The following is a 72,089-nucleotide window of genomic DNA, read 5'->3' as shown; positions in this document are numbered from 1 at the left end:
TAATAGGCCCATGTTTTTCCCATGAAGCCTAGGGTGTGGATTGGAGGGCTGGATGGCAGGGATAAATAAAACTGGACACCATGAGACTGATACTTGCTCTTGAAATTAAACTGTCCTTTCTTCCAGCTATGCTTGAGTCTGCTCGTGATTATATATTTTCCACTAATCACAGAAAACTCACTGCTTGTCCAACTTGCCAAAGTTGCAAATCAGATAACACCCAGTTCTGAGCACCATGAAGAGGCATTCAGTCAAGCGCCAGGAGCAACTTCTCAAACGGAAGGGTTGTAGGCAGGTAGAAGAGAGTGTGGCTTATAGCAAGCTCTTTGCATTTGCCTTGGGAGCCTCCTTATGGGAAATGCTGGGACCAAGATGAGGGTCCGTGGGCTCTTTTCCACGTAGTGGGCTCCTTTTTGCTGAGATGCACAAATGTACATAGGAGTCAGTGTAGCTCAGCCCTGAGTTTGATCCCTTCCCCCTGGCACTGGCCCATTTTGTGTAGAGAGGATGTGGCTGTGTGGATACCCTGCTGGCACAGAGGTACACAGATGTCTGGTTGGTGCTGGCAGACCCCAGGGTCAGGAAGAAGCCCTCCTTCTTCTCCCTGGAGACACTGTAGCCATCCGGGAAGTCTCCTTTCTGATGATCGTCAACCCCATATGAGTAATGGAGCAGCTGCAGGCCCAGACCTAGGTCTTGTCGGTACCAGTACATTCTGCTCTGGTCCATATCCTGTAAACATTCTATCTAGCTTTTCTCTCCCCTTCTTTTGGTGAGGTATCTTGGAGTCTGTGTTACATCTGCATCTACGAGGCCTGTGGAGGAAGATAAAAGAGGTGAGAGAGCAGGTTTCCAAGAAGCCCGATGAGGGGTCACCTTATATTCAGGGTCTAGAAGTAATAAGACAGGGGTTTGTCACCTAGTCCCCGGACTCACCCACTCCCAGGAAACAAAGGGCCACACCACAGAGGAGCCTGAGTCCCATGGCAGGTTGCAGACAGGAAAGGGTCTCCCAGACCTGGGCTGCAGGCTGATTGTCTGTGATGTCATTGTCCTTGCCCACACTCATGGTCCCTCAGCAACCCTCCAGATTCTAGAAAGCCACCCCCTTTCCTCATGGGAGTGTCAGTGTGTGTGTGTGTGTGTGTGTGTGTGTGTGTGTGTGTTTGTAGAAAGCAGGTAACACAGCAGGCCTGTGACAGCTCTCTCAAAAGGACCCTTGGCTTCTAATATACATAGATTACAAGTAGGTTCTGGCTTGCATCTGGGAACCTGGGTTTCTGTGGTGTTCCCACCGTTGAGTCACTGGTGAGTGTAGCTCCAGTGTCCGTGCGGCGGGCACAAGTACATGGTTTATGCTGAGCACCCACTGTGGTTCTTTGCGTCTGGAATTTGGAATGTGCCGGGCAGAGTGTGCCTGTGTGGTCAGCTACAGTAGTTTCTAGCACTACCGCAGTGGGTGACAGACATCAGAAATCTATTTCCTCACTGTTCTGGAGGCTAGAAGTCCAAGTTCAAAGGTCAGCAGGGTTGGGCTCTTACAAGGCTTCCACCTTGGGCTTGCAAAATGAATTACTGTACTTCCCCATGTATGAGATGCTCCCATCTATAAGAAGCACTTTAATATTTGGGCCCGACATTTGGAAAAAAATGTATTACATAAAGCTATTGAACTCAAGCTTTACTCATCATAAAATTTATGCAACTTTGTCATAACTCCCATCCATTAGCTTGTCCTCATCAGTGTCTGATGATGGATCACTGTCATGAAGGAGCTCTAAAACACGCGTGAAACAGCGGGAAATGTAAGTAAAAGAAATTTACAGCCCCTGTATAAGACACACCCAGTTTTTAGACACCAAATTTTTCAAAAAGGATGCATCTTATACATGGGGAAATAGTAGTAAACTAGAGGGCTCGAGGAATTGCCCATCAAGCAGCACAGAGAAGCCAAAAGAGGGACAATGAGAAGAAGAGTTAGAGTCTAGGTGACAGAGTGAGAGAAAGTCACACACAAGACCGAGCTGCACCTTGGGCCTTCTCTCCTGTAAAATGTGCACAGGTGTCATTACAAACTGAAGTTCCGGCCCTCTGGAGGATTACCTTTCATGACCTTCTGAAAACACACGGTAAAAAACTATAATGAGCATCCAGCAGACAGATTCCAGCCAATCTATCCAGCAAAGTGTATCTGATTGTTTTACTGAGCATTTCTGAACCCTCTCCTGAGAGAAATGCTAGCCTCAGGGTCCTGGTAACCACTCTCCCTGTCTGTGGATGGAGCCCTCCACCTAGTCCCACAGATTCTCCCTGCATGACAGGCTGCCTGTCCACACTCAGACCCGCCCACAAACACACCAGGCTCTGTCTCTGCCCCAAAGCTGTGGTTTCCCCTCGCCAGCCTGCCCCGCCCTGCAGGGTGTGAGGCTCCTCTGGATGGGGCTGGGGAGCAGGGAGCTGGGTTCTTGCTCAGATCTCTGAGCCTTGCCCAGCACTGTGTCTCCAGCACTGCAGAAGTACAGGCTGCTGTCTTCCGGACTCACACTGCTCACAGTCAGAGTGGAGAACGTTAGGTTCGGGCGGCTGATGGGAAACTTGTCCTTGGTAAATCCACTTTCGTAACTGGCATCAGAGCCCTGATTCGCAGTTGCCATCAGTGTCAGGCTCTGTCCCGGAGGCTGGCGGTACCAGAACATGTAGACAAGTTGGGTGTCAGCCAGACACTGGATCATCATGGAGGTCCCACGCTGACAGATGTTCCTGCTTGGCTTTTGAGAGAGGACAGCACCAAACACAGAGCCTGGGTGCAGGGAGGTAGAGAGACCGTGAAGGCTGACCAGCTTGTCTTGGGCAGGAAGGTCTTTTACTATTTGCTCCAATATCACCCTGATTCCCAGAGAACCCCGTGGCCCTGCCTTCGTTTTGTTCTGCCAATTGTTATTCTGTGCGATCCTGTGATCCAACATCTCGTCTCCCCTCCACCCCTCTGACTGGTGGCCTCAGACCCTCTGCTCCTCCACTGGGCATGAGCACTAACCCTGACTGCCCTGCCCCATAAGGCTCACACCTGGTCCCAGGAGGAGTAGCAGGAAAGTCAGCATCCCTGAGTGATTCCCACTCCTCTTCCCTGTGAAAAGGCACTCAGAAGTGAAAGTCAAGTTCATGTTTCCTCACGACTGTGTAGTTCCTTCCCTGCTGGTTCTCTGTATCCCTCCTGTAGGTAAGAAGTTGAGTTTCTGCAAACTTTGAGAAAAATGAGTCTGCCCCCTAGTGGAGCTGTGTGGCTCTTCACTCACTAAGTGGCCCAGCATGGAACTGCCACCCACCCACCACCACCTCCCCATCCATCATTATTGAGCCTACATGTGTGCTACCATTTGGGTACAAAGCAGGAGTGGGATGTAGCATTGACTTCAAATAACTAAGGTAAAACTTTCGAGTATAAGGGAACCTTATAACTCAGAATCTCACCTGTCTGTTGAGTCTCCATTGTCCCAAACTGTCCCCATGACTCCTCCCTCAATCTATGCTCCAGTAAACTGGTGTCTATTCCTGACTTCCTCCTTCCCAGTAAAATACTGGACATTTGCATAGAAGCTCAGCTCATTTTTGAGCGCTTACAGTGGTCTCTGCATGCGTTATTTAGTCTATCCATACAGTAGGCTACTTAGGCTACCATCATCCCATTTCACATTTGACAGAGGAGAGATAAGGATCTTAAATAACTACCCAAGTTCCCATAATCTAAGAGTAAGTGACAAAGGCAGGACTGAAATCCGTGTCTGTGCCCTGACCCAAATGTTCATATTGATACAATGAAAGACTATCTCGCTGTTGCCGTTGTCTGAACCGTAGTGGACCAGAATCTTGGGGGTGAGAGAATGACAGACTTTTTTTAAAAAACATTTTATTTACGGATTTTAGAGAGAGAGAGGACAGCAAAGAGACAGAGAAGGAAACATGGGTTTGTTTTTCCACTTATTTATGCATTCATTGATTGACTCCTGTATGTGTCCTAACAAGGGATCCAACCCACAACCATGGCTCATCAGATGATGCTCTAATCTACTGAGCAACCTGGTGGGGAAAGATTGATTTTTGAAAAATTTTTATTTATTGAATTTAGTGAGAGAGGAAGGGAGAGAGAGAGAGAGAGAGAGACAGGAACATTGATCTGTTCCCATGTGTGCCCTGACTGGGGATTCAACTGACAACCTCTGCGCTTCAGGATGATGCTCCAACCAACTGAGCTCTCCAGCCAGGGTGAAAGATTGATTTTTATTAAAGTTTTTCTGTTTTCAGGTTGAATGCACAGAATTCGAATTCCACTATCTTTCTTTTGAATCAGCACCTGGGCAATAAAATTTATCTAAAGAAGTTTAGCTGTTGAGTGCCCCCTGGTGAAACAACAAATAAGAAGAGACATGGAGGGAAGAGGCAAATGGTAGAAAGACGGAAAGGGACAAGAAAGGGAAGGAAAAACAGGTAAAATTTGGTAGAGCAGGCTTCCTTCTTATAAATATGTGAGAGGACTTTTCCTCCTCGCTGGGTAGAGTCTCATGAACTTAGGTTGGGGACAATACACAAGTCTGGGCGGGATGACTTTGGAATGTCCCCTAACTTGGAAACAATGGTGAGCGGGGAATGAAAACATCCTGTGTTCTCCTGGCCAGGACGTGGGTCTAGGGGCTCGGTCTCAGTGAGTGGGCACTGTTCTGCTAAGATGCACAAATGTGCCATAGGAGCCAGCGTAGCTCAGCCCTGAGTTCAGTCCCTTCCCCCTGGCACCGGCCCTTTTTGTGCAGAGAGGATGTGGCCGTGCGGCGCTATGTAGTCACTGCTGGCACAGAGGTAGACAGATGTCTGGTTGGTGCTGGCCGACCCCAGGGTCAGGGAGAAGCCCTCCCTCTTCTTCCTGGAGACACTGTACCCATCCGGGAAGTCTCCTTTCTCATGATCGTCAACCCCGTATGAGTAATGGAGCAGCTGCAGGTCCAGACCTGGGTCTTGTCGGTACCAGTACATTCTGCTCTGGTCCATATCCTGTAAACATTCTATCAAGACTTTCTCTCCCCTTCTTTTGATGAGATATCTTGGGGTCTGTGTTACATCTGCATCCACGAGGCCTGTGGAGGAGGATAAAGAAGATGAGAGAGCAGGTCCTCAAGAAGCCCGGTGAGGGGACAGCTTGTATCCAGGGTCTAGAAGTAATGAGACAGGGGTTTGCCACAAATTCCCTGGACTCACCCACTCCCAGGAAACAAAAGGTCACACCACAAAGGAACCTGAGTCCCATGGCAAGTTGGAGAGAAGAGAGTGTCTCCCAGACCCGGGCTGCAGACTGATTGTCTGTGATGTCATTGTCCCTGCCCTCACTCATGGTCCCTCACAACCCTCCAGGTGCCAGACAGAGATTTTAGAAGGGCGAGAGGGAAAGCCACCCCCTTTGTACATGGGAGTGTCAATGGGTATGTGTGTGAGTGTGTGTGTGTTTGTGGAAAGCAGTTAACACAGCACGCCTGCGACAGCTATCTCAGAACGACCCCAAACTTCTAATATACATAGATTACAAGGTAGGTTTTGGCTTGCATCCAGGAACCTGGATTTCTGTGCTGGTCCCACTGGTTTGTCACTGAAAGTGTAGCTCCCGTGTCTGTGCGGTGGGCACAAGCATGTGGTTTATGCCGAGCACCCACTGTGGTTCTTTGCGTCTGGGATTTTGGAATGTGCCAGGCAGAAGGTGCCTGTGTGGTCAGCTTTAGTAGTTTCTAGCGCTACCATAGTGGGTGACAGACATCAGAAATCTATTTCTTCACTGTTCTGGAGGCTAGAAGTCCAAGTTCAAGGTGTTGGCAGGGTTGGGCTCTTTGAAGGCTTCCGACTTGGACTTGCAGAATGAATTACTATATATCCCCGTGTAGAAGATGCTCCCATGTATAAGATACACATTAATTTGGGGGTCTGAAATTTGGAAAAAAAAAGACTTATTGCATAAAGTTATTGAACTATAGTGTTATTCATCATAAAATTGATACAACTCCTCATCATTGTGAAAACTCCCAACCATTAGTTTGTCCTCACCTGTGTCTGATGATGAATCACTGTCTTTAAAAACGAGTGCAAAAATGAGCACAAAAAAGCAAGAAATGCAAGTAAAAGAAATCTACAGCCACTGTATAAGACCCGCCAAGTTTTTATACCACAGGTTTTTAGAAAGGGTGCGCCTTATACATGGGGAAATACACTAGTAAACTGGAGGTCTCAAGATATTACCTATCATTGCAGCTCAGAGAAGCCAGCAGAGAGACAATGTGAATGAAGAGTTAGTCTAGGTGACAGAGTGAGGGAAAGTCACACACAGGACCGATCTGTACCTCAGGCCGTCTCTCCTGTAAAATGTGCACAGGTGCCATTATGGACTGAAGTTCCGGCCCTCTGGAGGATTACCTTTCATGTCCCACCAGAAACATGAAGGATTAAACTGAAATGAGCATTCCAGTACACAGATTCCAGCTAATCCATCTGGAAAACAGTATCTGATTGTTTTACTGAGCATTTCTGAACCCTCTCCTGGGAGAAATGTTATCTTCAGGCTCCTGGTAACCACTCTTCCTGTCTGTGGATGGAGCCCTCCACCTAGTCTCACAGATTCTCCCTGCATGCCAGGCTGCCCGTCCACACTCAGACCTACCCACAAACACACCAGGCTCTGTCTCTGCCCCAAAGCTGTGGTTTCCCCTCGCCAGCCCGCCCCGCCCTGCAGGGTGTGTGGTTCCTCTGGATGGGGCTGGGGAGCAGGGAGCTGGGTTCTTGCTCAGATCTCTGAGCCTTGCCCAGCACTGTGTCTCCAGTGCAGAAGTACAGGCTGCTGTCCCCAGTGCTCACACTGCTCACAGACAGAGTGGAGAACGTTAGGTTCGGGCGGCTGATGGGAAACTTGTCCTTGGTAAATCCACTTTCGTAAGTGGCTTCGGAACGCTGATTTGTGGTTGTCATCACTGTTGGGCTCTGTCTCAGAGGCTGGAGGTACAGGAACATGTAATTGAGTATCAGCCAGACTCTAGATTGTCACGTAGTCCTAAGACGACAGATGTCCCTGCTTCGCTTATGAGAGAAGACAGCACCGAACACAGAGCCTGGATACAGAGGGGTAGAGAGACCATGAGGGCTGACCAGCTGGTCGCCTGGCAAGAAGGTTTTTTTCTATTTGCACCAATATTACCTTGGCTCCTAAGAACCTCATGGTCTTGCCTTCATTTTCTTCTGCCAATTGTTATTCTGTCTAATCCTGTGATCCAACATCTCATTTCCCCGGCCCCCAACTGACCGGTGGCCTCAGACCCTCTGCTCCTCCACTGGGCATGAGCACTAACCCGGACTTCCCTGCCCCATAAGGCTCACACCTGGTCCCAGGAGGAGTAGCAGGAAAGTCAGCATCTCTGGGTGATTCCCCTTCCTCTTCCCTGTGAAAAGGCACTCAGAAGTCAGTCAAGTTCATGTTTCCTCACCACTGTGTAGTTCCTTCCCTGCCGGTTCTCTGTACCCCTCCTGGAGGTAGGAAGTTGAGTTTCTGCAAAATTTGGGGGAAATGAGTCTGCCCCCTAGTGGAGCTGTGTGGTTCTTCACTCACAAAATGTCCCAGCATGCAACTGTGACCCTCCCACCACCACTTCCCCATCCATCATTATTGAGGCCACATGTGTGTTATCATTTGGGTACAAAGCAGGAGTGGGATGTAGCATTGACCTCAAACAACTAAGGTAAAACTTTAGAGTATGAGGGAACCTTATAACTCAGAATCTCACCTGTCTGTTGAGTCTCCATTGTCCCAAACTGTCCCCATGACTCCTCCCTCAATCTATACTTCAGTAAACTGGTGTCTATTCCTGACTTCCTCCTTCCCAGTAAAACACGTTACATTTGCATCGAAGCTCAGTGCAATTTTGAGCACTTACTGTGGTCTCTGCATGCGTTATTTCAGTCCATACAGTAGGCTACTTAGGCTACTATCAACACATTTTACAGAGGAAGACATTTGACAGAGACATAAAAATCTTAAATATCTACCCAAGTTCCTATATTTGAAGAGTAAGTGACAGAGGCAACACTCAAATTCGTTTCTTTGTGACACCCTGAGCCAGGCGTTAACATCAGCACTATCAAAGAATGTCTCACTTTTGCAGTTGTCCGAACCGTAGTAGACTAGAATCTGTTGGGTGAATGAGAATGAGACTGATTTTTAAAATTTTTTATTTACTGATTTTAGAGAGAAAGAGAAATAGAGAAAGAAACATAGGTTTGTCATTCCACTTATTTATACATTCATTGGGTGACTCCTATATGTGCCCTAGCCAGGGATTGAACCTATAACCTTGGCACATCAGATGATGCTCCCTCCTACCTACTAAGCCACCCGTCCAGGGCAAGAAGCCTGTTCTATAAATTTTTACCAATATTCCCTCCCTTTTCTGTCTCTGTTCGTCCTTCTACCATTTTCCTCTAACAACCATGTCTCTGTTTTTATTCAATATTTCACCAAGGGGCACTCACACATCTAAACTCCTTTAGATAAATTTTATTGCCCATGGGCTGATTCAAAAGAACGATTCTGGACTTTGAATTCTGTTCATTCAACCTAAAAATGAAAAAACTCTGATAAAAAGAAGGCGTTTAGATTGTGTGAGTGCCCCCTGGTGAAATACCAGATAAGAACAGAGACACGGAGGCAAGAGGACAATGCTAGAAAGATGGTCAGGGACAGAAAAGGGAAGGAAAAGTCAGGATAAAAAATGATAGAACAGGCTTCCTTTTGTAAATGTCTGTGAGGAATTTCCTCGTGGCTGGGCAGAGTCTGATGAACTTAGGTTGGGGACAATATAAAAGTCTGGGTGGGCTGACTTTGGAATGTCCCCTAACTTGAAAACGATGGTGAGTGGGGAATGAAAACATCCAGTGTTCTTCAGGTCAGGATGTGGGTCTGGGGGCTCAGTTTCAGTTAGTGGGCACTGTTCTGCTAAGATGCACAAACGTGCCATAGGAGCCAGCGTAGCTCAGCCCTGAGTTCAGTCCCTTCCCCCGGCACAGGCCCTTTTTGTGCAGAGAGGATGTGGCCGTGCGGCACTGTGGATAAACTGCTGGCACAGAGGTACACAGATGTCTGGTTGGTGCTGGCAGACCCCAGGGTCAGAGAGAAGCCCTCCTTCTTCTTCCTGGAGACACTGTACCCATCCGGGAAGTCTCCTTTCTGATAATCTTTCACCCCATATGAGTAATGGAGCAGCTGCAGGCCCAGACCTGGGTCTTGTCGGTACCAGTACATTCCTTCGTGGTCCATATATTGAAAACATTCTATCAAGACTTTCTCTCCCCTCCTTTTGATGAGGTATCTTGGGGTCTGTGTTACCTCTGTGTATATGAGGCCTATGGAGGAGAATAAAGAAGGTGAGAGAGCAGGTCCCCAAGAAGCCCAGTGAGGGGACAGCTTGTATTCAGGGTCTAGAAGTAATAAGACAGAGGTTTGCCACCAAGTCCCTGGACTCACCCACTCCCAGGAAGCAAAAGGCCACACCACAGAGGAGCCTGAGTCCCATGGCAGGTTGCAGACAGGAGAGTGTCTCCCAGACCCGGGCTGCAGGCTGATGGTCTATGACGTCATTGTCCCTGCTCACACTCATGGTCCCTCAGCAATCCTCCAGGTGCCACAGGGTTCAGAGAGACAAGAGAGAAAGTCACCTCCTTTCCACATGAGTGTCAGTATCTGTGTGAGTGTGTGTGTGTGTGTGTGTAGAAAGCAGTGAAGACAACAGGCCTGTGACAGCTATCTCAGAAGAATCCTCGGCTTCTAACATACACAGATTACAAGTAGTCTCTGGCTTCCATCCGGGACCCAGGATTTCTGTGGTGCTCGCACCATTGAGTCACTGGTGAGTGTAGCTCTAGTGTCTGTGTGGCGGGCACAAGCATGTGGTGTATGCTGAGCACCCACTGTGGTTCCTTGCATCTGGGATGGTGAAATGTCCTGGGCAGAGGGTGCCTGTGAGGTCAGCTATAGTAGATTCTAGCGCTACCGCAGTGGGTGACAGACATCAGAAATCTATTTCCTTAGTGTTCTGGTGGCTAAAAGTCCAATTTTGAGGTATTGGCATTGTGGGATTCTCCTGAGGCCTCCCCCTGGGGTACAGGATGCATTAGTAAGTTGGAGAATGGGTCTCAAGGAATTACCCATCATGCAGCACAGAGAAGCCAGCAGAGGGACAGTGGAAATGAAGAGTTAGTCTAGGTGACAGAGTGAGAGAAAGTCACACACAGGACCGATCTGCACCTCAGGCCGTCTCTCCTTCTGTAAAATGTGCACAGGTGCCTTTACGGACTAAAGTTCCAGCCCTCTGGAGGATTACCTTTCATGACCTTCCAGAAACATGCGGTATTAAACTATAATGAGCATCCAGCAGACGGTGCAAATCTATCTGGAAAACTGTATCTGATTGTTTTACTGAGCATTTCTGAACACTCTCCAGGGAGAAATGCTCTCCTCAGGCTCCTGGTAACCACTCTTCCTGTCTGTGGATGGAGCCCTCCACCTAGTCCCACAGATTCTCCCTGCATGCCAGGCTGCCTGTCCACACTCAGACCCGCCCACACACACACGAGGCTCTGTCTCTGCCCCAAAGCTGTGGTTTCCCCCCTCCAGCCCGCCCCTCAGGGTTTGAGGCTCCTCTGGATGGGGCTGGGGAGGAGGGAGCTGGGTTCTTGCTCAGATCTCTGAGCCTTGCCCAGCACTGTGCCTCCAGCGCAGAAGTACAGGCTGCTGTCTTCCGGGCTCACACTGCTCACAGTCAGAGTGGAGAACGTTAGGTTCGGGCGGCTGATGGGAAACTTGTCCTTGGTAAATCCACTTTCATACGTGGCATCAGAGCCCTGATTCGCAGTTGCCATCAGTGTCAGGCTCTGTCCCGGAGGCTGGCGGTACCAGAACATGTAGACAAGTTGGGTGTCAGTCAGACACTGGATCATCACGGAGGTCCCATGTTGACAGATGTCCTGCTTGGCTTTTGAGAGAGGACAGCACCAAACACAAAACCTGGGTGCAGGGAGGGAGAAAGACCATGAGGGCTGACCAGCTGGTCTCGGGCAGGAAGGTCTTTTATTATTTGCTCCAATATCGCCTTGGCTCCCAGAGAACCCCATAGCCCTGCCTCCATTTTGTTCTGAGGACCTTTATTCTTTCCAATCCTGTGATCCAACAGCTCATCTCCCCGGCCCCCGGCTGACTGGTGGCCTCAGACCCTCCGCTCCTCCACTGGGCATGAGCACTAACCCTGACTGCCCTGCCCCATAAGGCTCACACCTGGTCCCAGGAGGATCAGCAGGAAAGTCAGCATCTCTGGGTGATTCCCACTCCTCTTCCCTGTGAAAAGGCACTCAGAAGTCAAAGTCAAGTTCATGTTTCCTCACCACTGTGTAGTTCTTTCTCTGCAGGTTTCTGTTCCCCTTCTGTAGGTAGGAAGTTGAGTTTTTGCAAAATTTTGGGGAAATGAGTCTGCCCCCTAGTGGAGCTGTGTGGCTCTTCAATCACAAGGTGCCTCAGCATACAACTGCCATCCACCCACCACCAGCAGCACCTCCTTCTTCCTCATTATTGAGGCTACATGTGTGCTACTATTTGGGTACAAAGCAAGAGTGGGATGTAGCATTGACCTCAAATAACTAAAGGTAAAACTTTAGAAAATGAGTGGACATCGTAACTCATAATCTCACCTGTCTGTTGAGTCTTCATTGTCCCAAACTGTCCCCATGACTCCTCCATCAATCTGTACTTCAGTAAACTGGTGTCTACTCCAGACTTCTTCCCTCCCACTAAAACATGTTACATTTGCATAGAAGCTTGGTTAATTTTTCAGTCCTCACTGTGGGCTCTGCATGTGTTATTTCAGTCTATCCATAAAGTAGGCTACTTAGACTACTATCATCCCATTTTACAGAGGAAGACATTTGACTGAGGAGACATAAAGAATTTAAATAACCACTGAAGTTCCCATAATCGAAATATTAGTCGCAGAGACAGGACTGAAATCCATGTTTGTGTGACACCCTGACCCAAGTGTTCGCATTAATACTATCAAAGACTGTCTCACTTTATAGTTGTCTGAACCATAGTAGAATAGGATCTTGTGGTTGAAAAAGAATGACAGACTAATTTAGAATTTTTTTATTTACTATTTTGAGAGATGATGGGAAAGAGACAGAGAAAGAAATATATGTTTGTTTTTCCACGTATTTCTACATTCACTGGGTGACTCCTGTATGTACCCTAACCAGGGATTGAACCTGCAACCTTGGCAGGTCGGATGACGCTCCAACCTACTGAGCAACCCATCCAGGGCAAGATGGATTTTTATCAGAGTTTTTCCATTTTTAATTTGAATGCACTGAATTCAAATTCCACAATCAATTTTAAATCAGAACATAGGCAATAAAGTTTAGGTAAAGAAGGAGTTTAGATGTGTAAGTGTCCCTTGGTGGAATACTATCTGATAAGAACAGAGACGTGAGGGTTAGATGCAAATAGTAGAAAGATCACCAAGGAAAAAAAGGGAAGAAAAAGTCAGTAAAAATTGGTAGACCAGCCCTCTTTCTTGTAAATATGTGTGAGGACTTTTACGGCAGGCTGGGTAAGGTGTCATGAATTTACATTGGGGACAATACACAAGACTGGGCTGACTGACTTTGGAATGACCCCTACCATAGAAACAATGGTGAGCAGGGAATGAAAACATCCTGTGCTCTCCTGGCCAGGATATGGGTCTGGGGGCTCGGTCTCAGTGAGTGGGCATGTTCTGCTAAGACACACAAACGTGCCATAGGAGCCAGTGAAGCTCAGCCCTGAGTTTGGTCCCTTCCCCCTGACACCTGCCCTTACTGTGCAGAGAGGATGTGGCCGTGCGGCGCTGTGTAGTCACTGCTGGCACAGAGGTACACAGATGTCTGGTTGGTGCTGGCAGTCCCCAGGGTCAGAGAGAAGCCCTCCTTCTTCTTCTAGAGACACTGTACCCATCCGGGAAGCCTCCTTTCTCATAATCGTCAACCCCGTATGAGTAATGGAGCAGCTGCAGGCCCAGACCTGGGTCTTGTTGGTACCAGAACATATATGCATGATTCAAATCCTGTAAACATTCTATCGAAACTTTCTCTCCCCTCCTTTTGATGAGGTATCTTGGGGTCTGTGTTACCTCTGTGTACACGAGGCCTGTGGAGGAAAATAAAGGAGTAGAGAGAGCAGGTCGCCAAGAAGCCCGTGTGGGGACAGCTTGTATCCAGGGTCTAGAAGTAAGAAGACAAGGGTTTGTGCCCAATTCCCTGAACTCACCTACTCGCAGGAAACAAAAGTCCCATGGCAGGTTAGAGACAGGAAAGTGTCTCCCAGACCTGGGCTGCAGGCTGATGTTCTGTGACGTCATTGTCCCTCCCCATACTCATGGGCCCTCAGCAACCTCCAGGTGCCAGACAGTTCAGAGGGGCGAGAGGTAAAGCCACCCCCTTTCCACATGGGGGAGTGCGTGTGTGTCAGTGTGTGTGTGTGTGTGTGTGTGTGTGTTAGTAAAAAGCAGTTAACACAGCAGGCCTGTGACAGCTCTCTCAGAAGAATCCTCGGCTTCTAATATACACAGATTAAAAATAGGCTCTGGCTTGCATCTGGGAACCTGGGTTTCTGTGGTGTTCCCACCGTTGAGTCACTGGTGAGTGTAGCTCCAGTGTCTGTGCGGTGGGCACAAGCACGTGGTTTATGCTTTGCACACACTGTGGTTCTTTGCATCTGGGATGGTGAACTGTCCTGGGCAGAGAGTGCCTGTGTGGTCAGCTATAGTAGTTTCTAGTGCTATCATAGTGGGTTACAGACATCAGAAATCTATTTCCTCACTGTATGGAGGCTAGAAGTCCAAGAACAAAGTGTTGGCAGGGTTGGGCTCCTCTGAGGCCTCCCTCCTGGGGTGCTGAGTGAATTAGTAAACTGGAGACTGGGTGTCAAGGAATTTCCCATCAAGCAGTTCAGAGAAGCCAGCAGAGGTGACAGAGTGAGAGAAAGTCACACACAGGACCGATCTGCACCTCAGACTGTCTCTCCAGTAAAATGTGGACAGGTGTCATTACAGACAGAAGTTCCAGCCCTCTGGAGGATTACCTTTCATGACCTTCCAGAAACATGTGGTATTAAACTATAATGAGCATTCCAGCAGACAGTGTAAATCTATCCCGAAAACTGTATCTGATTGTTTTACTGAGCATTTCTGAATACTCTCCAGGGAGAAATGCTATCCTCAGGCTCCTGGTAACCACTCTTCCTGTCTGTGGATGGAGCCCTCCACCTGGTCCCACAGATTCTCCCTGCGTGCCAGGCTGCCTGTTCACACTCAGACCCGCCCACACACACAGCAGGCCCTTTCTCTGCCTGAAAGCTGTGGTTTTCTTCCTTCAGCCTGCCTGGGGCATGGTGTAAGGCTCCTCTGGATGGGGCTGGGGAGGATGGAGCTGAGTTCTTGCTCAGATCTCTGAGCCTTGCCCAGCACTGGGTCTGTAGCTCAGAAGTACAGGCTGCTGTCTCCGGGGCTCACACTGCTTACAATCAGAGTGGAGAACATTAGATTCAGGCGGCAAATGGGAAACTTGTCCTTGGTAAATCCACTTTCGTAACTGGCATCAGAGCCCTGATTCACAGATAACATTAGTGTCAGGCTCTGTCCTGTAGGCTGGAGGTACCAGAACATGTAGGCAAGTTGGGTGTCAGTCAGACACTGGATCATCATGGAGGTCCCATGTTGACAGATGTCCCTCCTTGGCTTTTGAGAGAGGACAGCACTGAACACAGAACCTGGGTGCAGGGAGGTAGAGAGACCGTGAGGGCTGACCAGCTTGTCTTGGGCAGGAGGTCTTTTACTATTTGCTCCAATATCACCCTGATTCCCAAAGAACCCCGTGGTCCTGCCCCTATTTTGTTTTGTCAATTGTTGTTCTGTCCGATCATGTGATCCAACAGCTCATCTCCCCTTCACCCCTCTGACTGGTGGCCTCAGACCCTCCGCTCCTCCACTGGGCATGAACCCTGACTGCCCTGCCCCATGAAGCTCACACCTGGTCCCAGGAGAAGTAGCAGGAAAGTCAGCATCTCTGGGTGATTCCCACTCCTCTTCCCTGTGAAAAGGCACTCAGAAGTGAAAGTCAAGTTCATGTTTCCTCACCACTGTGTAGTTCCTTCCCTGCTGGTTCTCTGTATCTCTCCCACAGGTAGGAAGTTGAGGTTCTGTGAAATTTGAGGAAACCTCGTCTGCACCCTAGTGGAGCTGTGTGGCTCTTCACTCACTAAGTGTCCCAGCATGGAACTGCCACCCACCCACCAACCACCACCTCCTTATCCATCATTATTGAGCCTACATGTGTGCTACCATTTGGGTACAAAGCAAGAGTGGGAAGTAGCATTGACTTCAAATAACTAAGGTAAAACTTTTGAGTATGAGAGAAACTTATAACTTCGAATCTCACCTGTCTTTTGAGTCTTCATTGTCCCAAACTGTCCCCATGACTCCTCCCTCAATCAACACTCCAGTAAACTGGTGTCTATTCCTGACTTACTCCTTCCCAGTAAAACACTTTACTTTTGCATCGATGCTCAGCTAATTTGTGAGCACTGACTGTGTGAAAGGGCTTCTACTGATGCGTCTATCATTCCATTTTTACCGATGTGGACATTTGACAGAGGAAACTTACATATCTTATATAACTACCCAATTTTTCATAATCCAAGTTAAGTAACAGAGGCAAGACTGAAATCCATGTCTGGTTGACAGTCTGACCCAAGTGTATGCATTAATGCAATCAAAGACTGGGCCCTGACCGGTTGACTCAGTGGTAGAGCGTCGGCCTGGCGTGCGGAAGTCCTGGGTTCAATTCCCGGCCAGGGCACACAGGAGTAGCGCCCATCTGCTTCTCCACCCCTCCCCCTCTCCTTCCCCTCTGTCTCTCTCTTACCCTCCTGCCGCCAAGTCTCCATTGGAGCAAAGTTTGCCAGGGCGCTGGGGATGACTCCATGGCCTCTGCCTCAGGCGCTAGAGTGGCTCTGGTCGCAACAGAGCGATGCCTCAGATGGGCAGAGCATCGCCCCCTGGTGGGCATGCCTAGTGGATCCTGGTTGGGCGCATGTGGGAGTCTGTCTGACTGTCCCCTGTTTCCAGCTTCAGAAAAATACAAAAAATAAAATAAAATAAAAGACTGGCTTACTGTTGAAGTTCTTCAGATCATAGTAGATTAGAATCCTTGAGTGAAAGAGAATGACAGACTGATTTTAAATTTTTTATTTATTGATTTTTAGAGAGGGCGGAAGGAGAGAGAGCCAGAAAGATGCATGGATTTGTTAAGCACTGATTGGTTGATTCATATATGTGCCCTAACCAGAGATCGAACCTGCATCCTTGGTTCATTAGGTTGATGATCCAACCTAATGAATTACCCGGGCAGGGCAAGATTGATTTTATCAGAGATCTTCCATTTTTCAGTTGAATGACAGAATTCAAATTCCACCAGCTTTTTCTTGAATCAGTACATGGGCAAAAAATTTTATCAAAATTAGGAGTTTAGAAACTGTAAGTGCCCCTGGTTAAATATCAGATAAGAACAGAGACATGGACACAAGGGGCAAATGGTAGAAAGACAAACAGGACACGAAAGGGAAGGAAAAATCGGTAAAAATTGGTAGAAGAGGGCTTCCTTTGGTAAATATGTATGAGGACTTTTCCTCCCGGCTGGGGAGAGTTTCACGCATTTAGGTTGCGGACAATACATAACTCTGGGCGGGCTGACATTGGAATGGCCCTTAACGTGGAGATGATGCTGAGCGGGGAATGAAAACTCCTGTGCCCTCGGGCCAGGATGTGGGTCTGGGGGCTCGATTTCAGTTAGTGGGCACTGTTCTGCTAAGATGCACAAACGTGCCATAGGAGCCAGCGTAGCTCAGCCCTGAGTTCGGTCCCTTCCCCCTGGCACAGGCCCTTTTTGTGCAGAGAGGATGTGGCCGTGCGGCGCTGTGTAGTCGCTGCTGGCACAGAGGTACACAGATGTCTGGTTGGTGCTGGCAGACCCCAGGGTCAGGGAGAAGCCCTCCTTCTTCTTCCTGGAGACACTGTACCCATCCGGGAAGCCTCCTTTCTCATGATTGTTAACATCATTTGAGTAATGGAGCAGCTGCAGGCCCAGACCTGGGTCTTGTCGGTACCAGTACATTCTTTCGTGGTCCATATATTGAAAACATTCTATCGAGACTTTCTCTCCCCTCCTTTTGATGAGGTATCTTGGGGTCTGTGTTACCTCTGTGTACACGAGGCCTGTGGAGGAGAATAAAGGAGGTGACAGAGCAGGTCCCCAAGAAGCCCGGTGAGGGGACAGCTTGTATCCAGGGTTTAGAAGTAATAAGACAGGGGTTTGCCACCAAGTCCCTGGACTCACCCACTCCCAGGAAGCAAAAGGCCACACCACAGAGGAGACTGAGTCCCATGGCAGGTTGCAGACAGGAGAGTGTCTCCCAGACCCAGGCTGCAGGCTGATGTTCTGTGACGTCATTGTCCCTGCCCACACTCGTGGTCCCTCAGCAACCCTCCAGGTGCCACAGGGTTCAGAGAGACAAGAGGGAAAGTCACCTTCTTTCCACATGAGTGTCAGTATCTGTGTGAGTGTGTGAGTGTGTGTGTGTGTGTGAGTGTGTGTTTATAGAAAGCAGGTAAGACAGCAGGCCTGTGACAGCTCTCTCAGAAGAATCGTCGGCTTCTAACATACACAGATTACAAGTAGGCTCTGGCTTCCATCTGGGACCCAGGATTTCTGTCGTGCTCCCACCATTGAGTCACTGGTGAGTGTAGCTCCAGTGTCTGTGTGGCGGGCAAAAGCATGTGGTGTATGCTGAGCACCCACTGTGGTTCCTTGCATCTGGGATAGTGAAATGTCCTGGGCAGAGGGTGCCTGTGAGGTCTGCTATAGTATTTTCTAGCGCTACTGCAGTGGGTGACAGACATCAGAGCCTTGCCCAGCACTGTGTCTCCGGCGCTGCACAAGTACAGGCTGCTGTCGCCAGTGCTCACACTGCTCACAGTCAGAGTGGAGAACGTTAGGTTCGGGCAGCTGATGGGAAACTTGTTTCTAGTAAATCCAGTTTCATAAGTGACATCAGAGCTCTGATTTGCAGTTGCCATCGGTGTCAGGCTCTGTTCTGGAGGCTGCTGTTACCAGAACATGTAGGTTAGTTGGGTGTCAGTCAGACACTGGATCATCATGGAGGTCCCATGTTGACAGATGTCCCTGCTTGGCTTTTGAGAGAGGACAGCACTGAACACAGAATCTGGATGCAGGGAGGTAGAGAGACCATGAGGGCTGACCAGCTGGTCTCAGGCAGGAAGGACTTTTACTATTTGCTCCAATATCTCCTTGGCTCCAGAGAACCACGTGGTCCTGCCTCCATTTTGTTCTGGGGACCTTTATTCTCTCCAATCCTGTGATCCAACATCTCATTTCCCCAGCCCCCGGCTGACTGGTGGCCTCAGACCCTCTGCTCCTCCACTGGGCATGAGCACTAACCCTGACTGCCCTGTCCCATAAGGCTCACACCTGGTCCTAGGAGGATCAGCAGGAAAGTCAGCATCTCTGGGTGATTCCCACTCCTCTTCCCTGTGAAAAGGCACTCAGAAGTCAAAGTCAAGTTCATGTTTCCTCACCACCGTGTAGTTCCTTCCCTGATGGTTCTCTGTATCTCCCCTGTAGATAGAAAGTTGAGTTTCTGCAAAATTTGGGGGAAATGAGTCTGCCCCCTAGTGGAGCTGTGTGGCTCTTCACTCACAAAATGTCCCAACATGGAACTGCCACCCACCCACCACCACCTCCCCCTCCATCATTATTGAGGCCACATGTGTGCTACCATTTGGATACAAAGCAAGAGTGGGATGTAGCATTGACCTCAAATAACTAAAGGTAAAACTTTAGAAAATGAGTGGACATCGTAACTCATAATCTCACCTGTCTGTTGAGTCTTCATTGTCCCAAACTGTCCCCATGACTCCTCCCTCAATCTATACTTCAGTAAACTGGTGTCTATTCCAGACTTCTTCCCTCCCAGTAAAACACGTTACATTTGCATAGAAGCTTGGTTAATTTTTCAGTCCTCACTGTGGGCTCTGCATGTGTTATTTCAGTCTATCCATAAAGTAGGCTACTTAGACTACTATCATCCCATTTTACAGAGGAAGACATTTGACTGAGGAGACATAAAGATTTTAAATAACCACTGAAGTTCTCATAATCAAAATATTAGTCGCAGAGACAGGACTGAAATCCATGTTTGTGTGACACCCTGACCTAAGTGTTCGCATTATACTATCAAAGACTGTCTCACTTTGTAGTTGTCTGAACCATAGTAGAATAGGATCTTGTGGTTGAAAAAGAATGACAGACTAATTTAGAATTTTTTTATTTACTATTTTGAGAGAGAGATGATGGGAAAGAGACAGAGAAAGAAATATATGTTTGTTTTTCCACTTATTTCTACATTCACTGAATGACTCCTGTATGTGCCCTAACCAGGGATTGAACCTGCAACCTTGGCAGGTCGGATGATGCTCCAACATACTGAGCAACCCATCCAGGGCAAGATGGATTTTTATCAGAGTCTTTCCGCTTTTAGTTTGAATGCACTGAATTCAAATTCCACAATCAATGTTTTGAATCAGAACATAGGCCATAAAGTTTAGGTAAAGAAGGAGTTTAGATGTGTAAGTGTCCCTTGGTGGAATACTATCAGATAAGAACAGAGACGTGAGGGTTAGATGCAAATAGTAGAAAGATGACCAAGGAAAAAAGGGAAGGAAAAGTCAGTAAAAATTGGTAGACCAGCACTCTTTCTTGTAAATATGTGTGAGGACTTTTACTGCAGGCTGGGTAAGGTATCATGAATTTACATTGGGGACAATACACAAGACTGGGCGGACTGACTTTGGAATGACCCCTACCATAGAAACAATGGTGAGCAGGGAATGAAAATATCCTGTGCTCTCCTGGCCAGGATGTGGGTCTGGGGGCTCGGTCTCAGTGAGTGGACACTGTTTTGCTAAGAGGCACAAACGTGCCATAGGAGCCAGCGTAGCTCAGCCCTGAGTTCAGTCCCTTCCCCCTGGCACCTGCCCTTATTGTGCAGAGAAGATGTGGCCGTGAGGTGCTGTGAAGTCACTGCTGGCACAGAGGTACACAGATGTCTGGTTGGTGCTGGCAGACCCCAGGGTCAGGGAGAAGCCCTCCTTCTTCTTCCTGGAGACACTGTACCCATCCGGGAAGCCCCCTTTCTGATGATAGTCAACCCCGTATGAGTAATGGAGCAGCTGCAGGCCCAGACCTGGGTCTTGTCGGTACCAGAACATATATGCATGATTCAAATCCTGTAAACATTCTATCGAAACTTTCTCTCCCCTCCTTTTGATGAGGTGTCTCGGGGTCTGTGTTACCTCTGTGTACACGAGGCCTATGGAGGAGAATAAAGGAGTAGAGAGAGCAGGTCCCCAAGAAGCCCGTGTGGGGACAGCTTGTATCCAGGGTCTAGAAATAAGAAGACAAGGGTTTGTGCCCAATTCCCTGAACTCACCCACTCGCAGGAAACAAAAGGCCAAAGCAAAGTGGAGCCTAAGTCTCATGGCACGTTGGAGACAGGAAAGTGTCTCCCAGACCTGGGCTGCAGACTGATGTTCCGTGACATCATTGTCCCTCCCCACACTCATGGGCCCTCAGCAACCCTCCAGGTACCAGACAGTTCAGAGGGGCAAGAGGTTAAGCCACCCCCTTTCCACATGGGGGAGTGTGTGTGTGTCAGTGTGTGTGTGTGTGTGTGTGTGTGTGTGTGTGTGTGTTAGTAAAAAGCAGGTAACACAGCAGGCCTGTGACAGCTCTCTCAGAAGAATCCTCGGCTTCTAATATACATAGATTAAAAATAGGCTCTGGCTTGCATCTGGGAACCTGGGTTTCTGTGGTGTTCCCACCGTTGAGTCACTGGTGAGTGTAGCTCCAGTGTCTGTGCGGTGGGCACAAGCACGTGGTGTATGCTTTGCACGCACTGTGGTTCTTTGCATCTGGGATGGTGAACTGTCCTGGGCAGAGGGTGCCTGTGAGGTCAGCTATAGTAGTTTCTAGCACTACCACAGTGGGTGACAGACATCAGAAATCTGTTTCCTCACTGTTATGGAGGCTGGAAGTCCAAGAACAAAATGTTGGCAGGGTTGGGCTCCTCTGAGGCCTCCCTCCTGGGGTGCTGAGTGAATTAGTAAACTGGAGACTGGGTGTCAAGGAATTTCCCATCAAGCAGTTCAGAGAAGCCAGCAGAGGTGACAGAGTGAGAGAAAGTCACACACAGGACCGATCTGCACTTCAGGCTGTCTCGGCAGTAAAATGTGGACAGGTGCCATTATGGACAGCAGTTCTGGCCCTCTGGAGGATTACCTTTCATGACCTTCCAGAAATATGTGGTATTAAACTATAATGAGCATTCCAGCAGACAGTGCAAATCTATCCAGAAAACTGTATCTGATTGTTTTACTGAGCATTTCTGAACCCTCTCCTAGAAGAAATGCTCTCCTCAGGCTCCTGGTAACCACTCTTCCTGTCTGTGGCTGGAGCCCTCCACCTAGTCCCACAGATTCTCCCTGCGTGCCAGGCTGCCTGTCCACACTCAGACCCTCCCACAAACACACCAGGCTCTGTCTCTGACCCAAAGCTGTGGTTTCCCCCCTTCAGCCCGCCCCTCAGGGTGTAAAGCTCCTCTGGATGGGGCTGGGGAGGAGGGAGCTGGGTTCTTGCTCAGATCTCTGAGTCTTGCCTAGCACTGGGTCTGCAGCTCAGAAGTACAGGCTGCTGTCCCCAGTGTTCACACTGCTCACAGTCAGAGTGGAGAACATTAGGTTCCGGCGGCTGATGGGAAACTTGTCCTTGGAAAATCCACTTTCATACGTGGCATCGGAGCCCTGATTCGCAGATACCATCAGTGTCAGTCTCTGTCCCGTAGGCTGGAGATTTCAGAACATGTAGGCAAGTTGGGTGTTATTCAGACACTGGATCATCATGGAGGTCCCACGCTGACAGATGTTCCTGCTTGGCTTTTGAGAGAGGACAGCACTGAACACAGAACCTGGATGCAGGGAGGTAGAGAGACCATGGGGGCTGACCAGCTTGTCTTGGGCAGGAAGGTCTTTTACTATTTGCTTCAATATCACCCTGACTCCCAGAGAACCCTGTGGCCCTGCCTCCATTTTGTTCTGCCAATTGTTATTCTGTGCGATCCTGTGATCCAACATCTCGTCTCCCCTCCACCCCTCTCATTGGTGGCCTCAGACCCTCCGCTCCTCCACTGGGCATGAGCACTAGCCCTGACTGCCCTGCCCCATAAGGCTCACACCTGGTCCCAGGAGGAGTAGCAGGAAAGTCAGCATCTCTGGGTGATTCCCACTCCTCTTCCCTGTGAAAAGGCACTCAGAAGTCAGTCAAGTTCATGTTTCCTCACCACTGTGTAGTTCCTTCCCTGCTGGTTCTCTGTTCCCCTCCTGTAAGTAGGATGTTGAGTTTCTGTGAAATTTGAGGAAACCTCGTCTGCCCCCTAGTGGAGCTGTGTGGCTGTTCACTCACAAAGCGTCCCAGCATGCAACTGCCATCCACCCACCACCACCTCCCCCTCCATCATTATTGAGGCCACATGTGTGCTATCATTTGGGTACAAAGCAGGAGTGTGATGTAGCATTGACTTCAAATAACTAAGGTAAAATTTTGAGTATGAGGGAACCTTTTAACTCATAATCTCACCTGTCTGTTGAGTCTCCATTGTCCCAAACTGTCCCCATGACTCCTCCCTCAATCTATGCTCCAGTAAACTGGTGTCTATTCCTGACTTTCTTCTTCCCAGTAAAATACTTTACTTTTGCTTCAATGCTCAGCTAATTTGTGAGCACTTACTGTGGGCTTCTACTGATGCTTCTATCATTCCATTTTTACAGATGTGGACATTTGACAGAGGACACTTACATATCTTATATAACTACCCTATTTTTCATAATCCAGGAATAAGTAACAGAGGCAAGACTGAAGTCCATGTCTGCTTGACAGCCTGACCCAAGTGTACGCATTAATACTATCGAAGAGTGGCTTACTGTTCAAGTTCTCCAGATCATAGTAGACTAGAATCCTGTGGGTGAAAGAGAATGACAGACTGATTTTAAATTTTTTATTTATTGATTTTTAGAGAGGGCGGAAGGAGAAAGAGCCAGAAAGATGCATGGATTTGTTAAACACTGATTGGTTGATTCATGTATGTGCCCTAACCAGAGATCGAACCTGCATCCTTGGTTCATTAGGTTGATGATCCAACCTAATGAATTACCTGGGCAGGGCAAGATTGATTTTTATCAGAGATCTTCCATTTTTCAGTTGAATGACAGAATTCAAATTTCACCAGCTTTTTCTTGAATCAGTACATGGGCAAAAAAATTTATCAAAATTAGGAGCCCTGGCCGGTTGGCTCAGTGGTAGAGCGTCGGCCTGGCATGCAAGGGGTCCTGGGTTCAATTCCTGGCCAGGGCACACAGGAGAAGCGCCTATCTGCTTCTCCACCCCTCCCCCTCTCCTTCCTCTCTGTCTCTCTCTTCCCCTCCCGCAGCGAGGCTCCATTGGAGCAAAGATGGCCCGGGCACTGGAGATGGCTCCTTGGCCTCTGCCCCAGGCGCTAGAGTGGCTCTGGTCATGGCAGAGCGTCACCCCCTGGTGGGCGTGCCAGGTGGATCCTGGTTGGGCGCATGCGGGAGTCTGTCTGACTGTCTCTCCCTGCTTCCAGCTTCGGAAAAAAAAAAATAGGAGTTTAGATAGTGTGAGTGCCCCTGGTTAAATATCAGATAAGAACAGAGACATGGACACAAGGGGCAAATGGTAGAAAGACAAACAGGATATGAAAGGAAAGGAAAAATTGGTAAAAATTGGTAGAACAGCGTTTCCTTTTGTAAATATGTATGAGGACTTTCCCTCCTGGCTGGGTAGAGTTTCAAGCATTTAGGTTGCGGACAATACATAACTCTGGGCGGGCTGACATTGGAATGGCCCTTAACGTGGAGATGATGGTGAGCGGGGAATGAAAACTCCTGTGCCCTCGGGCCAGGATGTGGATCTGGGGGCTTGGTTTCAATTAGTGGGCACTGTTTTGCTAAGGTGCACAAACATGCCATAGGAGCCAGCACATAGATCAATCAGACCTGAGTTTGGTCCCTTCCCCCTGGCACAGGCCCTTTTTGTGCAGAGAGGATGTGGCCGTGCGGCGCTGTGTAGTCACTGCTGGCACAGAGGTACACAGATGTCTGGTTGGTGCTGGCAGACCCCAGGGTCAAGGAGAAGCCCTCCTTCTTCTTCTTGGAGACACTGTACCCATCCGGGAAATCTCCTTTCTGGTGATTGACAACCCCGTATGAGTAATGGAGCAGCTGCAGGCTGGGCCTTGGGCCTTGTCGGTATCAGTCCATTCTGCCCTGGTTTATATCCTGTAAACATTCTATCTAGCTTTTTTCTCCCCTTCTTTTGATGAGGTATCTTGGGGTCTGTGTTACATCTGCATCCACGAGGCCTGTGGAGGAGGATAAAAGAGGTGAGAGAGCAGGTCCTCAAGAAGCCCGGTAAGGGGTCAGCTTGTATCCAGGGTCTAGAAGTAATAAGACAGGGGTTTGTCACCTAGTCCCCGGACTCACCCACTCCCAGAAAGCAGAAAGCCACACCAGAGAGGTGCCTGGGTCCCATGGCAGGTTAGAGACAAGAAAGTGTCTTTCAGACCCGGGCTGCAGGCTGATGGTCTGTGATGTCATTGTCCCTGCCCACACTCATGGTCCCTGAGCAACCCTCCAGGTGCCAGTGGGTTCTGAGGGGCGAGAGGGAAAACCACATGGGAGTGTCAGTGTGTGTGTGTGTGTGTGTGTGTGTGTGAGTGTGTATGTGTGAGTGTGAGTTTATAGAAAGCAATTAAGACAGCAGGCCTGTGACAGTTATCTCAGAATGACCTCCTTGCAAGCAGGTTCTGACTTATATCTAGGAACTAGGATTTCTGTGGCATTCCTACTGTTTAGTCACTGATGAGTGTGGCTCTTATGTCCGTGTGATGGGAACAGGCATGTGGATTATGCTGAGCACCCACTGTGGTTCTTTGCATCTGGTATTTTGGAATGTGCTGGCCAGAGTGTGCCTGTGAGGTCAGCTATAGTAGTTTCTAGTGCTACCATAGTGGGTGACAGACATCAGAAATCTATTTCCTCACTGTTCTGGAGGCTAGAAGTCCAAGTTCATGGTGTTGGCAGTGTTGGATTCGTCTGAGGCCTCCCTTCTGTGTTGCTGAGTGAATTAGTAAACTGGAAAGTGGGTCTCAAGGAATTACCCATCATGCAGCACAGAGAAGCCAGCAGAGGGACAGTGGAAATGAAGAGTTAGTCTAGGTGACAGAGTGAGAGAAAGTCACACACAGGACCGATCTGCACCTCAGGCCGTCTCTCCTTCTGTAAAATGTGCACAGGTGCCATTACAGACAGAAGTTCTGGCCCTCTGGAGGATTACCTTTCATGATCTTCCAGAAACATGCGGTATTAAACTATAATGAGCATTCCAGCAGACAGTGCAAATCTATCTGGAAAACTGTATCTGATAGTTTTACTGAGCATTTCTGAACCCTCTCCTGGGAGAAATGCTAGCCTCAGGCTCCTGGTAACCACTCTTCCTGTCTGTGGATGGAGCCCTCCACCTGGTCCCACAGATTCTCCCTGCATGAAAGGCTGCCCGTCCACACTCAGACCCGCCACAAACACACCAGGCTCTGTCTCTGCCCCAAAGCTATGGTTTCCTCCCTCCAGCCTACCCAGCATGGTGTGAGGTTCCTCTGAATGGGGCTGGGGAGGAGGGAGCTGGGTTCTTGCTCAGATCTCTGAGCCTTGCCCAGCACTGTGTCTCCAGCACTGCAGAAGTACAGGCTGCTGTCTTCCGGGCTCACACTGCTCACAGTCAGAGTGGAGAACGTTAGGTTCTGGCGACTGATGGCAAACTTGTCCTTGGTAAATCCACTTTCATAACTGGCATCAGAGCCCTGATTCGCAGATACCATTAGTGTCAGGCTCTGTTCTGGAGGCTGGCGGTACCAGAGCATGAGGGCCAGTTGTGTATCAGCCAGACACTGGATCATCACGGAGATCCCACGTTGACAGATGTCCCTGCTTGGCTTTTGAAAGAGGACAGCACCGAATACAGAGCCTGGGTGCAGGGAAGTAGAGAGACCATGAGGGCTGACCAGCTGGTCTCCGCTTGTCTCCAGACAAGATGGCCTTTTACTATTTGCTTCAATATAACCTTGGCTCCCCAAAAATCCCATAACCCTGCCTCCATTTTGTTCCCTACCAACTATTATTTTGTCCGATCCTGTGATCCAACATCTCATCTCCCCGACCCCCGTCTGACCAGTGGCCTCGGACCCTCCGCTCCTCCATGGGCATGAGCACTAAGCCTGACTGCCCTGTCCCATAAGGCTCACACCTGGTCCCAGGAGGAGTAGCAGGAAGGTCAGCATCTCTGGGTGATTCCCATTTCTCTTCCCTGTGAAAAGGCACTCAGAAGCCAAAGTCAAGTTCATCTTTCCTCACCACTGTGTAGTTTTTTTTCCTTTCTGCTTTTCTGTTCTCCTTCTCTAGGTAGAAAGTTGAGTTTCTGCAAAATTTGGGAGAAATGAGTCTGCCCCCTAGTGAAGCTGTGTGGCACTTCCGTCAGAAAGCATCCCAGCATGGAACTGCCATCCACACACCACCACCTCCCCATCCATCATTATTGAGGCCACATGTGTGCTACCATTTGGGTACAAAGCAAGAGTGGGATGTAGCATTGACCTCAAATAACTAAGGTAAATCTTTAGAGTATGAGGGAAACTTATAACTCAGAATCTCACCTGTCTGTTGAATCCCCATTGTCCCAAACTGTCCCCATGACTCCTCCCTCAATCTATGCTCCAGTAAACTCTCCCCTACTCCTGACTTCCTCCTTCCCAGTAAAACACTGGACATTTACATAGAAGCTCAGCTCAATTTTCAGTGCTTACAGTGGTCTCTGCATGCGTTATTTCACTCTATCCATACAGTAGGCTACTTAGGCTACTATTAACCCATTTTTACAGAGGAAGACATTTGACAGTAGGGACATAAACATCTTAAATAACTACCCAAGTTTCCATACTTGAAGAGTAAGTGACAGAGACAACACTCAAATTTGTGTCTTCGTGACAACCTGACCCAAGTGTTCACATCAGTACTATCAAAGACTGTCTCTCTTTTGCAGTCAGAAGAACCTCAGTGGAGCCCTGGCCGGTTGGCTCAGTGGTAGAGCGTTGGCCTGGCATGCAGGAGTCCCAGGTTTGATTCCCGGCCAGGGCACACAGGAGAAGCGCCCATCTGCTTCTCCACCCCTCCCCCTCTCCTTCCTCTCTGTCTCTCTCTTCCCCTCCCACAGCCGAGGATACATTGGAGCAAAGTTGGCCCGGGCACTGAGGATGGCTCTGTGGCCTCTGCCTCAGGTGCTAGGATGGCTCTGTATGCAACAGAGTGATGCCCCAGAGGGGCAGAGCATCGCCCCCTGGTGGGCATGCCGGGTGAATCCTAGTTGGGCACATGCGGGACTCTGTCTGACTGCCTCCCCGTTTCCAGCTTCGGAAAAATGCAAAACAACAACAACAACAACAACAAAAACGCAGTGGACTAGAATCTGTTGAGTGAATGTGAATGACATTAAAATATTTTTTACTTACTTATTTTAGAAAGAATGTGAAAGAGACATAGAAAGAAACATAAGTTTGTTTTTCCACTTATTTATGCATTCATTGGGTGACTCCTGTATGTATCCTAACTAGGGATTGAACTTGCAACCTTGGCTCATTAGATGATGCTCCAACTTACTGAGCTACCCGTCCAGGGTAAGATTGATTTTTATCTGAGTTTTTCTGTTTTAGGTTGAGTGAACAGAATTCAAATTTTAGAATCCTTCTTTCTAATCAGGACATGGCAATTAAATTTATCTAAAGAAGGAGTTTAGAGCTGGACCAGGTGGTAGCACAGTGTAGAGCATCAGAATTGGACACAGAGGACCCAGTTTCGAGACCCTGAGGTTGACAGTTTGAGCGTGGGCTCATCGGGTTTGTGCACAGCTCCCCTGCTTGAGCCCAAGGTCACTGGCTTGAGCAAAGAGTCAGTCGGTCTGCTGTAGCCCCCCCCCCCATGTTCCCGGTCATAGCACATATTATAAAGTAATCAATGAACAACTATGGTGCCACATGAAGAATTGATGCTCTCATCTCTCTCCCTTCCTGTCTGTTCCTATCTGTCCATGTCTCTGTCTCTCTTTCTGTCTCTGTCACACTCACACAAACACACAATACAAAGAATGGATTAGATTGTGTGAGTTCCCCTTGGTGAAATATCAGATAAGAACAGAGACATGAAGGCAAGAGGCCAATGGCAGAAAGATGGTCAGGGTCAAGAAAGGGTAAAAAAATCCATAAATAAATGGTAGAAAAGGGCTTCTTTCTTATAAACATGTGTGAGGATTATTCCCCCTGCCTGGGTAGAGTCTCATGAACTTAGGTTGGGGACATACACAAGTCTGAGCGGGCTGACTTTGGAATGGCCTCTAACTTGGAAACGATGGTGAGTGCAGAATGAAAACATCCTGTGCTCTCCTGGCCAGGATGTGGATCCGTGGGCTCAGTGTCACTTAGCAGGCACTGTTTTCCTAAGATGCTGAAATGTGCCATTGGAACCAGCAAAGCTCGGCCCTGAGTTCGGTCCCTTCCCCCTGGCACCGGCCTTTTTTGTGCAGAGAGGATGTGGCCGTGTGGCGCTGTGTAGTCACTGCTGGCACAGAGGTACACAGATGTCTGGTTGGTGCTGGCAGACCCCAGGGTCAGGGAGAAGCCCTCCTTCTTCTTCCTGGAGACACTGTACCCATCCGGGAAGTTTCCTTTCTGATGATCGTCAACCCCATATGAGTAATGGAGCAGCTGCAGGCCCAGACCTGGGCCTTGTTTGTACCAGAACATTCTGTTCTGGTCCATATATTGTAAACATTCTATCGAGACTTTCTCTCCCCTTCTTTTGATGAGGTATCTTGGGGTCTGTGTTACATCTGCGTCCAGAGGCCTGTGGAGGAGGATAAATGAGGTGAGAGAGCAGGTCCTCAAGAAGCTCAGTGAGGGGACAGCTTGTATCCAGGATCTAGAAGTAATAAAACAGGGGTTTGTCACCAAGTTCCCAAACTCACTCACTCCCAGGAAGCAAAAGGCCACACCTGAGTCCCATGGCAGATTGGAAACAGGAAAGTGTCTCCCAGACCCGGCTACAGGCTGATGGTCTGTGACGTCATTGTCCCTGCCCACACTCATGGTCCTTCAGCAACCCTCCAGGTGCCAGAGAATTCAGAGGGGCGAGAGGAAAAGCCACCCCCTTTCCACATGGTGGTGTGTGTGTGTCAGTGTGTGTGTATGTAGAAGCAGGTAACATAGCAGGCCTGTGACAGCTCTCTCAGAAGGACGCTGAGCTTCTTTTTTTTTTTTTAATAAATAAATTTTTATTTTAATGGGGTGACATCAATAAATCAGGGTACATACATTCAAAGAAAACATTTCCAGGTTATCTTGTCATTTAGTTCTGTTGCATACCCATCACCCGGAGAGAGATCATCCTCCGCCACCCTCCATCCAGTTCTCTCTGTACCCCTCCTCCTCCCCCTCCCCCTCTCCCTCCTTCCCTCCCCCCACCCCCCATAGCCACCACACTCCTGTCCATGCTTCTTAGTCTCACTTTTATGTCCCACCAATGTATGGAATCCTGCAGTTCCTGTTTTTTTCTGATTCGCTTATTTCACCCTGCACAATGCTACCAAGACTCCATCATTCCACTATAAGTGATCCGATGTCACCATTTCTCCTAGCTGAATAATATACCATGGTGTATATGTGTCCCATCTTCTTCATCCAGTCCTCTATTTGTTTTACAGTGATTAAAAGCCTTTAAGCAAACTCTTGGCCAATATAGCAAGAATCCCTAAAAGAGTAGTGTCCTTAACATGTTCACCAAGTCCAGGTTGGCCCCATCACCATGCCAAATCCCTGAAAAATGCAACCCAACCACAGTTCAGTCTGTTAGGAGCTGTCACAGGGAGCAGGAGTCCAGGAAAGTTCCACACAGGAAAAGTCCGCATGGCACTGGAATTGTTGTCACCATTCTATACTTTGCAGCTCATGTCCAAGTCCCAATGACCGCTGCTTCTAGCTGGTAATGATTCAGGTAGACTGGAAAAAGCCATTTGCAGCATGCGTGGATATGGAGCTTCTGTTCTCCTCTGCCTGGAGAGTTGAGACCAGGTTGCTTTTCCCTGGAGCTCTGTGACTGTGGCCTGGTAAAGAGAACCTTGGGATACACTAAGCTGGGTGGCAAAGGTAAATTCATAATACAAGTTGGCAAAAGGAGGAAAGAGAGCTCTAAATTAGGAGTAGGTCCCAGCCTGAAATATGAGTGGGGCATTGAGGTAGGAGGGATAAAGGAAACACTATATATTAAGCAAAGCAGCAGAAAATAGGACTATCAACACCCACAACAGAGATCTTTGAGGGAAGAATAAAAAAACCTGACTATTCAGGCAAAACATAATTAAGTGGCCCTTGTGCGAATGAGATCAGTTTACCTGCTTCTTGGAAGAAATACCCTAGGCTCATCCACAGTGTCGTAGATGGGGCCGACGGCCCTGGGCACCTTCAGCCTTCAGTGGCAAACCCCAGCTTTCTGGGCAAGGTTAGGTCATAGGTGGCTGGAGCAGGGCTGGAAGAGACTGAACCCTCCCTTAGAGGAGCGAGGGGGAAGCCTACCTTCCAGTGTCCCTATTTCCTCACAGCAGAGGCGTGTAAGCCTGGCAGGCTTTAGCTCAATGACCTTCCTTTCCACTATTGAAGCAGGACCCAGATGGCATCCTATGAGACCCCTTTGGGGTGTTGGAGCCTTTAAGGGTGTATCCTAAAAGTTGGTAGTTCCCCTGATCTCTATTGGGCTTTTTCTGCCTCTAGGTATCTTAAAAGCCATTCTCAGAAGATCTCGCTAAGGGGTTTGAGGATCCCCATCTGCCTATATAAATCTTTTCCATATATCTGGAGCTATTTGGAAAAAAGACAGAAGAGTGTTATTAGGTAGATCTAATAAAGAAGGTAGTAGTTTGCAGGCGAAAAAGATTTGGTGTCTCCTGTTCATCAGCATTCAAAAGAAATGTAAATTTTTTTTTTTTTAAGTAAAAAGCATGATATGGTAGACCCGTCGGAGTCATTGGCCTGGTGTGCAGGATTCCCGGGTTCGATTCCCGGCCAGAGCACACAGGAGAAGCGCCCATCTACCTCTCCACTCCTCCCCCTCTCCTTCCTCTTCGTCTCTCTCCTCCCGCCCGCAGCCAAGGCTCCACTAGAGCAAATCCACCCTGGGCACTAAGGATGGCCCCATGGCCTCCGCCCCAGTTGCTAGAATGGCTCTGGTTGTAACAGAGCAACATCCCAGATGGGCAGAGCATTCCCCCCTGGTAGGCATGCCAGGTGGATCCCAGTCAGGCGCATGCAGGAGTCTGTCTGACTGCCTCCCCATCCCCATCCTCAGAAATATACAAAAAATAAATAAATAAAAGAAAAAATACTAAAAAAAAAAAAAAAGGGGGGGGGTGCATTCCCTTGTGCTAAAGCTCCAGGGAGCATGGAGTGAGCTTGAGTATGTCCTATGAAACATGGAGCTCTATGTTTACATATAAGTCTTTGAAGAAGGAGGAACTGCTGAAATAGTTTATCAGCATTTGTCCCTAAGACAGCAGTCTTTATAGTGGGAACACCATATGTAAATATTTGCTGTCTGTCTATAGATTAAGGGGGGAATATGGCAAATGCTGAAAAGCCATGATCTTTGTGCCCCTCCCCTCCCCCAACCCCCTCCCTCTCCTCCCCCCACCCTGTAACCCCAACACTGTTGTTCATGTCTCTGAGTCTCATCTTTATGTCCCACCTATGTATGGAAACATATAGTTCTTAGTTTTTTCTGATTTACTTCTTTCACTCAATATAATGTTATCAAGGCCCATCCATGTTGTTGTAAAAGATCCTATGTCATCATTTCTTATGGCTGAGTAGTATTCCATAGTATATATATACCAAAGCTTTTTAATCCACTCGTCCTCTGATGGACACTTGGGCTGTTTCCAAATCTTTGCTATTGTGAACAATGCTGCCATAAACATGGGGATGCATTTCTTCTTTTTAAACAGTGCTATGGTGTTCTTGGGGTATATTACTAACAGTGGTATAGCTGGGTCAAAAGGCAGTTCGATTTTAATTTCTTGAGGAATCTCCATACTGTTTTCCACAGTGGCTGCACCAGTCTGCATTCCCACCAGCAGTGCAGGAGGGTTCCCTTTTCTCCACATCCTCGCCAGCACTTATTCTGTGTTGTTTTATTGATGAGCGCCATTCTGACTGGTGTGAAGTGATATCTCATTGTGGTTTTAATTTGCATTTCTCTAATCATTAGTGATGTTGAACATTTTTTCATATGCCTATTGGCCATCTGTGTGTCCTCTTTGGAGAAGTGTCTATTCATTTCTTTTGCCCATTTTTGGATTGGATTGTTTGTCTTCCTGGTATTAAGTTTTACAAGTTCTTTATAAATTTTGGTTATTAACCCCTTATCAGACGCTATGTCAAATATATTCTCCCATTGTGTAGTTTGTCTTTTTATTCTGTTCTTATTGTCTTTAGCTGTGCAGAAGCTTTTTAGTTTGATATAGTCCCATTTGTTTATCCTGTCTTTTATTTCACTTGCTCGTGGAGACAAATCAGCAAATATATTGCTGCGAGAGATGTCAGAGAGCTTACTGCCTATGTTTTCTTCTAAGATGCTTATGGTTTCACAGCTTACATTCAAGTGTTTTATCCATTTTGAGTTTATTTTTGTGAGTGGTGTAAGTTGGTGGTCTAGTTTCATTTTTTTTGCAGGTAGCTGTCCAGTTTTCCCAACACCATTTGTTGAAGAGGCTGTGTTTACTCCATTGTATTGTCTTACCTCCTTTGTCAAATATCAGTTGTCCATAGAGCTGTGGGTTTATTTCTGAGTTCTCTGTTTTGTTCCATTGATCTATGTGCCTGTTCTTATGCCAGTACCATGCTGTTTTGAGTACAATGGCTTTATAATATAACTTGATATCTGGAAGTGTGGTACCTCCCGCTTTTTTCTTCCTTTTCAGGATTGCTGAGGCTATTCGTGCTCTTTTTTGGTTCCATATAAATTTTTGGAATATGTGTTCTATGTCTTTGAAGTAAGTCATTGGTATTTTCATTGGTATTGCATTGAATTTATAAATTGCTTTGGGTAATATAGACATTTTAATGATGTTTATTCTTCCTAACCAAGAGCACGGTATATGCCTCCACTTATTCGTATCTTCCCTGATTTCTTTTATCAATGTTTTATAATTTTCCGAGTACAAGTCTTTAATCTCCTTGGTTAGATTTATTCCTAGGTACTTTATTTTTTTGGCTACAATGGTAAAGGGGATTGATTCCCTGATTTCTCTTTCTGACAGTTCATTATTAGTGTATAAAAATGCCTCTGATTTCTGAGTATTGATTTTATATCCTGCCACCTTGCCAAATTCTTTTATCAGGTCTAGTAGATTTTTGACTGAGACTTTAGGGTTTTCTATATACAATATCATGTCGTCTGCAAATAATGATAGTTTTACTTCTTCTTTTCCAATTTGGATGCCTTTTATTTCTTTTTCTTGTCTGATTGCTATGGCGAGGACTTCCAGAACTATGTTGAATAAGAGTGGTGAAAGGGGGCACCCCTGCCTTGTTCCTGATCTTAAAGGGATTGCTTTTAATTTTTGCCCATTGAGTATGATGTTGGCTGTGGGTTTGTCATAGATGGCGTTTATCATGTTGAGGTATGTTCCCTGTATTCCCACTTTGCTGAGAGTTTTGATCATGAATGGGTGCTGGACTTTATCAAATGCTTTTTCTGCATCTATTGAAATTATCATGTGTTTTTTCTCCTTTCTTTTGTTTATATGATGAATCACATTGATTGATTTGCGAATATTGTACCAGCCTTGCCTCCCAAGAATAAATCCTACTTGATCATGGTGTATGATTTTTTCCATATGTTACTGGATCCGGTTTGCTAATATTTTATTGAGGATTTTTGCATCTAAGTTCATCAGGGGTATTGGCCTATAATTTTCTTTTTTTGTGTTGTCTTTGCCTGGTTTTGGAATCAGAATTATGCTCGCCTCATAAAAGGAGTTTGGAAGTCTTCTTTCCTCTTGAATTTTTTGAAATAGCTTGACAAGGATAGGAGTTAGTTCTTCTTTGAATATTTGGTAGAATTCACTTGTGAAGCCATCAGGCCCAGGACTTTTCTCTTTTGGGAATTTTTTGATAGCTGTTTCAATCTCATTTGTTGTAATTGGTCTGTTTAGGTTTTCTGATTCTTCCAGATTGATTTTTGGAAGATTATATGATTCAAGGAATTTGTCCATTTCATCTAGGTTGTCTAGTTTTTTGGCGTACAGTTCTTCATAGTATTTTCTTACAATATTTTGTATTTCTGTTGTGTCAGTTGTTATTTCTCCACTCTCGTTTCTAATTTTATTCATTTGAGTCCTCTCTCTTTTTTTCTTGGTGAGTCTTGTTAAAAGTTCATTGATCTTGTTTACCTTTTCAAAGAACCAGCTCCTGGTTTCATTGATCCTCTGTATTGTTTCTTTAGCCTCTATGTCATTTATTTCTGCTCTGATCTTTATTATTTCCTTCCTTCTACTAGCTCTGGGCTTTACTTGCTGTTCTTTTTCTAGTTCTTTTAGATGCAGGGTTAAGTTGTTTATTTGAGCTTTTTCTAGCTTCTTGAGGTATGCTTGTAATGCTATAAACTTCCCTCTCAGGACTGCTTTTGCTGTGTCCCATAAATTTTGAGTTGATGTATGCTCATTATCGTTTGTTTCTAGGAATTTTTAAATTTCTTCTTTGATCCCAATGTTAACCCATTCATTGTTTAATAACGTGCTATTTAGTTTCCAAGTGTTTGAATGTTTTTCAATTTTTCTATTGTGGTTGATTTCTAGTTTAATGCCATTGTGATCAGAGAAAGTGCTCGATATGATTTCAATCTTCTTAAATTTGTTGAGCCCGCTTTTGTGCCCTAACATGTGATCTATTCTAGAGAATGTACCATGAGCGCTTGAAAAGAATGTATATTCTGCTGTTTTAGGATGAAAGGTTCTGAAGATATCTATTAAATCGAGTTGATCTAATATGTCCTTTAAGTCTGCTGTTTCTTTGTTAATTTTCTTTCTTGAGGATCTATCTAATGATGTTAATGGGGTATTGAAATCTCCTACTATTATAGTATTGCTGTTGATCTCGCCCTTTAAGTCTATCAAAGTCTGCTTTATATATTTAGGTGCTCTTATATTAGGTGCGTAGATATTTATAATGGTTATATCTTCCTTTTGGATTGCTCCCTTTATCATTATGTAGTGACCTTCTTTATCTCTAACTATGGTCTTTGTTCTAAAGTCCATTTTGTCTGATATAAGTATTGCTACCCCAGCTTTTTTTTCATTTCCATTTGCGTGAAATATTTTTTTCCATCCTTTTATCTTCAGTCTGTGTGCATCTTTTGATTTAAGGTGTGTCTCTTGTAGACAGCATATGTATGGGTCCTATTTTCTTATCCACGCAGCTACCCTATGTCTCTTGATTGGATCATTTAATCCATTAACATTTAAGGTTATTACTGATATGTAATTGTTTATTGCCATTTTTTTTCTTTAAAACTGTTTTTCTCTTTTGCTATATTCTTTTTTTCCTTTGATCTGTTTACAACAGGTCCCTTAGCATTTCTTGCAGCCTTGGTTTGGTTGCAGTGAAATTCTTGAGTTTTTTTTTTGTCTTTAAAGCTTTATATTTCTCCTTCAATTTTAAATGATAGCCTTGCTGGATAAAGTAGTCTTGGTTGCAGGTTCTTGTTCTGCATTACTTTGAATATTTCTTGCCATTCCCTTCTGGCCTCAAGTGTTTCTGTTGAGAAGTCAGAAGTCATCCTTATGGGGGCTCCTTTGTAGGTGATAGTCTTTTTTTCTCTAGCAGCTTTTAATATTTTCTCTTTATCATTTAGCTTTGGTATTTTAATTATGATGTGTCTTGGTGTTGGTTTCTTTGGGTTTCTCCTTAATGGAGTTCTCTGTGCTTCCTGAACATGTGAAATGTTTTCCTGCCTTAATTGGGGTAAGTTTTCCGCTATAATATGTTTGAACAAAGTCTCTATCCCTTGTTCTTTCTCTTCTTCTTCAGGAACCCCTATGATGTGGATGTTATTTCTCTTCATGTTGTCACAGAGCTCTCTTAGAGTTTCCTCAGACTTTTTGAGACTCTTTTCTTTTTTCTGCTCTGCTTCTGTGCCTTTATTTATTGTGTCCTCTAACTCACTGATTCGATTCTCTGCTTCATCCATCCTGCTTTTAATTCCTTCCATTGTATTCTTTATTTCAGATATTGTATTTGTCATTTCTGTCTGATTCTTTTTTATTATATCAATGTCCTTTTTTATATTTGTTATCTCTTTATTTAGGTTTTCGTAATGGCCATCTATGGTGGTTCTAATATCTTTGAGCATCCTAACAATCGTTATTTTAAACTTTGCATCTGGTAATTTGGTTATATCTGATTCACTTAGGTCCTTTTCTGGGGATTTCTCTTGGTTTATTTGTGTTGTATTTCTCTGCCTCCACATTTTCTCTTCACGGGAGTGGCTGTGATCACATGCTCGGGTGCACAAGGGTTGGTGGCCTTGGCCTTTGCCCCGCCCCCATGTGTGACGTTATGCTCGGTCCTGAGGGCACTGGCGAGCACCTTTGCTCAGTTGCGGGTCTCCGCCTGTTTCCGAGCTTTCGCCCTGCCTTTGCAGGATGATCCCACTTAAGGAACAGCTGCTAGCCTTGGCTCTACCGCCAGGCAGGGCTACGTGCCCAAGCTCAGCTCCGTAGCGGAACTCCGCCTCTTCTGGTCTTTTGGCTCCACCCCCACAGGAGGAGCCGGCTACCAAGTCAGACCGCAAGCTTGGGTTGCACGGGCGGGGCAGGGATGTGCTCTTCTGCCCTTGCTCCGGGGCTGATTTCTACCCTTTCCGGGATTCCCGCCCTTCTCCTGGAGGCTGAATTACAGGCTGCCGGCAGCTGAGCTTGGCCGCTTTTGCAGGCCCCCTTCTCCCTAGCCGGGCAAGATTGAGCTCACACCTGAGCCCAGTGGTGGCCAGCCAGCTTCCACCCCTGCCAGCAGATCCGTGCTTTTGTCTCCTGCTGCCGCCCGCCCTCCTGCACGCCCTCAGCCGCGTGGGTGGGGGCGTTGCAGCTCGGACCCTAAGACTCACTACTGTAGACCCGAAAGCTCCCTCCTTCTATGCGACTCTGCTCTGAATGCCGCAGGGGAGCTTGTTTGGCTGTTCTCCTGCTTCCCTTTGCTGGTATTGCTGTTTCCGGGGGAAATATTCACTTCAGCTTTGGGGAGTGACTCGTCCCAGGGATTAGGGTGGCTATCTCCCAAAATGTTTCTCCCTATGCCTCCTAGATTGCACTCTCTTCCTGTTACTGTGGTTCTCTCCCCTCTCCCTCTGTTCCCAGGAGCCCCGGTGAGTGTTTGTGAGAGAGATGTTCTGCGCGGTCCCTTTAAGAAGGATCCTGGGTCTGAGAAATCAGACTCTCTCACAAACAGTATCCTGACTTGTTTCCAGCTAAATACTGTCCTTACGCTTCTTCTGGGCTCTGGGGCTGCAGGCTGGGGCTCAGGACCCTTTCCCCTCTGCTAAACTCACTTCCCGCCACGCGAGTCTCTCCCTGCTGCTGTTCACTCCGAGAAGCTGGGCAGCCCTCTCCGCGTTTCTGCGTTTCCACTTTTCCTACCAGTCTCTGTGTGGCTTCTTCAGCGTTTTTTCGTTAAAGAGTTCTTTTAGTTTAGTCCAAAGTTGGTTTTTCCAGCTGATAGTTCATAAAATTAGTTTGTAATCCACTTTGGTTCTGGGAGGTAGATGCTGGTACGTCCGCCTACTCCAGCGCCATCTTGTCTCTCCTGAGCTTCTAATATACATAGATTACAAGGTAGGCTCTGGCTTGCATCTGAAAACCTGGGTATCAGTGGTGTTCCCACCGTTGAGTCACTGAGGAGTGTAGCTCCAGTGTCCATGTGGCGGACAGAAGCACGTTGTTTATGCTGAGCACCCACTGTGGTTCTTTGCGCCTGGGAAGGTGAAATGTTTGGTCAGAGAGTGCCTGTGTGGTCAGCTATAGTACTTTCTAGCGCTAACACAGTGGGTGACAAACATCAGAATTCTATTTCCTCAGTGTTCTGGCGGCTAGCAGTCCAAGCTCAAGATGTCAGCAGGTTGGAATGTTCTGAGGCCTCCCTCCTGGGGTACAGAGCAAATCGGTAAACTGGAGACAGGTTCTCAAGGAATTACCGACCGTGCAGCTCAGAGAAACCAAAAGAGAGACAATGTGAATAAAGAGAGTCTAGGTGACAGAATGAGAGAAAGTCACACACAGGACCGATCTGCACCTCAGGCCGTCTCTCCTGTAAAATGTGCACAGGTGCCATCAGAGACAGAAGTTCTGGCCCTCAGGAGGGTTACTTTTCATGACCTTTGGGAAAGATGCAGTATTAAACTATAACCCTGGGGAACAAAATTTTTGTTGCATCCACAAAAACACTTGTTCTTACCTAATTCAAGTGTGTTGATCTCAAATCTGACATTAGTTTTTCTCTGTAAGCTACAGGTTTTTTTTCAATTAAAGATTTATATTTTCATCTTATTATAAAATTTTCAACATTTAGTTTAACATGATTAAGTAGAATGTCTTCTTGGGCATCATCGTTGTGAAAATATAATAATTTATATAATTCAGTAAATACATTAATACACTAAAAGATATGATTGCATCAGAATTTGTCTACAATTTCAAAATAGAACATATTAAAACACTTATTTTAATCAAAATCTGCACAAAACTTATTTAAATTCTATTCAGGCAAAAATTTGCATTTGTAGCTCTTGTGTTTGTGTACTTGTTGAGGACAGTCTTGTTTGATGCTCCAGCAGTAGTCTGCTCATCACTAACAGCTCCAAGATTTTTGGGAAACTTATCAAGGTGACTGTTCAGGAAGTGAATCTTAATGCTCATGTTACATTCAATGTCGCAGAAAGCCAACAGCATCCTTTGAACCAGAACTTTATAGTTTTCTGATTTTTTGTTGCCAAGGAAGTTCTTTGTAACTGCCACAAAAGACTGCCATGCTGCTTTCTCCTCCTTATTCCTCTTCTTGGCAAATTCTTCGTCATGTATGAGGGTTCGAATTTGAGGTCCATTGAATACACTTGCTTTTATCTTCTCAAAAGACAAGGCAGGAAAAGCAGAAATAATATGTTGAAAGCATTCACTTTCTCTGTTCAAAGCCTGAACAAACTGCTTCATTAAGCCAAGTTTGATGTGAAGTGGGGGGAAAATGATACTTAACTACAGGTTCACTCACAATACTTTGCATCCCTACTTCCAGAGCTTCACGTTTCGGACACTCCTTCTGTGTCCAGTGTTTCTCCTGAGCTCAGCTCTCCCACAAACACAGAAAGCAAGGATACTTCATGAAACCTCTCTGTTGTCCTAGCAGGAAATTTACCATTTTAAGATCCACACAAATGATCCAGTTATGCTCCTCATACTTCAGAAAGTCGAGGACAATTTTTATGTCATTATAATCTTCTTGCAGATAAGTTGAATAACCAATTGGAACTGCTGAAAATAGGCAATATATGCACGTGTCACAAATGATGAAATATTGCGCCTTTGACATTGAAGTGCGTAATAGCTACATATATAACAGGTGTCATGACTATTCTTACATTTATGCCTACTTGAAGAAGCCATGATTCAATCTTAAAACAAAATAAGGGGTGTTTTTTTATCAGATAATAATTTATTTACATTTAAATAGAACTATAATTATATAAAAGTGATGTTTGTAAAACATTAATTGTTTTGTGGTTATGTTCAATCCAAGAGTCACTGCCCTTTAACTCCAATTTAAAAACCAATGCATATTATTAACTGTGACAAAAAGAAATTAAAATTGCATAAAATCTAGAGCATGCACCAAGAAATGGATTTCAGATTTGGAATCAGCGATGCAGAAATATATAGAAACCATTCTAAAACCTCATGCAACAGAAAATGAAAAAAATTGTTCCCCAGTGTAATGAGCATTCCAGCATACAGTGCAAATCTATCTGGAAAACTGTATCTGATTGTTTTACTGAGCATTTCTGAACACTCTCCTGAGAGAAATGCTAGAGCCTCAGGCTCCTGGTAATCACTCTCCCTATCTGTGGATGGAGCCCTCCACCTAGTCCCACAGATTCTCCCTGCATGCCAGGCTGCCCGTCCACACTCAGACTCGCCCACACACACAGCAGGCTCTGTCTCTGCCCCAAAGCTGTGGTTTCCCCCCTCCAGCCTGCCCTGCCCTGCAGGGTGTGAGGCTCCTCTGGATGGGGCTGGGGAGGAGGGAGCTGGGTTCTTGCTCAGATCTCTGAGCCTTGCCCAGCACTGTGCCTCCAGCGCAGAAGTACAGACTGCTGTCTCCGGGGCTCACGCTGCTCACAGTCAGAGTGGAGAATGTTAGGTTCGGGCGGCTGATGGGAAACTTGTCCTTGGTAAATCCACTTTCGTAACTGGCATCAGAGTCCTGATTCGCAGTTGCCATCAGTGTCAGGCTCTGTTCTGGAGGCTGGCGGTACCAGAGCATGAGGGCGAATTGAGTATCACCCAGACACTGGATCATCACAGAGGTCCCATGTTGACAGATGTCCCTGCTTGGCTTTTGAGAGAGGACAGCACCAAACACAGAACCTGGGTGCAGGGAGGTAGAGAGATCATGAAGGTTGACCAGCTTGTCTCCAAGTAGGATGGCCTTTTACTATTTGCTCCAATATAACCTTGGCTCCCAGAAAACCCCATTGCCCTGCCTCGATTTTGTTCTCTACCGACTTATGTTGTCCGATCCTGTGATCCAATATCTCATCTCCCTGGCTCCCATCTGACCGGTGGCCTCAGACCCTCTGCTCCTCCACTGGGCATGAGCACTAACTCTGACTGCCCTGCCCCATAAGGCTCACACCTGGTCCCAGGAGGAGTAGCAGGAAAGTCGGCATCTCTAGGTGATTCCCACTCCTCTTCGCTGTGAAAAGGCACTCAGAAGTCAAAGTCAAGTTCATGTTTCCTCACCACTGTGTAGTTCCTTCCCTGATGGTTCTCTGTACCCCTCCTGGAGGTAGGAAGTTGAGTTTCTGCAAAATTTCGGGGAAATGAGTCTGCCCCCTAGTGGAGCTGTGTGGCTCTTCACTCACAAAATGTCCCAGCATGCAACTGCCACCCACCCACCACCACCTCCCCCTCCATCATTATTGAGGCCACATGTGTGCTACCATTTGGGTACAAAGCAGGAGTGGGATGTAGCATTGACCTCAAGTAACTAAGGTAAAACTTTCGAGTATGAGGGGATCTTATAACTGAGAATCTCACCCATCTGTTGAGTCTTCATTGTCCCAAACTGTCCCCATGACTCCTCCTTCAACCAACACTCCAGTAAAATGGTGTCTCTTCCTGACTTCTTCTTTCCCAGTAAGTCTCTTGACTTGCATAAAAGTTCAGTTGATTTTTGAGCACTTACTCTGTGTTTTGCATGCATTATTTCAGTCTAGCCATACAGTAGAATACCAAGCCTGCTATCATTTCATTTTTACAGGTGTGAGTGGACATTTGTCAGAGGGGACATAGCAATCTTAAATCATGACCCAAGTTCCCATAATCCAAGAGTATGTGAGAGGCAGGACTGAAATTCGTGTGTGTGTCACCCTGACCCAGGTGTTAACATTTGTGCTATCAAGACTGTCTCACTTTTGCAGTTGTATGAACCATAGCAGGTGGAATCTGGTGGGTGAATGACAGTGACAAACTGATTTTCAAAAGTTTTTATTTACTGATTTTAGAGAGAGAGGATGGGAAAGAGACAGAGAAAGAATATAGGTTTGTTGTTCCACTTACTTATGCATTTATTGGTTGACCTGTATGTGCCCTAACCTTGAATCGAACTTACAACTTTCATGCATCATGGTGATGCTCCAGCCAGCTGAGCCACCGGCTGGGGCAGTGGTCAGCAAACTCATTAGTCAACAGAGCCAAATATCCACAGTACAACGATTGACATTGCTATTAAGTGCCAAATTTTTAAAACTTAAACTATAATATATAGGTAGGTACATTCCTTATCGAGGTAGCGCCTGCACATGGTATTTTGTGGAAGAGCCACACTCAAGGGGCCAAAGAGCCGCATGTGGGTCGCAAGTCGCAGTTTGCCAACCAGGGGGGTAGGGCAATGTGGATTTTTATCAGAGTTTTTCAGAGTTTAGGTTGAATGCACAGAATTTAAATTCCACAATCTTTCTTTGGAATCAGCACATGGGCAATAAAATTTATCTAAAGAAGGGGTTTAGAGTCTGACCAGGTGGTGACACAGTAGATAGAGCGTCAGACTGGGATGCGGAGGACCCAGGTTCGAGACCCCAAGGTTGCCGGCTTGAACACGAGCTCATCTGGTTTAAGCACAGTTCACCAGCTTGAGGCCAAGGTCTCTGGCCTGAGCAAGGCGAAGCCAGTCTTCTGGCGAAGACCCGGTCTGCTCTAGGCCCGCGGTCAAGGCACATATGAGAAAGCAATCAATGAAAAACTAAGGTGTCACAATGAAAAACTAATGATTGATGCTTCTCATCTCTCTCCGTTCCTGTCTGTCTGTCCCTGTCTCTGTCTCTCTCTCTGTCACACACACACAGAAAACACACACACACACACACACACACACACACACACACACGAAGGAGTTTAGATTGTGTGAATGTGTGAATGCCCCCTGGTGAAATATCAGATAAGAACAGAGACATGAAGGCAAGAGGCCAGTGCTAGAAAAACGGTCAGGGACAAGAAAGGGAAGGAGAAATTGGTAAAAAAAAATATGATAGCACAGGGCCTCCTTCTTGTAAATACATGTGAGGATTTTTATTCCTGGCTGGGTAGAGCCTCATGAACTTAGGTTGGAGACAATACACAAGTCTGGGCAGTCTGACTTTGGAATGGCCTTTAACTTGGAAATGATGGTGAGCAGGGAATGAAAACATCCTGTGCTCTCCTGGTCAGGATGTGGGTCTGGGGGCTCAGTCTCAGTGAGTGGGCACCTTTTTGCTAAGATGCACAAACGTGCCATAGGAGCCAGCATAGCTCAGCCCTGAGTTCAGTCCCTTCCCCCTGGCACAGGCCCTTTTTGTGCAGAGAGGATGTGGCCGTGCGGCACTGTGGATAAACTGCTGGCACAGAGGTACACAGATGTCTGGTTGGTGCTGGCAGACCCCAGGGTCAGGGAGAAGCCCTCCTTCTTCTTCCTGGAGACACTGTACCCATCCGGGAAGTCTCCTTTCTGATAATCTTTCACCCCATATGAGTAATGGAGCAGCTGCAGGCCCAGACCTGGGTCTTGTCGGTACCAGAACATATTATCATGATTCATATTCTGTAAACATTCTATCAAAACTTTCTCTCCCCTCCTTTTGATGAGGTATCTTTGGGTCTGTGTTACATCTGCGTCCACAAGGCCTGTGGAGGAGAATAAAGGAGGTGAGAGAGCAGGTCCCCAAGAAGCCCGTGAGGGGACAGCTTGTATTCAGGGTCTAAAAGTAATAAGACAGGGGTTTGCTACCAAGTCCCCGGACTCACCCACTCCTAGGAAACAAAAGGCCACACCACAGAGGAGCCTGAGTCCCATGGCAGCTGGAGACAGGAAGTCTCTCCTAGTCCTGGGCTGCAGGCTGATGTTCTGTGACGTCATTGTCCCTCCCCACACTCATGGGCCCTCAGCAACTCTCCAGGTGCCAGACATTTTAGAGGGGCTAGAAGGAAAGCCACCTCCTTTCCACATGGGAGTGTCAGTGTGTATGTCAGTGTGTGTGTGCTTGTAGAAAGCAGGGAACACAGCAGGCCTATGACAGCTCTCTAGTTCTCTCAGAAGGACCCTTGGCTTCTAATAAGCATAGATTACAAGTAGGTTCTGACTTGCATCTGGGAACCTGGGATTCTGTGGTGTTCCCACCGTTGAGTCACTGATGAGTGTAGCTCCAGTGTCTGTGCGGCGGGCACAAGTACATGGTTTATGCTGAGCACCCACTGTGGTTCTTTGCTTCTGGAATTTTGGAATGTGCTGGGCAGAGTGTGCCTGTGTGGTCAGCTACAGTAGTTTCTAGCACTACCACAGTGGGTGACAGACATCAGAACTCTATTTCCTCAGTGTTATGGAGGCTGGAAGTCCACGTTCAAGGTGTCGGCATGGTTGTACTATTCTGAGGATTCCCTCCTTTTCTTGTAGACGGCCATCTTCTCCCCTTGTCTTCACGTTCCCTTTCTTCTCCCTGTGTCTATGTGCTAATTTCCTTTTATAGGGACACCATTCTTACTGGGGAAGGGCCTACCCTAAAAACCTCTTTAGCATGAATTACTTCTTTAAAGACCTGATATCCAAATATGGTTGCATTATGAGGTTCTCGGGGTTAGAGCTCCAGCATATAAATTTCAAGGGGACACGATTCAGGCCATTACACCAGGCGTTGTGACTATCTGGGTGCTGAGTGGGCTTCTCTGAGCAGAAACGTCGCACACAGGTGACTGTATTTTCTTTGCTGGGGTGAACAGCTCACCCTCTCGGGAGGGAGGGAGCGCAAGACGTCTCATGTGGAATCCTCCGCGGTCTGCCGCTGCTTCCCCTTAGGATCCGGAGGTCTGGAGGCTGAGAATGAGGTTGCCAGGTGTAGGTGGCGGAGTAAACGACCTGTGCACTCGGGTGGGGTCCTGGTAGCCAGGTGGCGGTCACCGCTGAAACGCAGTTACAAAATAACTCCAAATAAGGTGTTGGGCGTTGAGAAGTGAAATCTAGGGGGAAGGCCTGGATTTAGAAAGGCAGTTTGTATGGAAATAAAGCAGGACTGGGCAGTTGGCTGCTGTTGCCATGAGGGTAGTGGGGACGGGGGAACGGGACGGGTTGGACAGCCCCTGGGGCCCTGGAGACAGCCCCTGAGGCCCACCATGTGTCTGAGGTCGAGAGAGGCTCCCTCGGGCAGGTGGGGCCAGGGAAGCTGCATTGGCAGCAGGTGAATTCTGGGGAAGGGTCTGAATGGGGGAGCCCCACTGAAGCAGCAGAAGGGAAGGAAGGGAAAGAGGACCTTGACAGCGCATTCAGGGGGCTGCCGTTCCCGGGTCCGGGGACAGACTTCTGCTGTCGCCAGTGCTCTGAGATGAAGAAGGTTCCTCTGGGCACAGTAGTCTCTCCCCCCAGTAGGGGTAGGACCCACCTCTCCTTTTGTGACAACCCTTTCTGTGAAAAGAGGAAGCGGCTTTGCAGTGTGGTGGGTTAACTGCTGTCAGAAATCTCTAGGTGTCTGCAGCTTAGGGGAAAGTCTCAGAATTACTTGAAAAGACGCCATATCTCCCAGAGACCACCCATCTATTGGTTCCCCTGGCACCGACGGACTAATCGATTAATTGTAGCCTTATATTCCTGGCTCTTGTCTGAATCAGCACTTAGAGGTCATGGTACATATGTTGGTCATCGCACAGAAACCCCTTCCCTTCTGACCCTGAGACCTAATTAACTGGGATTTTCCTGACATTAGCATCCACAAACATGGTGGATGAAAAGAGTGGTATCTGAAGAGAGAGCTTAGTTAGGTGTGACGACAATGTATAATATAACCACCCAAGAAAGGCTGCAATTCCAAGTTCAAGGACATCCTACCTGTTTCTATGAACCATTGATTTTAAAGGAGACACAGGGCTGTGGATCAGAGAGAAGCCACAATGCTCACAGCAGATGAGTTCATGGTGGGGTGTCTGTTTACTCTGGCGTCAGTGAAATAAGACCTGGGTGCCTGTGAGCCATCCTGTGACCACACCCCCTTTGTCTTCAATTCTTTCTCCAGATACAGGGCACCATTCCGTCCACCCTCTCCGCTCTGCAATATCCTGCGCTCTCTTTTTACCTTTCTTCTTTCAGTCCAAACACTGAGATGCTGTATTCTCTTAACTTAGCCCAGGTCTAGAATATGTTTTCTGTTTCATACTTTTATTTTTGTATTCTTAGGCATTCTTTTACTCCTTGCTACATTTCTCCAACTAAGAATGTATTCCATATCTATTTTTTATGTCCAAGGAAGTTGTAGGCAATCCCAAATGCAGGAGCAGGGAGAAAAATTGGCTTCTCCTATTAAAAGGGGAGGAACGTGGATTCCTGGGTGGCCAGGCAAAAATAGAACATTTCATATATTATATATTTGTGTGTGTGTCCATGTGTGTCCATGTAATTGTGTGTCACTCTAGTTGCTTGTCTTTTTCTCTCTTTTTCATTTTTGCATGCAATTTGATCATGTTTACTTTAAAAAAATTTTTTTATTGTGACGAAATACACATAATCAAAACTCAGTTATATCAAGAACCAATATTAAGAAGTCGTGTTGAATTGGGCTCCCTACTTGTCCTCCAAAACTCCTTGGTTACTGACATGGAAAACTGGTGGATTACATTGGTTTTCATCAAGACTGGTAAAGGGATTAAGTTTGTAGAATAGGACAATGAGTTGAGTTTGAAGTATCAATGGAGATAGTAAGTGATATTATCATTCAGGAAGTTGAATAAAATGCACTGGTGCTCAGATTAGATATCTGACTAGAATATGCAGTTTGAAGGTTATTAAGATATTGATTTTTGTTAAGGGGATAAACTTGGATAATATTCTTCAGGGAAAGTACATAAAGCTAATAAGAAAAGGAAAAAGGGCCCTGGCCGGTTGGCTCAGTGGTAGAGCGTTGGCCTGGCGTGCAGGAGTCCCGGGTTCGATTCCCGGCCAGGGCACACAGGAGAAGCGCCCATCTGCTTCTCCACCCCTCCCCCTCTCCTTCCTCTCTGTCTCTCTCTTCCCCTCCCTCAGCTAAGGCTCCATTGGAGCAAAGTTGGCCCGGGCGCTGAGGATGGCTCTGTGGCCTCTGCCTCAGGCGCTAGAATGACTCTGATCGCAACAGAGCAATGCCCTGATGGGCAGAGCATCGCCCCCTGGTGGGCATGCTGGGTGGATCCCGGTCGGGCACATGTGGGAGTCTGTTGGACTGCCTCCCCATTTCTGGCTTTGGAAAAATCCAAAAAAAGAAAAAAAAGAAAAGGAAAAAGGATGGAATATCAAAGGAAGCCATTTTTAAGGGAAGAATATAGAAAGAGGAGTCGACCAAAAACATTGACAGTCAGTGAATCAAAAAGTAATATTAAAACCAATGGTGAAAAGTGTTCCCAACCCGAACATTGACTAAATCCTGTAGATATTTATTTCGTTAGCATGTGTGAGATTGATTGAGGTGTAAGTTAGACCTTGGAAGTAGATTCCATGAAAAAATCTGAGACTGGTCACTCTAAGAAACAGTTTAGGACCAGAACTCTCCTGGTCCTAAGAAACAAGGAGCTAAAAAGCAGAGTAAGGGGTGTCTAAGGCAGTCCGTGTTGAGGATAAGGCTCTCCCATCGCTAGGCCCTAATATAAGGCTATCCCATCCCTGTGAAATTCTGTGTAAATATGAAGGAGTTTGTCTACATCGTCACTGTCCCACAGGCTCCCAGAGGAGAGTGGTCACTTACGATGACTTCTAGGATTTGATAAGTCATTGACGGACTCATTTCACAGGGAACAGCCATCTAGGAATAGGGTCTAGAATGTGTGATGAAACTTCATTGCATGATTGGCTTGGAATGGAATGTTCAGTTTGGGCAACAATAAAGGTCAGTGAGGAGGAAGGATGGCAGGGTGTGTGAACTTCCTTTTCTAGGGAGGGAACTCCTTACCCTGGTTCTAACACAATAGCTTGTTCTGCCCGAACTTTGTTTGACAAGCTCATTGGTACAGCAAATGAGAGCAGGTCTGCATTGCCCAGAGGCTCTGCAGCTGGGGAGTCGGGGGGGGGGGGTTCTGTGGGCACAGATGGCAGGGGAAGCTTTTCCTCGCGATTGGGGTGGGGTCTCCCGAGGGAGGAGCCCATCGCTCTTGCGGCTGCCCTTTCTGTGTGGAGAGCAGCTGGCCCTGCCCTGCTGTGGGCAGACTGCTGGCACAGAGGTACACAGAGGTCTGGTGGGTGCTGGCAAACTCGACGGTCAGTGGGAAATTATTCTTCTCTGTTCGGGACACTGTATACCCATCAGAGACATCTCCCTTTTCAACAAAACCAACATTAATTGAATAATAGATCAACTTTAGACCCAACCCTGGGTCTTGTCGATACCAGAACATAACATCATGGTTCATATTCTGAGAACAAGTCATTGTCAACTCCTTTCTGGTTTCTGTGACGAGGTGTCTCGGGTTCTTGGGTCACTCCGGCTTCCATGGGGCCTGTGAGGGAAGAGGACAGAGCTAGAGACAGCCAAGGAGGCTGCCTGGCAGTGCTGCCTCTAGGAAGGGGCTCCAGCTAGGACCTGCAAGCTATGGCCAAGGGTTACCCATGTGTTCTGAGACTCACCTGCTTCCAGGGGACAAAGCACCACACATCCCAGTAGTGGAGGGCCCATGGCCGCATCACACAAGTGTCTTCCAGCTCTGGGGGCTCTAGTGGTTTCTATACTGTCTCCATCTGGCCCTCATTTTCAAGAGAGAAGCCACTCCCCTTTTCTCAGAGGGCTGACATTTAACACAGACAGCCCACACTGGTCAACACAGGCTGACAAACCTCATGGTGGCTGTCCTTGCTCTGCTTTGAGGCTGCTTGCTTCTAAACCACTTGACAAGGTCTTCTTATCCATATACCCTTGTCAAACTTGGCCAATACTTCTGTATTTTGTAACTTTATAAAATTGGTGTAACCCATTTGAGTAGTACTCAGAAATGTGAAAATGTGAGACTTCTGCCATCATCAGGTCTGTGGACATCCTCATTTCTACTCCGGAGAAAAGAAATTCTAAGTATATTCCTGTCTTTGCCACTTCACGGGTACATATTTTTTAGCTACTCCCTATTAAAAGAGTCTCATGCGCAAAAACAGTCAAGTCCATGCCATGGATGATCTTATGTGTCTGTGTCCAGTTCAGACTCCCCGATGTGGGGCTCTCCTTCCACCAGCAGGTTGAACTTGGGCATGGGTACTAGCTTTCCTCAAGAGTTTGGGGGACTCTACTCCCCCAATACGAGGCAGGCTCCAAAGTCCCTAACAAAGGGACTGGGAAGAAGAGAGAATCTTCAGATGGCCAGGGACTCTGGAATGTCTCCCTCCACCCTTTGCACTTGAATACATTTTCTTCTGTCCTGTCCACCTCCATCCATCGTTCCCTGACCTTCCATACGTCTCCACTGCCCGCTCCCAACCTCCTCCTCTGAGGCGGGACCCCTTAGTCAACCTGCTAGGTCTCTCATCCACCCTTCCTGGGCCCAGTATCTTGACAGTAAGACATAGTGACACCTCCTGTTACCCAGGTGAGGAGCCATTCCTTTAAAATCCCTGTGGAAGAATGCAAGTTTTATCCCTTTAAATATATAAAAATATTTCTTTTCTGTGGATGATCCTGAGCCTAGATACAGACCGTGGAATTTTCACGATACGTCAAATCCTATTTTGCTAACACTTGGGCCCTTTGGGGTCTGAGGAAACATTATGCCCTATAAATTTTTCTATACTGTATGATTAACTCCTGAAAGACCTCATGAGAGGTATTTGTATACTGGGTTTTCTTTCAGTTGATGACACAGTGTTCATTCTTATGAACATGGTCTTCTTCCCCTGTTGTCTGAAATGTAATGTTTCTATTAAAGGCTATCTTAGCGCCCTCTAGTGGAACAGTACTAGAGTAGGCAGGATACGGGCCCCTCCACGGTATTGGAAAGCCTAATCCAGTGGTCCCCAACCTTTTCTGGGCCACGGACCGGTCTAATGTCAGAAAATATTTTCACGGACCTGCCTTTAGGTGGGACGGATAAATGTATCATGTGACCAAGACAAGCGTCAAGAGTGAGTCTTAGACGGATGTAACAGAGGGAATCTGGTCATTTTTTAAAAATAAAACATCGTTCAGACTTAAATATCTATATAAATAAAACGGAAATAATGTAAGTTATTTATTCTTTCTCTGCAGACTGGTACCAAATGGCCCATGGACCGGTACCGGTCTGCGGCCCTAGGGTTGGGGACCACTGGCCTAATCCCCACAATGGTGAATGTTTAAATTGCAAAAGGGAACTCGGGTTGTGGATGCAGTTGAGGTTGTTAATCAGCTGACCAGAAGCAGGGTACCAGTATCCTGGATGGTCCAAGTGGGCCCAATCTCATCACATGGGTCTTTAAAGTGGCGAACCCTGCCGAGCTGTGTTTAGAAGGCTTTGTGAGCATGGAAGAAGGGCCAGAGAGATGGAACATCGCTTATGAGGGCTGGGTCACTGTGCTGCTTGCATGTGCCATTTCTGTGCGGAGAATGTGGCTGCATGGACCCACGGTTGGTGCAGCGGGACTCAGCTCTCCGGAGTCCCGACTGTCTCAGCCTTTGCTCTCCATGATGTGGCAGGTGGAATTCTGAGAACGGCCCGGTGGGCCTTGCCAGTGTATAACCCCCACCTTTTTTGAGCGTAGGTGCAATTTAGGAATATGGTGAGATATCTATCACCCCTGGGATTACGTTACCTTTTTTGGCAAAAGGGAAGAGACCCAGGTAGGTCTGTTCTAATCCCACGAGCCCTTTAAGAGCACAGTCTCTCCAGCCGGTCACAGAAGAGGAGGTCAGAGAGCTTTCTGCAGCAGAAGAAGAATGTAATGAGCGTTTCTGGCTTTGAAGGTGAAGGGGGCCCGGAAAGAGACTGCAAGGAACTCAGGGAGGCTGGTTGGGGACAGCCACCAAAGAAACAGGGTCTAAGTCTTCCCATCACAAGGAACTGGGTTCTGCCAACAATAGGAATGAGGCAGGGGGGCTGGGCTTCAGCAGAGAATGTAGCCCCTGACACCTTGAGTTTAGCCTAACGAGACGCCGAGCAGAGAACCCAGCCCCACCATCCCGGACTTCTGACGTGCAAGACTGTGAGATCACAGATTGGTGTTTTGTTTTTTTTTTTGTTTTTTTTAAAAAATATATTAACCTTCTTATTTTTTTTTATTTTTTTTTAATTTTTTTATTTATTCATTTTAGAGAGGAGAGGGAGAGACAGAGAGGGAGAGAGAGAGGAGAGACAAAGAGAGAGAAGGGGGAGGAGCTGGAAGCATCAACTCCCATATGTGCCTTGACCAGGCAAGCCCAGGGTTTTGAACCAGCGACCTCAGCATTTCCAGGTCGATGCTTTATCCACTGCACCACCACAGGTCAGGCCTTGCTGTTGTTTTAATCCCACTCTGGGTAAGCCTGAGCCCACGTGCTGTCTGCAAACTTTCCCCTCCCCCCTGACCTCTGACCTCTGCCCTCTGCATCCTCTTTGGTTCATGCTCAGCCCTCCCCATCTGAGGAAGTCTCACGACAATACCTATTTTCCTGTATAATATGACCAGTCATCGAGAGACTCCATTGCAAAATTCCTGGAGTTATTTATTTATTTATTTTTTATTTTGTTGTATTTTTCTGAAGCTGGAAACGGGGAGAGACAGTCAGACTCCCGCATGCACCCAACCGGGATCCATCCGGCACGCCCACCAGGGACGACGCTCTGCCCACCAGGGGGCGATGCTCTGCCCCTCCGGGGCATCGCTCTACCGTGACTAGAGCCACTCTAGTGCCTGGGGCAGAGGCCAAGGAGCTACCCAGCGCCCGGGCCATCTTTGCTCCAATGGAGCCTTGGCTGCGAGAGGGGAAGAGAGAGACAGAGAGGAAGGAGGGGGTGGGGGTGGAGAAGCAAATGGGCGCTTCTCCTATGTGCCCTGGCTGGGAATCGAACCCGGGTCCCCCGCACGCCAGGCCAATGCTCTACCGCTGAGCCAACCGGCCAGGGCAAAATCCCTGGAGTTATTTTTGAAAGTAGGGACTTTTTTTTTTTCTTTACTCGATCAAAATGCAATTTCATCAAAATTTTCCCACATCTGTAACTGAAAATTGAAGTGTGCCTTAGAAAATATAAACACTGGGTAAACGCCCTGTCACCTCGTGAAACATCAACCATCAAAAGACTGATTACAAGAGAAAGATGTCTGAGATGGGCCAAGAATGGGGGAAGAGAAGTGAGGGGTATTAAGGTCAAGGCAGGGCAGCTTGAGCATAGTCTTGTGCAGAATCTCTGCCTGATTGAGGTCAGGAATCTTGAGGACAGAGTCCCCTCACCCCTTGGTTCGCCTGTTTTGTGCAGAGAGGATGTGGCCGTGCAGCACTGTGGATACACTGCTGGCACAGAGGTACACAGATGTCTGGGTGGTGCTGGCAGACTCCAGCGTCAGGGGAAAATCACTTAGTTTATTTCGGGACACACGGTAGCCCTCTGGGACATCTCCTTTTTCAGTGGCGTTGGCACCAGTGGAGTAGTAGATCAGTCGTAGTCCAGATCCCAGGTCTTGGCGGTACCAGTACATTGCAAAATGATTCAAGTTCTGTGAACACTGCAGCGTTAATTCCTTTCCCGTCCCCAAGACCCTGTGTCTTGGGAACTGTGTGACCACAGTGTCCTGAAGGCCTGTGGGAGAATAAAAGGATGATCAAATAAAGACAGAGCCCGGGGAGGGGACATAGATGCCACAGCCCTTGAAGAGAGGTTTTGTTGTAAGAGCCGAGAGGGCAGTGACAGGGTCCCTCACCTGCGCCCAGGACGCACCTACTCTGAAGAGACAAATGACAACACAGCACAGGAGCCTGCTTCTCATGGCAGCGTCGGACATGGACACCAAACACTGTTGTCTGGGACAGTGATGAATTTATTTTCTGACACCAGCACCTGTCACCTGCTTCCTGGACAGAGGGCGACCACGCCCTCTTCCCTAGCTACTTCAGAAGAGAACAGAAAGCCTGTCAGCCCTGGGGGAGCCTGGGGCCCATGGAGAGAAGGGAGAAGGACCGGGTCTCCCTCCAGCTCTTTTTGTGTGTGTGTGTGACAGAGACAGAGAGAGAGAGACAGACAGACAGGAAGGGAGAGAGATGAAAAGCATCAATTCTTTGTTGTGGCACCTTATTTGTTCATTGATTGATTTGTCATATGCTCCTTGACCAGGGGGCTACAGCAGACCGAGTGACCCCTTGCTCAAGCCAGCGACCTTGGGCTCAAGCTGGTGAGCTACACTCAAACCAGATAAGCCTGCGCTCAAGCCGGTGACCTTGGGGCTTTGAACCTGGGTCCTCCAGGCCCCAGTCTGATGCTCTATCCACTGCGCCACTACCTGGTCAGGCTCCCTCCAGCTCTTGCCTGCCTGCAACGTCACTGTCTCTGCCCTTTGCCCTTCATCCCATTCCTGCCTACGTGGAGTTTTCCCTTCCCTTCCCTTCCCTTCCCTTCCCTTCCCTTCCCTTCCCTTCCCTTCCCTTCCCTTCCCTTCCCTTCCCTTAGCAGAGCGCTGGCCAGCTTCTGGCTTCCATGGACCATTCCAATTGGGAGAAACCGCTGTTCTGTTGGGTCGATGCATGCTATTCCTTTGTTCTTTATGACCTGCATGACATTACCCAACAAGCGCCATTGCCACTAGGGTAGTAGTTAAGAGAGAGACTGCCTGCATGGAAACACTGGTCCTGTCACTTACTGTTGTCTGAGGCAAGTAAGTGAACTGTTTTGTGGCTCCATTTTACGAGCTGTAATTTGTGTGAATAAAAGGATGGACCATATAGTGTCGCTGTGAGGGTTAAGTCAGTGCAGATATTCACTGGCTGGAATCACCATACATAGTAATCACACATTGAGGTTGAGCTTTCAAATTGGTAAACTAGTCATACTGCTGCTGGTATCACCGCTACTAATATCTTTTATTATCAAGACTAATTTTTGTGCCGGGGATAATGCTAGGCAATCTGCATACATTTTCTTTACTAAATAAAACCTCCGGGAGCCAGATATTACTGAGTTCATTTTATAAGTTAGGAAGTTATCTTTAGAGAGGTTAAGGAGCTTGGCAATACTAGGACGTGACCAGATAAGTCTAATTCATGTTCTCTCGAATATTAAAATAATAATACCACGGTGAGGAGATTGAGCCAAACAAAGGCTCTGACTGGCTGGGCTCTCTGGAAGCCTCAAGACAGAGGTTTCAGCTGTGAGCCCGGCACTAGCCTCTTCTCGGGAGACTTAGGGCCCCCTGGATGACACCTGCACTTCTGTCCATTGCCTATTTGAGGTCACAGGTGCAAATGGAGACCAACATCTATCTCTAGGATTCGGCACATTCACGTGAGAAGAAGCATCGGTGTGTGGAATAGCTTCCCAGTGGTCAGGGAAGTCTCCAGAAATCCAAGGAGCTGTTGGAGGGTTTTCTTTGCAACCACAGTTTCTGGCTCAGGTAGATTTAGTTAAAATTCCATTGATTAGGAAGTGGAGTACTGAAAGCAATTAGTTTTGGTCCTTCTCTTATTCCAAATGGTGGGAAGAGGGATGGGGCTTGGGACTTGGAGACGCTGAGTGTGAATGACGTATCTAGTTGTACGTGAGGAAGGAACTGTTGACCAGGCAGAGACAGCCTGTGACCAGGTAGAGACAGCCTGTGACCAGGTAGGGATAGCCTATGGAGAAAGTCAAAGGAACCTTTCCTGCTTCCCAGCTACCAAAGGCTCTCTTGCAGGGAGTCATAAGGCATCTGTCCAATCATATCACACTTACCTTGAAGGACACAGTTGGGCATGCCTCAGCTGGACATTGCACGGGAGAAGTCAGCCCCGACTGAGGGCTCAGCATGCCCCAGCTTAGGATGGACTGACCGGGGTTAGTTTCCCACTCCGATTGTGGCTCAGACCGCGCTGGCCCCTCAGGGCTGAGGAGTCTGGGAAGATTCACAGTGGCTTTGGTGATTTAGGTTTATGAAGGTGGAACGGCCTCACCTTTGTGACTCCCCTTTTAGTTCAGGTGGCAGGTGCCCTTGCAGTGGTGTGTATGACTTTGGGCTCAGAGTTATGGCGATTTCCATGAAGGTCTGGTCGACACCAGTGTGAGAGGGAAATGGTCCTTTCTAATTCTGGAGGTGGGGAATCAGAGGGCAGCTGTCCTTTCTCCGTGCTATTCACATTATAGGAATCATGGACCAACTGTAGCTCCCTTCCCGGGTCCTGACCTTACCAGCACATTTTGTCATGGCCCATGTTTGAGAACATTCCAGGGTGATCATCTCTGCTGTCTCTGTAATTCTACATCTTGGGGTCTGGGGACATCAACATCCATGAGGGCTGAAGGAAGGAGACAGAAATTGTCAAGACGTCTGGGATGGCCTCGATGCTGGGTCCAGATGCTGACCCTGAGCAGGGGACAGCTCCTTTCTGGTTTTACAGGAATCTGCATCTTCACTTACCTTTATTCAGAAGGTAAAGGGCCATGAAGCAGAGGAACCTGGCACCACGGGCACAGTTAGGGTGAGAAGGGCGTCTCCCAGCTCTGGAGAGGTCACTGTGTGACGACACAGCCCCTGAGACTTGTCTGGGCCGCGCTGCCATCCTGGTGGCCCCATGCGGTCATGTCCATCCCTTCACTCATCAAAGGACTAAGATTTCTGTTCCAGTCTCACATCCAAAGTGGGTGAGAGACTTGGCTTAGTTATCTTGACTCAATTCTCCGCTCTCTTTACAACACATTAAATCGCTGCCGTTTTCTGAGCTGTGAAGGTGAGGCCCACAGAGCTTTGGGAGGCTGTCACGGGAGGATCTGACCTAATTAGGAAGGCTGGGAAGGGAAGGAACGTCTGAGGGGCGTGCTGAAGGATGAACTAGAAAGAACTCTGCAGAGCTGAGCGAGAACATTCAAAGGACCAGCCCAGAGAACAGAGCGACCCGATCAGACAGGGCCCAGGAGAGCAGGTTCCGAGGGTCCAACGAGGCAACCCATTTTAGACAACACATGTGAAGGGTTTGAAGCAGGGACTGACATTCACTGCATTCTCAGAAAATGTACCGTGACGATCCTGTGGCAATTACACAGCTTTCCCGGTCTTAATTCTCACCGATGTGGCATTCAGATTCTACCGACTTCCTCAATTTAGGTTCCATTAATCCGTCTTTTAACTGCACCGTCAACCACGCCGGAACGGAACACTCAAGTCGGCAGCCCTTTCCGACAGGTGCTCAGTTGGCTTGTATCAGCGAAATGTTTTGGGGCGGTGCGGCGGTAACTGGGACCCATCGCAAGTACCATCTTCTCTCCTCTCTGTTCCTCACTTTATCTCAGCGGAAAGTCTTGGGCTTTGATTCTGAGTCTCAAAGATCAATCCCAGGAGTCCCGTTCCCTCCATTTATTTAAACACAGATTCAGAGACACAGAGACCAGACTGATGGTGGCCAGAGGGGGCAGGGGGCTGGATGAAGATGGTGAGGGGACTGAGAAGCACAGATCAGTAGGTCAGTAGTTACACAATAGTCACAGGGATGTCAAGTACAGCCCAGGGAAAACAGCCAGTAATATCGTCATAACTATGTGAGGGGCCAGGTGGGCACTGGGAATGTCAGGGGAACACTTTATAAAGTATTTGATTTTCTAACCATTATGCTGTAAAAACCTGCAATTAATACAAAATAATATTGAATGTACTCTGTAATTGTAAAAAGAAGAAAAAGAAGAAGAAGGAGGAGGAGGAGGAGAAGGAGGAGGAGGAGGAAGAGAAGGAGGAGAGACAAAGAGGGTCACTTAGCACGAGAGCAGGTTCAGTCTAGCGTGTGGTTTCAGAGTCACCCCATGGCTGAGCATAAGCCCCAGGTGTCCGTGAGCTCACACTGAGGCTCGCACAGCATTGAACTAGTCAGAGCTCTCAGGACCCCCCACTCCACAGCCAGGAGCCTCTGTGCCTTCTGAGCAGATAACTCTCCCCATGTGCCCGCCTTTCTGTGTAGAGAGCAGGTGGCCGAGGAACACTGTGTAAGTAACTGCTGGCGCAGAAGTAAACAGCTGTCTGGTTCAGGCTGGGGGTGTTTAGAGAGAGGGGGAATTTGTCTTTCTCCTTTCGAGAGACACTGTACCCATCGGAGACCTCTCCCTTGCTAATGTCTTTCACATCGATGGAATAGTAGATCAGCCGTAGCCCCAGCCCTGGGTCTTGTCGATACCAGTACATGGAGTTATGACCCTTATTCTGAGAACATGTCAGGACAACGCTGTTCCCTGTCTTTGTGATCTTATTCCCTGGGTTCTGGAAGACACCAGTATCCATGGACCCTGTGAGGAAACAAAACAGAAACTGGAGGCAGAGCCCGGGAAGGGTCTTCTTGCTGCAGTCTCAAGAGAGAAGCATCAGCCAGGAACTGGGGAACCTAAGGCAGGATTTCCCGTCTGTTTCCCAAACTCACCTGTTCCCAGGAGACACAAGGCTGCCCAGCTGAGGAGGATGGAGCGCATGGCAGGGAGAGGCAGGAAGGAGGCGTTTCCAGCTCTGAATGGTGGGGGAAATGGGCATGGAAATAGGAAATGGTGAGGATTCAGTCAGTGATTGACATTGTCCCTCCCAACTTTCTAAGCCTCAGAGGAAGATGCAGCCACACCCCCTGCCTCAAGATCTAAACTTGTTTTTTCCTTTATTGCTCCGGTAGGAGGTGCTCAGGTGTACTTATCATCTGTCTTGTTGGGGGAGGCTGAAATCCTTACTCCCTTCCTGGTTCTCCTCTGCCACCTGTTAGCAAGCAGGCTCTCTCCTTCCCAGGGCTCACTTGTTCAGCTGTTCACGGAAGCACCATTCTTCTAGTTGAAAAGGCTCTCAAAAAAAATTCATTCTTTTCAAACAAGGGGAATCCAGTCTCTTTGTAGGGTTGTGACACTAACATTTCTATCCTTTCTGCATTTATTCATTTTCCCCCTAACTCAGACCTAGGTAACCTATACAAGTTGAATATGTTCACCATAAAGCTTGAAAGGTTTTTCTTTTTCTTTTTTCAAAGAAGATCAGCACTACTAACTTTGTTCCAAATTGCCACTGTTCTCCTAATGGCCACTGCTTTCTTGGTCAACATTTCCTGTGTGAAGATCATTTCTGAAGATATTGGCTCATTTCATGAAATTCTTCACTTGATGTGGGTATTTCTAAGAAATACTTAATACCTTCAGTCATATTTTGAGATAATTGAAAATAGTTGAATGAAGAGGTAATTTTAGCAGCCCTGGCCGGTTGGCTCAGCAGTAGAGTGTCGGCCTGGTGTGTGGATGTCCTGGATTCGATTCCCAGCCAGGGCACACAGGAGAAGCGCCCATCTGCTTCTCCACCCTCCCCCTCTCCTTCCTCTCTGTCTCTCTCTTCCCCTCCCACAGCCTAGGCTCCATTGGAGCAAAATTGGCCCGGGTACTGAGGATGCCTCCATGGCCTCCACCTCAAGTGCAAGAGTGGCTCTGGCCACAATGGAGCAATACCCAGATGGGCAGAGCATTGCCCCTGGTGGTCATGCTGTGTGAATCCTGGTGAGGTGCATGTGGGAGTCTGTCTGACTGCCTCCCTGCTTCTAACTTCGGAAAAATACACACATACACAAAAAAGGAGGTCGTTTTAGCATAACATCAATTATTGCTACTATGAAGAAGGAAGTGTTCAATATTTCAATGCAACAAATTACAAATATAACACAGCTACCATCATAGCATGAAACCCTGTCTGGTGTAATTAACCAGTGGTTATGGACACACCACATGTTCTGCACTAGTTGATCCTGCTATGTATCACATTGGAAAAGTTATTAAAATCGTTTTCCTTTTGATTATGAAAATTTCTAATATATGCACATTAGATATAACAGTCTAATGAGCCCCCTCTGCCTTAGCTTTGATAATGACCAATTCTGGCCTCTCTTGTGTATTCTCTGTCTCCTCGTCTCCCTCCTGTGTTATTCTGCATAGTTGATGCTTTATTTAGGAGTACCCAAACATGTTTTATAGCCACTGTATGCATTGTATATGACACACACCTGAGCCTCTCCCTTCTAACCTCTCCTTTGGGTAGGGTTCTTCATTAACAACACCAATAGAGATGTGGAATTTGTTCCAGTAAACTGCTTATCTGAGGTATTTATTAATACAAACAGAATCATTGTAATGAAGATGATCATTTTGGGTTTGTCCTTAAGGGGGAAGGAGGAGATATCATTGTCCTAATCTGCACGTTTTCAAGTCAACGTCTGTTTTGCTGCCCCCTGCTGGAGACAGTGATTTGAGTGGAAGAGAGATTTGGGGGCTGAATAGAAACCATGACTCGGGGGTCACAGAGGTTGAGAGAACAAGGACTCAGGTCCCAGGGGAGTCCTGCAGGAGAAGTTTGTAGATGCAGAACATGGAAAGGAGAAGCAGAAATCGCTCTGGGAGCAGAATGTAGGCCAGAGCAGGAGAGAGACTATTATCAGAGGGACAGATGGAGAAGACACACAATCGGATAGTAAAGGAATTGAAAAAAAATTCCAATTTCTTGACAATTATGAGAGGCCTTGGCACATGGGTCAATATTCTCTCTACTCTGGGAGAATAGGACTCATGGCTCTCAAATCTGATTTATGGGTCACATCTCCTATCTCATTGGAGAATTATTGATCTGTTAATACCCTATGACACCAAAGTTGCCAGATGAGAAATGACTGTTTGTTACTAGTTATTGCTTTCTGAGTCATTAGAAAATTTTTCCCATAGGATTTGTATTTTTCAGTTTCATACTTAGCTCTAAGGTTCATCTCATATTGATTTTTATTTGAGCTCTGAGATACCAGTAAAGTTTATTTCTTCCCATGTGATTATTCAGTTGTTCTGGCATCATTTGTTGGGAAAATTGCTGTTTTAACCCTTTGAGTAGTGAGTTTTTTGTTAACCCTTTGAATGAGGATGGATATGAACATTCTTACTACTTAAAGGGTTAAGGCATTAAAATTTATAATCCATAAACATGATCTAGCTTTCCATTTTAATGTTTTCTTTCATTTCCCTTTGCCATATTTTGTAGTTTTTCATTGAACATCTTTTGCTAAATTTATTCCTCTTATTGATACTATTGTATATGCTATTTTATCCTAAAAGTTAATTTTTCCATTGTTTGTAACTAAAGTGAGACACTTGATTTTTTTTTTCTATTGCCCTTGAATCTTTGCTTAATTCACTAATTATTTCTACTTGTGGTTCATTGATTCCTTGGTGTTTTCTATATAAACAATAATGTCATCTAAATCAGTGGTCCCCACCCCCGGGCCACGGACCGGCCGTGGGCCATTTGGTACCGGTCCACAAAGAAAGAATAAATAACTTACATTATTCCCGTTTTATTTATATTTAAGTCTGAATGATGCTTTATTTTTAAAAACTAACCAGATTCCCTCTGTTACATCTGTCTAAGACTCACTCTTTTTTTTTATTTTTTCTATTTTATTTATTCATTTTTAGAGGAGAAAGAGAGAGAGAGGGAGAGAGAGAGAGAGACAGAGAGAGAGAGAGGAGAGAGAGAAGGAGGGAGGAGCTGGAAGCATCAACTCCCATATGTGCCTTGACGCTTGTCTCAGTCACATGATACATTTATCAGTCCCACCCTAAAGGCAGGTCCGTGAAAATATTTTCTGACATTAAACCAGTTCGTGGCCCAAAAAAGGTTGGGGACCACTGATCTAAATATAGTGATAATTTTATTTCTTATTTTACAATATTCAGGCCTTTTTTTTTGTCCTATCATCCTATCATACTGAGTAAGATCTCCAATATAATGTTGACAAAAATAATGTCATATAAGAGGAAATGTCTTAATTATAGGAAGAAAATGTTCAATATTCACCATTAAATAGGATGTCAGTTGTACATTTTTCACTGCTACCCTCCATCAGATTAAGAAAATGCTTTTCTGTTAACAGTTTGCAGAGAGTGTTTATTTTAAATGTGCACTGGAGTCTACATCCACATGAGGTAGTCGAGTAACTGTTCTTCATCGTGATGAAATACGTTGAGTTTTGAATGCTAGCCCATTGTTTCTCCTGCAGTAAACCTACCGGTTTGATGTATTATCACTATATATGTATACACACACACATACACACATGCATAGGTAGAGATACACATTTGCATTTGATTTGATAATGTGTTGGGAAGGATTTTTCTCATCTATGGTCATACAGGATACTTTTCTGTTGTAGTTTTGTCAGATGTTGGCATCAGGGTTTTGCTGGCTCCACGTGGTGAGTTGTGAAGTATTCCCTTCTCACGTATGTAAAGTTAGTATTTTCTCCCTTAAATATTTAATAAAATTCACCAGGAAAGGAAGCTACATCTGTTCTTTTCTCTGAGCAGGTGTTTTTGATGAATAATTGAATTTCCTTCATTTGAGAATTTTTACATTTCTAATTTTATCTTAAATCAGTGGGTAAGTTGTGTTTTTCAAATCAGTTTATTTCATCTAAGTTGTCAAATTTATTGGCAATACTTATTTTTGACATTCTGTCATCATCTGTTGTGTCTACAGAGATATCTTTTTTATCACCAATATGTCTTTTTCCTTTTTCCTTGATTGCTATGGGTTAATCACTTTTATCAACTGATCAAATTATGACGATGTTTTCCTCTAAATCCTTGAACATATTTTTATGATAGCCACTCAAAAACCTTGTCTGAAATTTTCAACATCTGTATTATTTCAGGGTTGGTTTTTATTGACAATTTTATTTTAAGGTACAGGTCTTATTTTCCATGTCTATTACTTTTTCATTATGTGATTGAAATTGTGGCTGCTACTACATTGTTGAGAGTCTAGTTTTGTTCCTATTTGGGGTATATACTTTTTTGCCTTTATAGGTATTGATCAACTTACGACCTATGCAACTTATGACCATTCGACTTTATGACCACAATTGCTAGCCACAACTGCTCCATGTCTGGCAGCGCAAGTGTTGCCCAGCTGGGCGTACGACAGTGCGGACCAGCTTCTGGCAGCACTACCATCTCCACGTGCACCATTTCAACTATTATCCCAGTCTCGGTACAGCAATTTGTGTTTTGTGTCTTGGGTATTTTTTATCAAACCCCTCCCAAGATGTCTACCAAGAGGAAATTGTCTTTGTCTTTGACTTAAAGATTTTTATAACATCATTTCACAGTACTGTACATAGAGCCTACAAACTTATGACCAAATCGTGTTACGACCGGTCTGTCGGAACCAATCGTGGTCGTAAGTCGAGTCACTAGCTGTACTTAGAGAGTGCCAAAGTATTTCTCCCTAGAAGGCAGTTAATTAACGGACAGATCAGCAGGACCTTTTGGAGGTTTGTTGAGCTTTCTTAGGACAGTTCTGGGGCAGGTGGGGGGGGGCACCGACTCTAAGCTCATCTCCGGAGGGTGTGACCATGGGTACCATGTACATTGCCGGGTGTTCAGTGAGGACTGTCCACTCAGGCTGGTCAGAATTCAAATGTCCTCCCATTAGCACTATAAGGATATAACATAATCGCTCTCTGTCTCTCCTCTCTCAAATTCTTGGTTGAACTTATTTTTCTTAAATTGTCATCTGCATTTTTATGGGAAACACTGATGGTGTTCTGGGAGAACGTAGGGGAGGGAGAGAGAGATCAGAACCTCTTTCTAGGGCTGGCAGGTTGGCAACAGTCTAGCAAACTGGATAACGCCCGAGGAGGTGGCTTATGCCCTATTCAGTGGGATGTTAGACTCACTCCTACAGCAATTCTGAAGAGCCCTCTGGTGGTATTTCAATACATACAGTAACACAGCCATGTCGTATTCCATGTCTCAGTCGTCGTGATTTTGGGTCTCCACTCCCATAACCCTGTACATAAAGCTATCTGCACAAGCATTTTCAATGCTGGCCGGAAATCGAAGGAACACTGGGTGTTTATTCCTGTAGGAGTGAGTGAGGAAACTGTGCATCGTTTAGAAGCAACAGACTAGATGCATGTACAGAAAAAAACAATGAAGTGTTTCACTCACTCTGAACTGAGTGGAAAACCTAAGAGATAATTATATGCATACTAAAGTAAGACTTACATCACTCTAGTTGCATACACACGTGGCCAGAAGGGCGTCCTTTCTGGCTGGATCACAACCGGGCTGCTGTTCCCCTGCGATTTCAAACCCAGGTTAGAAAGAATGAGGCTGGCCCTGATGATGACGACAGAATTAGTGACCTTTCCAGACTATTTATCTCTGTCCTGAGGACTGGAGGAGAAGAGAAAGACAGACCCCGGCAGGAGGAAAACATGAAACAGACAAAATAAGAGAAGGAACCGTGAGAATGGGAGGGGCAGCCTGGGATCCGAGTCCCCTTTCCCCCCACGTGGCCTAAGCTACCTCCCGTGAGCTCCTGCTACAGCCTGGCACATCAGCTGCTTCCTGAGCTGGTCCGGGATGGGTTTGTGCACTAAGAGCAGCTGACATTTCAGCGCTGTGGACTGGCTGCTGGCGCAGAAGTACACGGCCGAGTCCCCGGGCTCCGGGGACGGGATTTCCAGGCTGCAGGGTAAATGTTCAGGACACTGAGCTGAGAACCGCTCCTTGACCAAATCGATCTGGTCAAGAATTCGTTCATTCTGGAAGTAAATCAGAAACTTAAATTTGTTTTTCTGGACCTGTTGATACCAGTACACAACAGGGTGTCCTGTTTTGGGGGTGCAATCCATCCTGGCTTTCCGTCCTTTGCCAATGACCAGATGTCCTGGAGTCTGAGTGACTTGGGCATCACCAGAGCCTGTAAGAGAGGGAAACAGAGGCAATCGCGAAGCCCAGGAGGGACCCAGACAAGGGGGTCAGCCAACCCCCTAGGGGGGCAGGATTGTTCTTTGGTGCTGAGGATCCACCTGCTAGCAGGAGACCAAGGGCTACACAGCAGAGCAGGCTAGCGTCCATGTTGGCATCGTAGTAGCAAAGCAATGAGACTCCTTTACCCTGCCCGCCCTCCGTGAGCAACCTTCCTGTGGTGCGATCCCTCTGAAGATTCCGAACTGGCGTGTTACTGCTTCCTATTACTGGGCGGAACCACCTCTTGGAATCAGAAGGAAAGCTTTGATCCTAGCTCAGTAAACAGAACTAGCTTGTGTTTTATTCATCTAAAATATGTATTTAAAAACAATTTATATCTATTTTTAACTAGCAGAAACAATAGACCCATATTTTAGAAACTTAGAAAATAATGATAAAATAAAATACCATCTATTACTGGCAAAGATGATCACTGCTAACACCCCAATGATATTCTTTCCAGATCTTTCCTTCCTTCTCTCTCTCAGATAGGTAGAAAGATAGAAAATATGCCACTAGCATTTGTCTGAACAATGTCTTTTATCATTAACTTGAATATCAGCCTCAAACTCAGAACTGGGTTTTGCTTCTGGCAATTAATTACCTAATTATCTTTGATGGTAATAGATTCCTGCTGTTATCATTGTTTTAATGAGTCTGAGACCAGCTGCTGCTTTATAGGATATTTTACATTCTTTATATTTTGGGTGTTCATTATCTTGTTCGCTTTATCAGTGTTTATTTTAAAAAACTTCTCTTTGTCTTTCTTGATTCTTCTCTCCATCACCCTTTATTTTACGCAGTGTCCTTTTTCTTCATGATCTATATTTGCTTATTTTCTTCTTCCTTCGCCCTATTTTCAGCCCAATGAATAATGTTAACAGCTGAAGGAGTTCCTTTTTCATTCTGTTTCTTCAGTGAGGTTATTTTCTCCACTTTAAAATGTCACTATTGAATATATACACAAGAATTTGATAACATACCAATACCTTGAGATCTTGAACAAATACACCCCGTTTAGGAAGCAGCATGTTGCCAGAGTCTTTGAAACTTCTTGTTTCTTTTTCCAGAGCTCATGGCCCTTGTCCCCTGTTCCTTAACTCTAGTCTTCATTTATCTTTCTGGGATTCTCATTTGCATTAGAATCCACACCACAGGGTTACAACTAAACAGAATTGTGTGTGGTTTTGCCTGCCTTACACTGTATACAAACGGAAGGGTGCTGTGCCTGTTTCAGCAAGGTAACCTCTCCCTCAAAATGATCAAGTCCAGTGTGTGTGAAACTGACATCCAAACATCAATGCATTTCGCGTTGGTTTGTTAGTGTTCGCTCTGGGTATGATTTCTTTGCAGTAATGTACCCTCACGTGTTCGTCCATTCTTTGGTTGGTGGACATTTGAGTATTTCCTAGGCTTTCTCTGTTACAAGAAAATGTGACATTGAATATCCTTGTCCACATGCCCAGCTTTATAGATCATATAAGAGCTTCTCTAGAGTAGAAAATTTGGATATGGGGACACAGTTTTGTTTTGTTTTGTTTGTTTTTTACGCCATGTTCTGCAGAATCCACCTCCCTAGTCCAGCTTGACTACATCTCAATGTCATGTCTGTATGTCCAGCTGTCCAGTGGGTGCCTGGTGTCCCAGAGATGGTTCTAATGCTGCTGTCCCAAATGCAAATTGCAGCTGCCGACAAGATCCCAGATCCCTTGAGGTTGTGGTCTTTGTAAGGAACCAAAGTCACAGTTCCAAATACCAAATACCACACAACCGCAGCGTGGTGTTGCTCACTTGTCCACTGATGATGTCCCTCCCCACTCTGCTCTCTCTCTTTCTCTCTCTCTCGCTCTCTCTCTCTCTCTCTCAATCAACAGCCGATATCTAGAGGTGGATTAAGGTTGGTTGAGGCCCTGGACGCAGAAGAAAATGTGGGGCCCCTTAAAAAAAAGAGAGAGACAGGGAAAATAAAAATACACATTAACCAAATTTTTAAATAAATAAAAATATTATGTACTATTAATGTTAAAATTGCACATATGAAACCAAACTTGGTGTCATTAGAAAAAAATTGGGGTTTTGCTAGGCCCTTCAGAAGTCGGGGCCCAGCACCTGCTGCGCCTGCCGTTAAATCCACCTCTACCGAGACCAAGACCAGAAGCTCAACTTATTCGAAGACGCCATTCTGCCTATTCTCTCTAATTTGTTCAGTTGGATTTAATGCATCTCAGCTGATCATCTTTCTTCTCTGGGTTAATCCGACCCCCTCCCCAAAGTGTCCCTCTCTTTTATATGCCTCTGCAGAAGTCTGTCCTTTGTCCAGACGCCCTGCCCACCACCAGGCCCATCTGGTGAAGCTCTGGCGTGACCTTCTCTTAGCTTCCTCCGATCTGGCCATGGGCCAGGCACATCCCTCCTGGAACTCCGAAAGCACTTCTGATTATAGTATTATACTGCATTCTGTGGCTATGTATGACATGACAGTGAATTCTGTTATATATGGTTCATTCTATTATAATTACTATCTTCCTAAATGGTTAGCTCCTTGGAGAACGGATCCACTTTCTATTCAGCTTTGTATACTCCCTGTTTAGAAACGTGACAGGACATACAGTAAACTCTCAAGAGAGGACAGAGGTAAGTGTGCAAAGAGTGACTGAAGGGCTAGAAGCACAGATATGAGTTTGGCCTCTGGGTTCATCCTCGTGAGAGCTTGACCAAGAACTTGGAGTGTTTAGGGAAGCACTTAAAATAGAGACTGCGGCGGGGCCTGCGGGCTGCAGCAGGTTTGTGCACAGCTGGGCAGGGCCACGGGCGGCAGAAGGCTTGTGCACAGCTGGACGGGGCCACGGGCTGCAGCAGATTTGTGCACAGCTGGGCAGGGCCAAGGGCGGCAGAAGGCTTGTGCACAGCTGGACGGGGCCACGGGCGGCAGCAGATTTGTGCACAGCTGGACGGGGCCACGGGCTGCAGCAGATTTGTGCACAGCTGAGTGGAGCCACGGGCTGCAGCAGGCTTGTACACAGCTGGCGGGGCCACGGGCTGCAGCAGGTTTGTGCACAGCTGGATAATGGTCATGCCCCGCTGTGGAGGAGCCCCAGAGCAGACGTACAAGGCTGTTCGGTTGATGTGGGCCAACTTGACAGTGAGAGGAAACAGCCCCTTCTCTTCTCGGGAGACATTGTAGCCTTTGGGTATGTCTCCTCTCTGCACGTCTTTCTCCACTGTGGAGTAATAGATCAGCATCAGGCCTTGTCCCGGGTCCTGCCGGTACCAGTACATGGCATTGTACCTCAGATTCTGTGCACACTGCAGGGTCACATCCTGTCCAGCCCCAGCGAGGCGGAATGGCGGCATCTGGTAGATTTCAGCACTGGTGGGTCCTGTGGAGTAAGGATGCAAAGGCTGGGGACAGTGCCTGGAAGCGATGCCAGACAGGGTCTGCACACCCAGGACAGGGATTTATTGACTGGGTGGGTGTTGGACTCACCTGCTCCCAGGATACAAAGGGCCACATAGCAGAGGGCCTGGGTACCCATGATGGGAATAGGGTCTGTGTGAGTTTGTGTCTGTGGAATCTCGGGTGCCCCCTGTCTCAACACACAGAACTTGTCACAGCTAGGAGATGACTCTCACATCTTGTGTTGTCCACGAGGAAGTTAAGACTCAGAGCGATCAAGTCAGTTTCCTTCTGTCTACAGAGTTCTTTACATCCGTTCCAAATGGACAAGCGCTCGCAAGGCGAGACTGAATCCCCCATTTCCTGGTCAGCGTCACACTCAGAATGCCATGGCCCGTACACCAGCTGTGAAGAGCACTGGGAAGAGACATAGCTACAGTTCTCGGAGTCTATTGCCCGCCTGTCAGCTGCTGTCTCCTACTGATGCTGTTAAGTAAGGAAACAAGAAGGGGTTCTGGTGGTTTGTTGTTATAGAAGAAGGCCAATTCTTTCCACCCTCTGCATTTATCATAATTGATACAGTAGAGGTGGTGTGGAGGCTTCCCCGGTAATTTCAGCGACAGCAATGGGCCCCTGGCCCGGCTCCCCTGGTGGTGGTGGATTCGAGCAGGGATTTTGACAACCCCTGGCTTTCAGTCCTGACACTGCCATTTAGCAGCTCTGTCACCTTGAGCAAGTCTCTGAATCTGTTTGATTTTATTTCTTGCCTGTGAAATGGGTATAATAAGTATCAGCTTATTTGTTTTACAAATACTAAATGTAGAACAGTTCTTAACACGGAATAGTCACCACGGTCGTGTTTGCCATTATTCGTTTCTGGACCTTGTGTTCTAATGCACAGGATTTAGAAAGTTAACACTATGTTCCGGAAAATTACACATTTACTGACCTCTAGTATTGGACTAGCTAAGTAAAATGTCATTTCCCAGCATTGTGTTGAAATGTATACAACGAGATGAATTCATTAAAGAATCCTGTTATTTTGGTGGGTAAGTAATTTGTTTTCTTTTTAGGCCTGAGATCATCTGTGATAAGACACATGCCAGATGAGATCTGTGGTGGGAATCGGTTGCTTAGAAAATGTTGAACTGTTGCTGCCCCCTCGTGGAGAGAGTGGGGACAGAGAGAGGAAGTGATGTAATGATTTGGAATGCAGCTCATAGGCAGGCATAGCGTCTGGGCAGAACGTTGAGTGAGAATGCTCTCTGACAGCTCGCTGCCCTGTGCTGGGGTCAGAGCTTTGGGTTGTCAATCCCAGCTGGACAGTGCAGGGTCTCATTTCTCATCCAGAGGCTCTTAATTTTGTGGGTCCCATGGACCCCTGTGGCAAAGTAGTGAATCCTAAGACCCCCTTCTCAGAAGAATACTTTAAACCCATTAAACAGAATTAAATCCATTAAACCCATTAAAGAGAATACATAGTACTACAAAGGAAATCAAGTATTGTGAAATGCGGTTAGCAAAATACTTTCAAAGAAATTTATGGTATATTAGTGTGTTTATCTGTAAAATTCATTTGATAAAATCGATCCTGGTGACTCTGCAAACAGCCATGATTTCAAAGTAGCGGTGAGAGGAAATGACATTTACTTGGGGGACTGTGAGGAGAAAGTACCTGCGACTTTCATATCGACTGTAATGTATGCCGAGATCTCTGATTCCTGTGACTGACTTTGTCGCAGGTACTAAACCTTTTGGAGAGAGGGCGATATTCCATTTTCTAACGGCCATGCTGGTTACAAGGCTGCAAAAGAGGTCAAGATGTTACTGAAATGCACACATAAAATGGGCACTTCTTATTGCATGTATGTTATTACATTGCTTTTAAAAGTTGCATTAGAAAAAGTAAATAAAATGACTAAGAGTTGGGTGACGGTAGCATTCAGAGGGAGGGGGTGGCTGAGTTTCCGCTAAGTTTCTGGCACAGGACAGCTGGGAGGACATCCTGAAACCCACCAGGTGGCTCTGAGTCTGGTTCCAGGTGACCAGTGTCCAAATAATAGACAGTTCACCTGCCGATTTTCCTTATTCCTATAGGCACACCTTTGGCTGATCACAGCATTACATATGTTTATAGAGATTGTTAAACTCCGTCACGCTTATGAAAATGAAAAGGTCTCTTGGGTCTCTCCTTTGCATATGTCCTAGAAACTGGAGGTTCTGGGGCCCCTTCGCACACTTTGACTTCCTCTTTGGCTTTGGGCCCCATCAGCTGTAGTCAGCACCCCTTCCTGCTCGCCTGGAGTTGGCAGTTACACATTCTTCCTTCTGTTCATACTCTTTCAAGTCAGGTCTCTGAGCGCTCCTACCCACCTGATACACCACTTCTTTCCTGAGCTGGGTCCACGTGCGTTTGTGTTCTAAGAAAAGCGGGCGTTCAGCACTGTGGACTGGCTGCTGGCACAGAAATAGACAGCCGAGTCCCTGCGCTCAGTAGACAGAATTTCCAGGCTGCAGCGTAAGTTTTTGGGACAGTGAGCTTTAAGTCGCTCATTGATCTCTTCTGTTTTATCAACAATGTCTTTGTTCTGAAGATAGACCAAAAACTTGAGCTCTTCTCCCAGCTTCTGACGATACCAGAAAACATGAGTATGTCCTTTTATGGGGACACAGTCCATCTTTGCTTTCTGTGCTTTTCCTTTGACCAGATGTCCAGGACTCTGGGTGACCGCAGGGTCCACGGAGCCTGTGGAGAATAAGACAGAGAGTGGGGACCACACCCAGGAGGCAGCCTGGTACTGCAGGTGCAGGAGAGCATCCTGACCCTGGAACCCGAGTTCCCAGGGGGACCCTACCTGCTCCCCAGACACAAAGGGCCACACAGCAGAGAAGCGCTAGGCACATGGTTGGCTCAGGAAAAAGGCAGTGACTGGTGGCCACACTCATCGCAGCCTCCTTGTGACAGGACACGGTCTCCTCCCATAGGCGTCAGGGTCCCCAGATGCATGAGACTGACACATTGCAGGGGAAGTGGGAGGCAGGGGGAGCTGGTGACAACCAGCAGTGTGAATGTCAAGTGGCTTTTATCTTCCTTGTCCCTTTCTCTGCTCTTTCACTGGTTTTGTTATAAAATCACTTACATATCATTTATTTATTTGCATGGTCAACCTGTCAAATTTGCAACTCCCTCCTCCCTTCCCCCTCAGACAATGAGTCCTACAGCTTGGGGAATCATGCATAGCCCTTACTGTGTATGTAGAACCATACAGCAGCTCCTTGCACGAACAACTTAAATGTTCAATATACCAGATAATATTTATGACAATCACCAGTGCATGTAGGGAAACAATAACATGAGTTCTCTTTCCTGAACCAATCGGCCTAGGAAATCGGTGATCGCTGAGACTGTCAGCCTCTGTGTGATTCCTTCAGGCTTCATTGTTCCTTTTTCTCTATTCCCAGAAACCTCTAACCTTAACGTTGTATTCTCATTCACTTGTTTTTTGACTACGGTAGGCTTTAGCGCTTAAGTAAAAATCTGTCAAGTATATATCAAGTCATATGGCATGTCTTTGAAATTTATCTAAGGGAATCATTGTGTTCATTTTTTTCTGACATTTTCAGTTTTTATTCAACACTATATGAAATTAAAATATCGATGCTTATAATTTAAGGTAATTGATTTTGACTAATATGTGGCATTCCATTCTATTACGCAGTAAAATTTATTATTCATCCATGAATTTGTATATACTGCTTATTTTTCCTACGTGTTTATTGTACTAAGAACAGGACTGCAGTTTTGTATATTTCTCTGCAAACCTCAATGCAGCACTGTCCCTACACCTGGAGCGTGACGATACCCATAAGGTCACATAGTCAACTTTACATAATTTACAAAATGCTTTCCAAATTAACCAAGCCCACGAAGTGGTCAACAGTTCTTGGGTGTCGTAACATGCTCCACCTCTAGAACTCAAGTGGTGTTGAATGTGTTTTTAATTTCTTTCCTGTTTTTTCAGTTAAAACAGACCTCACTGTGCTTTCAGCCTGCATTTTTCTGATGACGAAGGCAGTGAAATGTATTTTTAATATTTATAGGAACCGCAGGGTTTTCTATAAATGGCCCTTTGCCCTGGTTTCTAGTTGGTCGATCAGCTATTACTTCTCGTGGCAGTTCTTTATAGATTCCGGATAACAAACCTGGGTCAAACCAAGTGGTGTGTGTTGCTCACATATCAGAGTCAGGAAAACAGTCCAGGTTTATACTTTTTAGATCAAGAATCCCTTCCTGTTACTTGGCCACTTTCTGCACACACACAGAGAAGCGCACACACACACGGACACACACACACACAACTGTCTCCCTCAGAGGGGCTGTGGTTTCTCCCCAACACCTCCTTCGTCACAGCTCCAGGGGATGGTGGGTGGGGACAGGGGGCAGAGGTTCTTGCTTGGGCCTCTGATCAGGGCCCAGCGCTGTGTCACTGGCCCCACAGAGGTAGAGGCTGCTGTCTGCAGGGTGTGCCTGCGCCACCTTCAGAGCTGAGAAAGTCAGGTTTGGATGGCTGATGGGGAACATGGT

The sequence above is a fragment of the Saccopteryx leptura genome, chromosome 2 (assembly GCF_036850995.1).
Source record: "Saccopteryx leptura isolate mSacLep1 chromosome 2, mSacLep1_pri_phased_curated, whole genome shotgun sequence".
NCBI classification, from domain to species: Eukaryota; Metazoa; Chordata; class Mammalia; order Chiroptera; family Emballonuridae; genus Saccopteryx; species Saccopteryx leptura.
Note: the sequence above shows the minus strand (reverse complement) of the source record.